The following is a 62,519-nucleotide window of genomic DNA, read 5'->3' on the forward strand; positions in this document are numbered from 1 at the left end:
TGAGTTCGACCGGTGGGAACGCTGGGCCTCCTCGCACCTACGTTGAGAGAGCGGGGCAGTGTCAAACGAAATCGTAAACACACGCACACACAACGCCGGTATTATGCAGCATTGGGCTCGATGCAGATCGACGAGCCCTTGGGCAAACCTTACGAACACGTCTCCACTTCACGCGCTGTCTCGTAAGAAGCATAAATTGTCGCGTGAAGTCGTAAAGGCTGCACACGTTTCTAGGCTGGGTTCCGATGGTGTGAGCAGAACTACAAGGTTTCTAAAAGTGACAGGAGCCTGCACGTCAAGGGTTGTTGCTAAAGTGTATAAACAGCTGTGCTCTGGGAATAAATACGCTCACGGAAGTGCCGCCTTGGCCGTGAGAGGCGCTCCCTAACACTCCCGTGGCCCAACCTTGCGCACGCACACAAATCACGGAAATACCCAAGAAAGTGGACGGGGGGACGGCCGCCGTGGTACCTCAATCCATACAGTACCGCATGCTTAATACAAAAGACACGGGTTCGACTCCAACGTGGGGCGAGTTGTCCTTACGCTCACTTTCACCTCCCTTCGAATTATTTCTTCTACGTTTCAATTAGACGTAGCGATTACCTTCCATCTGCGCTTTATCTGGCTTCATTGTTTGTTACATTGTATGGTTGTGCCTAACAAAACACCGAGCCCCTCGGTTCCTCTAATCCTTCTCGCTTTAGCGGACTAATATATATTCTCTCTTCTTTTCCGGCGTACCTGCCCTAGAATACACCCGTTTCCTAATTCCCAAGTACGCTTCTCTGCCCTACAAATTCGCCCAACTAATCGCGGCACCAGTCATTGTTTAAACGAAGACGGAATTGCTAGCTGAAAATGCTGGGGCTTGTCTCTTGCACATGGTTCCATCTTGAGGGCAACTCTACATTTTTCATGTCATAATGCACGCAAACTGCGCTTCTACACACTGTTTGCTGAAATAAGTACGCCAGGATTAGTTCGACAAACTACCTTGCAGGAAAGCTACCTTTACAAGTCGTCTTCAAGATTGGTTCCTTCAGCGCGCTTGGGAAGGAGACTTGGAGCACTGCATGATCCCTGACTGTCCGAAGCTTATTTCGGTGGGCTCGGGCCAGGCCCGGGCTTGAATCCGCGGGACCGGGCTGGGTTCGGGCACGAGGCCGCGGGTCCGGGCCGGACTCGAAACCACGGGCCCGGGTCGGACTCAAGCCCGCTCATTAAAGGGCCTAAGTCGTGTCTTCGAGCACACACGAACGCTATACATTGCATGATCCAAGGCATTCTGCGCCAACTCAAGTGACACATGGAAAGAGCTGGCTCTTAGTATACCTTAGAAAATGAAAAAAGAGATGAAGTTATCATTTTTTTTTCTTTTCCACAAAAACGAACATTGTTCACGCGTAAGGAAAAATAAGTTATACAAGAAACTGCTGTTCAAACCATTTTCCTGTTACATTCTGCGATTGCACAATTACAACTCTCGATACAATTATATTGTATTAGCGCTAACGCAAGGGGCGTCTCTTTCTACTTGTATGTTAATTTTATGCTGTATGCTCGTGCATTCGCCTATTTGCATATACATACATATATATTTGCACTCTAAATGACCTCAAATGGTCAAATCGTACGATAATGCCCGCGCACCAGCGGAAAAATAACAACACAGTTTTACGTGCCAAAACCACGATCTGATTATTGGTCACGCCGTAGCGGGGGAAGTCCGGGATAATTTTGGCCACCTGGGATTATTTAACGTGCACCGAAATCTAAGTACACGAGCTTTCACGTAATTCGACCCCGCTGAAGTGGGGCGGCCGCTTCTGGGATCCAACCTGCGACCTCGAGCTCTGAAGAGCAATGCCATAGCCACCAAGCTACCGCGGCGGGTAGTTAAGGTTTTGATGGGAGAAGATTCCATCCAGCGTTATAAATTTTTCTTGCAAACATTTAGCTTACCAATGCTAAATATTCGCTGTAATCCGCTAAATGTACGTGAACATCCGCTAGACATCCGTTCAGAGAATTATGAACGAGAAATGGGTAGAATATAGCGAACAGATTTTTTAAAAGTAGCTATATAGTATCAATTACAGTAACAACCGAACTACGAATACTACAAGGACCCCTCCAAGACTTAGGAATTTTGATGGTGTGGCGTTTACACCTTCCACAAAGTGGTTTATAAACTATTTCATAAAGAAAAAAATTTACGTTTTACGAAATGTACTGGGCCGGATTAGATGTATGAACTCAGAAATAATTGCAACTTTTATAACTATATGCTCTCAAAGATAGGCACTCTGAACAAGAAATTTTTGCGGCTGGGACGAAGAAACGCCTCAGGATGAAGCTCGGCGAGTGGTCATATATCTCTAACTGTGCTTTGAGGCTGCTTGTTGTACAGGCTGAATAATCCACTGAGAAACATTCTAAGTCAGTTTTAAAAGTACGCTATCCCCTCGTTCGTGATTCGTAGGGAGATAAATCTGAGAACCACTAATAGCGGTAAACTTGAGGTAAGAGAGGCTGATTTAGAAATGACGATCCCTTACCCTACAGTTACCCGACAGCAACTTCTCGTTGCTGTCGGATTCCCTGGGCTCGGGCGGCTCTAACAGCTGGATCGGCTCGCCGACGGCGAGCCCTTTCACGGGCGAGTTCTCGCCGCCGCTCGTCGAAGGCTGCCCGTTCATCGGGGGAACGCACAACGCATGGCCGACCCATCCATTTTCCGAGACAGAACTGACCATAACGAAGCCGGGCCAGCGTGCGCGAAGTCCTTTCCTGCCCTTTCCCTCCCCGGATGAAGCGAAACGGCTTTGATTGGTTGCGCGCGTGTCGTGAGCGCGCGCCTATGCAACTGGAATCCTTGCTAATGACTCACGCTCCGGCGACGGCGCACCTGTCAACCCATCAAACCACCCTTTCGCGCAGCTGCTCTGCTCTGGGAGCAACTGGGTTTTGGCGCAACCATACCGACACCGAAACTTGTGAGTCAATACAAGCTTTGCTTGGCAACAAAATACGCGCCAACTCTTCCAGTCGAGCTGTATACCCTCTTAGAAAGAGGAAACTTTCTTCAAGGTTGCCCAGCTGGCAACTTCCTGATATAATGCCTATCTTGTGGAAGATTCCGCTTCCAGTCCGGCGGGTGCCGTCAAGATATGCCGCCTACCCGTAAAAACGCTGAAGGATGCCGGTACTGTAGAGCTCGAGCACGTCTGCAACGTCGGCCATGCACAGCTTGGGCGCCCAGACGTCAAGCAGATCACGTGGAAGCTGGTCGGACGCATCGCCGGTGACATATAGGAGAGCACTGACGTATAGCACGCAGAAAAAAAAAAGGGGGCATCATGTTGCGAATGGAGGCAGGATAAATGATGAGGGAAATGCAGGAAAGTTAACCAGGCTGAGCCGGGTTGGTCAACTTGCATTGAGGAATGGAGAAAAATGGACTAGAAGATGAGTACACATCATGTCTATGAAGGTGAGCTTACGCTCGTGCATTCAGTAATTCTCATGATTATTCTCGCAGTCATCCACAGTACATCATCAATGTGCCATGCTTTGTAACAAAAATGGCAACCGCAGACGTCTCCCCTGGCTCTTATTGGAATGTATGGATCTTCCGAGCTCAAAATTGAGCAGTGCTGTTATGTTAACGTCTCTTTCTGGCACCGAGGCTCTTTCGAGGGCGATTGTGAGGACGAGGCTATATTCCTAAGGCCACGTTGGAAATGCTGCCCGTGAAAGAAAGACATTTCTGTGCCAGCTGAAGTCTGGTCTGCGTCCGGGACTAAATTTAAACAGGAAATGCTGTGCTGACGCAAGGACCAAAATGCGTGGCAATACCGCAGCAAAGGTCGCGTTCGTGACACAAACGCCAGCTGCTCTCGTTGACAGAGCGCCATCCTTGTGGAACAGGCGTTGTGAATTCCTCCTGGCACATTTTTTTCCATGTTTATTTCACGCTCTCTGTCACTGTTAACCAGCTCGCTCAACTATACAACCTTGTTGGACTTACTATAACTAGGTATGGGACTGACCCGTCCGAGAAACATTGTTCGAGAGCGCGCTTCTGTACGTGCGCACGAAAGGCTTAGCTGGCGGTCTCTAAAGAAACCCTAATCTAAAGAAAGCCCCGTTGCCTTCTCATCCGATTGCAAAGGATGATCGCCATCCGAAGAGATAGATAAACACGCTAAGCAAGCAAGTAACACCTTACCGGTCTCAGAGCGAGAAGAATGAGTCGATCCGAACGGCTCGGTGATTTGTCAGTCCCAACCATGCGAAGAAACAATGAAGCACTAGGGAGCACAGGGGAAAGTACACTCGGCCACAAAGGTTTACGGACCACGGGGACTCGGAAAACGTTCAGTTTCCGAGCAGCCTGTAACAGTATAGCCAGTAAAACCGAACATCAAAATGTTGTTCACGTATACTAGTATAGAGGCTGTATGCGCGAATACAAGGCTGCGCTGTGAGGCTGCGCAGATATTTGGCTTTTTCGCAGATTTCGTGTTCCGTAAAATTTTGTGGTTGACTTTACTTGCCTTGTTCGGTTGAAATGCGGAAGTAATAAAGTGAAGGGAAATGCAAATGGACAATAAGATAACATACTGCAGGCGAGATTCGAACCCGCATTGCTCGTGCGTTGCTTTTACAGACCAAGACACCGCAGCGGCCATCTTCCCGGTCGCTTTCTTGTGCATTTGAGTATGTGTACAAGGAATAGCTTTGAATATGGTGACAACTGAGATTATTTCTATTGGCATCTCCTTCGAAACGGAGCGGCAACAAATAGACACCCAGCCTGCTTGAGCTAATTCGGTTTTACCATATCTATTGCAGTCTAGAATTCGGCTATCGCTCCTTGATATTTTCCTTCTTCGTTAAAGCCGAGCCCCATGTTGTACAGTTACATATGCCTGTAACGACCTGCATGCTCTATCCATCGCTTCATTGCTTTTACGGACAATGTCTTTCCTAGCGGGTTGCCACCCCCCCCCTCCCTGCGCTTCCCCGCTTTTCCGTATCGGGTGTTTCTAGCCTCTTTAGTGGGCCGATCCTGAAGACAGTGCAGCCAACAAAAATTAAGCAGACGCACGCTCCTCCTACTCCCCTTACGCAAGAGGTAAGAAACTAGAGGACCATGCGTAGTGACTCCACCCCGTTCTCACCGCGAACTCGCTCACGAAGGCATAATATGTTTGATCGACTTCATACAGAGGTTGAATCGTCTTCCAACGCTTTTTTTTTTTTTTACTAACACTCTAAACGCCTCCCCCTTATCCCGGCGGCCTCACTAGTTAATACTTTCACACGCTCTGAATCCCAACACTTCTGAGAAACGGACGTACCCTGTGGTTCTTGCTTGGCATTACGACGTGTTGAGTGAGAGGTCGTCTGCCGGCTTTTGCTGCAGCAGGAACGTGCCTCTGACGGGTCAAGGTGGCAGAGGTGGAACATTCTTTTTAGTCGTAAGCGTCACGTATCAGGACGTGACGCCTTGAGAGCAGGCGACTGGCAAATAAACCCGTCAGATACCCTGCTGCATGGCAGCAAGACAGTCAAATTCGAGGCACTCGCTGTGCACTGAGCCAGATAAGTAAGGGAATTTGAGCGGCTCGACGTTTTGTTAGCCCCCACCCGTATGCCGAAAGAGGTAATGAAGCCAGAGATAGCACTCGCCTGTATAAACGTTGCCATTTAGCTCTAAGGCTCTCGTTCGGGCTGATTTCCACATTTATTTCACTCATCAAAACGTTGCGTCACATTCGCTCTACAGGGCAGCAGTTCGTCCAAGGACGGCGGTTAACGCACGCACGCCCGCACCTTCGTACGTGCGAGATAAAATTCCTGCCACATGGACTGAACGATAGGCAATCATCATCGCGCACAACAAAACAACTTCCACGAGCTACGTGAGAGCTGTTATGTGACGTTGTTAGCCACTATCACGGTCGCAAGTATGCCTATCTATGCTGAGCGCAGTGTATGGCTGTAACTTCGCTTCGATAAGGCGCGTGCCCGAGTCATATACGCGCGTGCATAACGCCAGCCTCGCACGCGCTGCGCGCGCGCTCGAAAGATAAGGAGACGCACAGGAACCTCACCCCGTTATCCTATCTCCACGCCTTTCGTATTACTCTCTGTCCTTTTGCAAGCAGGGACTGGACGGCGAGTGTCGAGTTGCGTGGCCAATGACCGGTTAAGTGCCGGACACAAACGACATAGTGACAGAACGTATACTGTCTCTTTAGGCAATATGTGTCCACTGCGACACCTTCGGGTAAAGGAGTAGTCAGAGATATTTTCATTTTCAGCGCTAAGAAGCGAACACACTGTGCGAATCAGGGCGGAGGCTGAACATGTCCTCGTCGATTAAGACACAGCGCGTGCCCCATGTTCCGAATTTTCTTTAGGTTACCGCCCCCAGCACTGTTCGTGACCGGCGCTTCCCACATGCCTCAGCAATCTGGTCTTGACAACCAGTTGACGTTCATCGCCCGTCCTGCCCTGTTCATTGGTAAACTCGTGACTTTTATTTGCATATGTTCGCAGTTAATAAGGCGAAGCAACTGTATAGTATAGAGAGAATTTAAGCAGTAGCAATTTCTCGATGAGCTTATGTATCAGTTAACGGTTAGGCATCGAAACAACAGTCCCTTTCAGCGCTGTCTCCACAGTCTCTAAAGCTATCCGCCCACTATCGCTGAACCCTCTCGAAAAGTAAACCGAGCTGTACGTTTTTTTGCGGAAGACGTTTGCGATATGCTGTAACCGCCGAAGCCGAGGATCGTCCGTGAAATCAGTGCATGTTCTGATTCAGGAGATAGAGGCTCGCGTATCGGTCACTCGTGATGACAAACTCTTCAGCATCAGTGTTTGCTCTGGACTTACGGATGTCATCGCTCGCGCGACCTGCAGTCTTCCCTCGGTCGTATGGCTGCATCAATCCTTTCGCTGGAGATGCGCTGCTCCTACTACCTCACTGCTCGTTTGCGGCTCGTACGCGCGAACTGAAAGAAACGAAGTATGGTACACGCAGGTGTAAGAAGCGCACATCTTGGCCATAAAATGTCACCTCATTCCTACATTTAAAATATACAGTTCGCTCGTTTATGAACAGTTGATTACTGAGGTTTCTACGCTTTCGTTTTTTCTTTCTCCTACATGACCACCACATCTCATTGTAACTCGTATAACCAATATTGAATCAAATATGTTATGTATTGTAATGCCATCATAACAATGACACAGTTGATTCCATGTCACATGTACTAGGCTTTAAACCCATTTTCGTTTTGCTTTTGTTCAGTACATTCAGTTTGTTTAACTCTGTTGTTTATTAGGAATACATGATATCATGTTACTTTCCCTCCATCTTGCTTATGATCATTTGTTGTGCATTTGTTAGTTGTATCTCAAGTGCCTGTAAAACGCGTCAAAAGTTTTAATGAAGCTGGTTTTGCATACGAATAGCCTTCTTCTTTCTTTTTTTCATTTTTAGCGAACAATGGAGGCACACTTTTGTTCATTCTTTTTTTTTCTTATCATCGCACGTTGTGTTGTACCACTACAAAGCGACAGATGTGCTTTTGTTATGTTTCGCAATTTCTACTGTTTTATTATTTTTTTATTATTATAAAAAGAGGTCACATTGCAGTGTTTACACTAAGGGACCCCTTACTGTATATGTTACTCCGCCTGTAATCCTACAAGTTTATCATCAATAAACTGAAACAATGCAGGCGCTTGCCTTGCGTGTGCTTCCTTTGTACCGTCTAGGATGTGCGCTTGTTAAACCTAGCCCTGCCTACCATATTCTACTTAGCTGCTGCTTTGGTACCGACATATATTTGACAACGTGCAGCCTTATTATTTCGATTTGTCGAGGTCACCCAAGTGACGCAAAAAATTTTCAAACACAGTGTAGTTGGACTAAGTGTCACTGGGTGTCGCTACCAGCTTCGCAACTGCCTTCCACGGCTCCGTTAACCCTGTAAACTGTCAGAGGTACGAAATTTGCGGACAAGCTAAAGGTCGACTAATACTAAATTACACGTACGCCGTTGAAACATCTGTCTACTCAAGAAAAATGTCCCTAAACTTTCTCCCTCTAACTCCAGTGCGGTAAAGACTAGGGTCAGCGTCTCTTTTATTGCCAAGGCTCTTGTCGCATAACGAGCGAAGTTAAGTGTCGGCGAAGTTAAGACATTTAATTGTTATAATATTGTAAATGTAGGTGACTGATAACTTTAGAATTGATAAGGAAGGAATGGAGAGATATAAAAGAAAATCGTTCTCGTCATGCCCCCTTGAAAGCTTACTTTTTCCCATCACTGCTGTGCGTGCAAAGAAGCCCACTTTAAAATTTCAGAGTATAAGAAGAAATGATAGAATTATAGCTCATAAGGAGATGTGATAATAGTGTAATAGTAGATTAACGGTAGCCGTTAAAAAAATTGGTGAGGTGACCGCGCTCACGTCGTCACACAAGGAAAGGCAATAAAATATAAAAATCCGCCTCCATTCCACCATGTCGAAGTGGATATGCAGCGAAGCTGGTGCGGACGTTAGACAAGTACCACCACCCCAAGTGAAGTTAGACAACGTTACACAAGCAACAACACCACAAGCGACGTACGTCACGCGCTCACGCATGCGCGCGGAACTGCAGCATGCACCCTAATTTTTTCTAAGCCACCCGCCAAGCGCAAGTGCCTTATTGAAATAAATTAATGTTCAAAAGTAAATTTCGAATATATGACTTGCACACGAGCTGCAGAATTTATAGCCTCGGATTGTTAGTATTCGAATACAGGAGAAAACACAAATGTGTTACGCGGAAACTGAAAGACAAAGCCCCTTTCCAGCTGCCGTTTGAGGATCTGGCCATAGCGGTAGTGTTAGAACAGCATACATCCTTATTCTTGTAGGCCCTTCGCCTAGCGCAAGTGCGTTATTGAACAAATCAAATTTCTCAGAGTTAAATGAGTCAGTAAATTCGTAAAGTACCACTTTAACACAACCGGCAGACATAATATCATCGGATTGTAATTCGAATATACAAGAAAACGTTATTCTGTTACCGGGAAACTCGAACACAAACCCTTTCGCCGTGTGTTGGGTGAACACAGCTGCCGTGTTTTGGGTAAGCACGCCAAGAACAATCCAGGCCGAAGAGAGGCTAACAACTTCGCTGTAAAATAAATAAAAAAGGGCATACTGTGCACTCCAACCGGCATAGAAGAGAGAGAAAGAACATGACGGAGATGAAGAACAAGCAGATACGGCGACATAGCAATCAGCGAGACATTTAAAGCGAAGAAGCAGGTTCCCAGCCTCCACAGAAGGAAACGTAAAGTGTGATACGACCGCTACAGTATGGTGTATCAGCACGGGTGCAGCTATAAATCGTCGTGGACTTGTCACATATAGCCTGCGGCTGTATCTATATACAGTACACCTGTCCAACGAAACGATCCGTATAACGAAGGTGTGATTATGACCCAGTCGAATTTATAGTCTTCATACGCATTGTTAACGCCTCTACAAAGAACACTGCAACGAATGTGTCTGTGCAACGAATGAACTAAGCCGTCCCGGCGGCTGATTTGTTGCTTACAACTAACTCTATGTATAGCGGCGCTACCAGAGCGCTTTGCAGGTGCCACTGAGCTGGAAATTTACATATAAAGTGCGTCCGCTTGAGATGCTTTAACGAATAAAGTTTACAGTACTGCGATATCTGTTTTGAATGCAGAGTTACGAATTCGCAAACTTCGTGCTTCGATTCTTTAAACCTTACCGATTTTCGTGAATCTTCTGTAAAAAAATCTTTAGGCTCGAAGTCAGAATTCTGATTTCTGCAGTTAGTAGAACCTAACTTTTACCTCTCAACTGCGACAAGTTTCCTTCGAATCGGTCCAAGGGTTGTCTCATAAAAGTATTTCGGCGTTTTACGTGTACTTGAATGTAGGCGGTGTTGGAGTTGGCCCACGAGAAACGTTATTTCTGGCACCTGCATTCGCGCAAGCTGTACACTGCCTGTTAAGGTTTTGCTTCGACAATCCAGTAGCGCTGATGACACCGTTGCAACATTGTTTCCGCCAACGTTTGTAGTTAGATGATCATAAAATTTAGAAGATTTCACATCTCTCATTCATCGGCACGCAAAATCATGCGCAATGCATTTCCAGGTAGCCATGATGACCGCACATTTACACGAAACTTACCGGCGCTTACCGTTCCGATCGATGCACGGTCTCTGAAGTACGACTTTGTAGCTATCGATTAGTTAGCATTTGCGGCGTGTGCTGAGATGGGATGAAAGTTCTGCATAATGATGACGTGATTTTGGCTTCTAGCGCGAAGTGAAACACGGACACAGAAAGGAGCAGACAGGACGAGCGCTAGCCGCTCGTCCTGTCTGCTGAGCGGCTAGCGCTCGTCCTGTCTGCTCCTTTCTGTGTCCGTGTTTCACTTCGCGCTAGAAGCCAAAATCATGTTACCGTACCAACTCGCCCAACTGTCTATCATTTTGCATAATGATGACGCTCTGCGCAAACGGAGACGCTTTTATTGCGGTTAGGCTTGTTAAAAAAATTAAATAAATGAAGTGCTTGTAAGTGCCACAATCACGATCTGACTGCGAGGCACGCAGTGTGGTGGGGGACACTATGGACTACTTTTGACCATCTGGGGTTCTTTAACGTGCACTTACAAATCTAATTACACGAGCGCTTCATTTCGTTTATTCTTAAAGGGGGCTCTAAGAAGGTAGCAGGACATATACGAAATAAAACCCTAATAACAATATTGCATTTGGCCCCCATTCATAGGCGTAGCCAGGCTGAGGAGGGGGGGGGAGGGCACGTACCACGCCCACGGAAAAAATTCCTGACTTCGCCGTTGCCTCTACCGAAATGCGGCCAAACCCGAGACATCGAGCTCGTACCAGCGCAAAGCGCCATAGCCGATTAGGTTTGTGCGATAACCCTTGAAAATTGTGTCCTTTGTCGCCAATATATAAATATTAAATATTACAGGCAATCTTATGGAGTATGCGGGCGAACACTAAACATACACGAAGGACTCTGTGTCAAAATGGGTGACAAGTCCAAAGACGTGCACTACGGCATATTTTTCTCCCACTATATGTGGCAAGACGCCGTAACGACGTTTCATTGCGATGGCAATTATACGGACACGCCAAACGAATTTTGCCGTCGCCGTCGGCGTGATGTTCCGTATATGTTAAGGCATATGTATGCTACATGCCATGTCATGCTATATGACATGCGGTATATGCGAGCTATATTGCCGCACCATGCATTCTATCACTAAAGTTGCTCTTACCAGCTCTTACATTCATGACAAAGTTATTCCTCGGAATTTCCATAATGGTAGCCTACAAACAAATGTCATGAAACAAAACACCGACAGCGCATGTCTTTTGTCTTAAATCTGAAAACTGAAAATGATGCAATTTTATTGGCGCGCGCAGCTGTGCACTAACTCCAGTATCGGCCCAGGAAAGAGGTTTGGAACATGCCGCATACGGATAAGTGGTACTAAAGTTGATAAGACGCTGGCTTTAATTAATAAACATAAATGAAATTGTCCGATGGCAGGATTCAAACAGAGGAGCTCTAGCACCACAGCTCGTTTTTATTTAGTCAACTTATGTTTATTTTATACTGACGCTAAAGCTACGAGTCTTACAGTTCGTGTAATATTCTAACATTTTGCTATCGCATTCATTGATTCACCCTAATGACGGAACTGTGATTTTTTTTTTTCGTGAAAGCGAATCACGTTCTACTTATATAGCGTTATAAAGCTATTTAATCTTTCCTACTGAATTGTTAACGAACACAGCGATCAAGCTATACAAGGCGCTGTGGCGTGGGCGCGAAAATCAAGAAATTGAACTTTGATCGTAATTTTATCTTCTAATAATCAAGTTATTACCACCGAATTAATGAAAAATGGAGTTTTGATGTAATACTTTCTCAGTCTAAACTGATTCGGAGTTTCTATTTGATTTCAACCTAAAGAGCAGGCCGAAGAAGCGGCCAGACTTCAAGGACTCGTGGCCGAAGCCTAGGCCGGGATATTCGCTCAGTTCCCGAATAACTCGCCGGACCTTTTAATACAGTTCTTCTTCTTCTTCTTCTATTTAATCAACTAATTTAATCAAACTAATCAGGAGCCATTCGTTACAGCGTCATTGGCAGGTAACATTGTCTTCAGAAGAATATCCACGCCAGTAGAGTTGATCGCAAATCTGACGGCAGCGCCATCGCATCTTTGTGACGTCACGCTCTGCAGCTTGTAAAAGGAGGTGGTGCATGTAATAAGAAGGAGTGCTGCGGCATGTAATTAACTACAGTTACGTTCAGCGTCACAGCACATTTCAGCTTTCCTTTTCGCTGCATCTGTTTGTTGTGTGCACTGTCAGTTATACCGGAAGTCTGAATCCGGAGCAGAACGTATATCGGCCTGAATGCAGCTGCCTTTACGAGCGCGAATGCTGTGTGGATTATGACGCAGCTGTGCGCAGAGTCAGGTGCCGATGCACACGACAGCTGCATGTTTTTGTCGTTACAGAATTCGCAGTGCAGGTGGTTCGGAAGCCCTTGCTGTAAACCCACGCACGGTTCAAATGAGCGCGGACTGCGGAGCTGAGAAAAGGGATAGGTAAAAAATATACGCGCTGCAGAGGTTGTTGCTATTATTGCATAAACAAAACAAAAAAAAAACTAGGCTCGTATACTCACGATGGAGGGTATGCCAAGGTTCGTCGTGGAAGCCGTTGCAGATCGAGATCACCAACCATTGCCACTGTTGTGTCACCTGATGTTCTTTCCTTGCTCTGTGTGGTCATTACTAGACACCGAAACTTTAGGCAAAATACTTATTTGTTTTCCTTAGGTCCTTATCGTGCCTGTTTAACATATGAGCACAAAATGTGGATCTAGAAGCATTTTAGTGGTACTTTCATATGTTAGATTTTTAGGACCTAAAGATACCTTTTCCCGGGTTTTGTCCTAGCCTTAGTTTGTTTATAAAATCACAAACCGGTGAGGAACGTTGCAGTAGAGGAGAGCATCGCTGTCAGAAGGGAAACTGCGCGTTACGCGACGATACACTAGAAGGTGATTCAGCGCACTTGTGCACAGCACACGCTTCACGGTTTTATTAAACATAATCGAGAAACTTTAATGCTAGGGCGCAACTCTGACACGGAATGCGGGATCATTTTTGGACGTTCCAGGAAATGTTCGCCACCTTCCACAATGAACCTGTTGCTTTCGGGTTTTCGGTATTGAAAGAACTGTCGGATGCTCTGACTGGCGAGCATTCTAGAAGTCCAGAAGGCGTCATTAGGATCATCGAACGTTCCAAAGTATTAATATCTGCACCCCTAACTTCGGTGGATGTCGAGCGTTCCTCTTCTGACATTGACTATGCAAAACAATAGTCAATGAAAATGGACGCAACATGAAAACCCGAAACTTTTGAGGGGATGCTCGTTTGTCACTGCTTTCACAACTTTTCTTGTGGTGTCTGGTCGCACTGAACTTCACTAAATTTCACTAAACCTACGCAGCTAGCCTCATTCTGTTGTATCAAGAAAAATAAAGTGAATTTCATAAAACGTGGGTTTAGTGGGCTGTGATCCTTAGAAAGTTATAATTTATCCCCAGATGCACATTGGCACCGAGTCTATACATGTTCAAAGGAACGTATTTGAGGCATGTATATGTACAGTCGCGGACAGAATATTATGGACCATGAAATCTAAGAAAAAGCTGAATATCTCCGCAACCTCACAACGCAATCTGGTATTTGCATTTTGGACCTCGACTAGAATATGCTAACAACGTTGTCGTGGGCAGTTTTACTGGTTACTGCTACAGGCTGCTCGGGAATTGAACGTTTTCGGAGATCCCGTGGTCCATTTTATTCTGTCCGCGACTGTACGTTAACGACAGCTTTACTTCATGTCTAGAACATTATTTTTAGTACCCAAATATCAGGTATCTAGTCAGCACCATATTCTCACTTGAGGTCACAACAGCTGGACGGGGGTTGACGTGAATTTCCCGCGCGTGGAACGCATATTCTGGATTGTTTATTTGGAAGCAATTTTATGCAACACTCGGCATGCGCACACCGCCGGAAACGAAGCCAGCCTCTGCGGCTCTCGAAGCCAGCCGGCGGCGATTTACCATTTATCTTTGCGTACGCTCGGCTCGTCGCGACTTGACATAACGCGCAGTGTATTGGCGCTCCGACTCGAGGTCGTTTCTCGATTCCAGCATCGCATAACGACGTGGATTGAAACGGCCGTGGATGTGCGCGAAAGCGCACGCTATGAAAAACGGCTCGACGGCCGCCACTCTCTCTCACGGGGAAGGCGACCTTTGCCGACCGCAGCGCCAAGCCCCCGCTTAGCGGACGTCCTTGGCGGCCCACTACGCCGCGCGTGCATAGGAAGCAGTGCGCGGCCTGTTTTCGCCCGCGGAACGCACCCGGCCGTGGAAACCGGTGGAGAGACGCGAGGAGAATCGGGGGAATCTGCCGCGCGCTTGTGCAGCTCGCGTTGCTGCGATAGCCGGAGAGAAGCCGCCTTCCCCGAAGCACTGAAACCCTAGAAGCGAGCCCGGGGGGCAGACTGCGCCCGACTGTCGCCGCGATAACGCCACTTGCTCCTCGCACCCACAAGAAGCGCGGCAACTCCGAACAGAGATGCTGCGAGGCGCCCGCGCCGCTGTCTCCTGCTCGCCGCTCCGCGCTTGCACCGCGCGCGTCGTCGGCACGCGGAACCTGTCCGCTGCCGCGGCGGCCGTGGAACCTGCGGAGCCCCGCGTCGTTTCGTCCACATTTCCGGGCCCCAAATCGGACGCGCTCAAACGCGAGCTCAACGCCATCCAGAATGCCGGGGCCGTGCAGCTCTTCGTCGACTACGCGAAGTCGGCCGGCAACTACATGGTGGACGTGGACGGCAACGCTTTCCTCGACGTATACACGCAGATCGCGTCGCTGCCGCTCGGCTACAACCACCCGGCCATGGTGGCCGCGGTCAGCGACCCCCGGAACGTTGCCACATTCGTGAACCGGCCCGCGATGGGCGTACTGCCGCCCGCCGATCTGGTGTCTCGGCTGCAAAACGCGCTCCTCTCTGTCGCTCCCAGGGGCCTCTCGGAGGTGCAGACCATGGCGTGCGGCTCGTGCTCCAACGAGAACGCGTACAAAGCCGTGTTCATCAGCCACGTCGCCAGGCAACGCGACGGAAAGCCACCGACGGCCGAAGAGCTGCGCTCTTGCAAGTATAACGTGCCGCCCGGCAGTCCCCGCCTGTCGCTCCTTTCCTTCGACGGCGCGTTCCATGGGCGCACTTTTGGCGCGCTCAGCACCACTCACTCCAAGGCCATCCATAAACTAGACGTGCCGTCATTCGACTGGCCTATCGCGCACTTCCCGGAGTACAAGTACCCGCTCGAAGAGTTCGAGTCCGAGAACAAGAAAGAGGACGAGAAGAGCCTGGCGCACGTCGAAGAGCTCTTCCACGAGTACCGCAAGAAGGGCATCCCCGTGGCGGGACTAGTGGTGGAACCGATCCAGGCTGAGGGAGGCGACCGACACGCGTCCGACGATTTCTTTCGAAGGCTCCGAGCCCTCGCCGCCAAGAACAACGTCTTGTTCATCTGCGACGAAGTGCAGACGGGCTGCGGGCCCACCGGAAAGTTCTGGGCCCACCAGCACTGGGGTCTTGAGGACTCTCCGGACGTAGTTACCTTCAGCAAGAAAATGTTGACTGGCGGATACTTTTACAAGCCGCACGTCCGTCCCAAGGAGTCGTACCGCATCTTCAATACTTGGGTGGGAGACCCAACCAAACTTCTGCTCATCGAAGAGGTCCTCAAGGTCGTCAACACTGAAAAACTCCTCGAGAATGTTAGGGACACAGGCGAGTACATGCAGAAGGGCCTCAAGGACATCAGCAAGCGACACCCTACCACATTCTTCAATGTCAGGGGACGAGGAACCTTCTGCGCCGCCGACTTGCCCTCAGAAAAGGATCGAAACAAGTTCATTACGGAAATGCACCACAAGGGAATTCACTGCGGAGGCTGTGGAGGACATAGCTTCCGCATCAGGCCTGCGCTGACTTTCCAGAGGAAGCATGCGGACATACTGCTAGATCGTATTGAGAAAGTGCTTTCTGAGAAGTTCTGAACTTCTGCTGCCACAGTTGCTACTCGGATTCCAAGAAATGTGTGATAACACACAAGCTGTCCTATTTAACTGACCCCATAGCGCAAGTATATATTAACGAGAAAATAGTACTGCTAGTTTCTGCTGCATGATTATCGCTCTACTGGTGGACATTGGCTAACTCACAGGGTTCCCAAACATTGAGATAAAGACCAATTAATATTGTGTGCAATTGAATTTTCACAAATGAGTCTAAAATACCTCACAAAATGATCTCCTTAATGAAACACACACTGTGCTTCCATTTTTAGTGGCTTGTTGAGATTTTATGTGTATAGCACCGCTGTTGCAAGCTGCTAACCAAAAGTGTACACGGATGGCCAATTTTTTAATGCACAAGTGTCTTTCTTTTGTTGCTAATTATATTGATGCTGTTTTTACATCTACTCTGTTTAAATGACGTGCTATATTTGTAAATATGCACAAATAATTTCAGACAATTGTACTCACATTCAAATGCTACTGTATGAAAAGAGAAATATTTAGAGTATGCAGAACATGCCATAAATGTGTTGTGGTGGCTCACTGTAAAAGTGATCCACAATTACATGGGCAGAACAAAATTGTTTTGTTGCAACAATGCCAGAGCTAGAGTTTATTTACACCTCTCCATAAGCTTCAAAAAATATTTTAACCATGTTACTTTTATACACCTCAGAAGTATCGACGTATCTTAAAATATTCGCTTTGTTTTGGGAATATTATAATTTTTGAGGGTCTAGGCAGTCTACTTTGCAAGTGCCTGCTGCTTCAAGTGCTAATAGATATGAGATTGTGAGAGATGTGTTATTTTCTATTAAATCTGTGTTTTGTCATGCAATAGGTCATCAAAGAAGTGTTGTATAAGCAGACTTTAGATTTGTGTGAAAATTTAGGCATGTGCAAACCTACAGTAATATTTCACGGCGCCCCTAGCAAGGGCTCATTTTCCTTGATCATGAAATTTCATGTCCAGATGTGGCTTCTTTAAACTACAATGTATGGTGTGATCCAAAAGTAACAGTGAAAGCAAAAGTTAACAATTGGTAAAATACACACCATAGCAAGATGCTGCTTTCACAGAAATGCACACAAAAGCACTGCACTTTCTTTTCCTACAAAAATATGTGTTACATTTGTCACTAAAATGTAGCGCTGTTGCAGCCTCAAAGTACTCTCTGTAGCTCCTACCTGTCTGTACAAAGTACTGAGACAACTAAAGCACCACCTACCTATTAATGACAACTGTAACATCTTTATTTTTAAAATCCCCATGTTTCTCTCTGCATGTCTGTGAAAACTGAGCCTTGTTATGGTCTATACTTTTAATTGTTACTTTTTCTAGTTGCAACATAACGTCCACTAGCAATATAGCCGGGGAACGGATATGGAAAATTTATTTTGTCGTGCGCTGGCTTCATGTGGTTCTAACAAGAAATTTAGCCCCTCAGTTTCCTTTATGTTTTCTGCTTTTGGATCACCCTGTATGTTTGTCAAACACAGTGCGATCATGGATGAGAAAAGCACTGTATATATTCATCAAACTGTTTGGCAGGTGAATGTAACCTAAATGAACCCTGCATGCATGCTCCTTATTTGAAGGCCATATGCATAAATGTAGAAAGCATTTAATTAAGTGTGTATTGACTGAAAAGCATTTGTCATTTTTAACAGATGTGTCCTTTTCAACCATGTTACTGCAGACAAAGTGGTTGAACTTTATGAAGCTTCAAAAAAGAGGCAGTGCATGCATTGCCGGTCAGAGGGCCAATTGTAACATGTTTCAAATACGTGTTTCAGACTGTTTCGAAACCTGCACTGTCCCACAGAGTAGTGCTGCAGTTTGTTGCAAGTTGTGTATTTGATGGTACCTATGTTACTAACACGCATTCTTATGACACATGTGAAGCGTGACACATTTGTCTGTTGTTGCTGTTGTTAAACTGAGCTTCCCACTTGAACGGTATAATGGGCGCTATTGCCAGGGTGAAGATTCTGTGAGCAGCTCATCCTGTTTTTCCATTTTTTCAAGCCTGTCGGCAGAGATACTATACAATGACCTGCCTATACAGGCTTTAAAGCTGAATGTATTCTATGCTCACAAAGAAATACTGGGCACTCTTGCACCTTTTGTGTGATGCTGTTTGAGAAGACATTGAATAAGTGACCCAGGAGGCTGCCATAGCTGGCCACACTTGCTGCGTCGTCTGCCTATATCTACGACTCACTCGACTCCCCCTGTGTAACGTACAGTGACATGCAATAAAGTTATTTATATGCAGTGCTTGTACTGCAAGTGTAACTTCAATGACACACAAAGCCTCACTTGAATTTAATTTTGAAGTATACAAACATTCATCGCAAGGCACACGAAATAGCGTCAGCCTTGCTGTGTGCTCAAGTTCAAAGGCACGGTAAGTTGGTGGCACTATACTTGCACAAGCTAAATTGATCGAGTGGGCTCTCTATTTATTTTGTCCATCACGGGTTCTTTAACGTGTGCCTGTATCAAAGTACACAAGTGCATTTGCATTTTGCCCCCGTCAAAGCATGGCTGCAGCAGCTGGGATTTGAACTCATGATCTCGTGCGCAGCTGCACAAGAATGCCATAGCCATGGCATTTGTTTTTTGTGCAGCTGGTTTAGATTCAGATAAAGTGAAAAACCACCCAGTGATTTGTATGACTTTGCTAAGAATCGTATTTTACCACAAAAGTGTTCCACCAGCGAAGTTCGGTACAAAAAGGAGGTTGTCTTCCAGACAAATATGTAGATGCCGACTAATTGACCAATGCCTTAAGTGTACTCAGTCTTGAAATGTCTTGGTGACTGCAAGTAGAAACAACATTACGAAGCCAAGCATTGCCAATGGTTGAAAGTGCTGGGGTGCGATCAGAGATTCTTATTCTAAACGCGCGTTCAGTTTGCGTTCAGTTTTGCATCACGCGAATGGCCTAGGCCGTGCTGACTGGCATGGCAGACGACGTCGGCGCAGCCTAGGCCAGTCGCGTGAGGCAAAACTGAACACAAACTCAACACGTTTCAAACAACGATCTTCGATCACGCCCCATTTTATATCTTAAAATAGGCATCTTTCATTTTCTTTGTTTCTCCTTTCTAGTACCCAAGTTCCAATATTTAAATATGGTGCTTTTGCATGAAACATTTAAAACGTTCATTGTAGATAGTGACATTTATTTATTTATTTATTTATTTTTTGACAGATATGTTTGCTGAAAGGAACTGGCCTTAGTTTTAGGGGATATGGTGCAGCTTTGCTGCAGAACAAATCATGCATCGCAGAGTAAGATGTATATTTTCTCGCGCGCAGCTCTGCGGCGCCTCTTGCAGCGAGCGTCGACATCGTTGTAACCGAGCTATGGCATAACCGAGCGAACGAGCACAGCGAAAGATGAGAGCGAGCGCGGCGCACAACGGGAGGGGAAAAAAAGCAGCAAGAGGGAAGCGGAGAGGAGGGTATCGCGTAACCATGAAGCGGGAAGCGGAGGAGGGTGTGGCAAAAGGGTAGGGAGGACGGCGGAGTTGTCGGCGACGACCACGCATGCGTCGAGCGCGGAAACACAGCGCTGGCGCGGGCTTTGGACCCACGGCGCACGAGCCACTTGGCCTGCGGCACCGCCGCTAGAGGATGCTATCCGCGCGAGCCACGTGTTCACGTTTCATTTCTGAACAATGAGCGACGCAACCGGTGGAAATGCTTCGTCTGCCGCTGCCGCTAAACGAGCTGCCCAAGCAAAGGCTCAGCGCCGCCGCCGAAGGCACCCGGTCGTTCAGAATGAAATTATGCGCCACAATGTATCGCAAATTCGAAACACCTAAACAGCTGCGCTCAAAATTCACATTAGGGAGTATCGTATACATCGCGGGTGACATATTTTTATTAGCAAATTCAAAAGCACAAAAGCTGAAACACTGTTCCAAGCAAGATTCACCATAGACAGTTGGAATATTTTATCTGAAGGCTCACGAAAGCTCAACTTTGTGATGCAATAAAAAAAAAAAGAAAGAGGATGCTTAAGCTTCGCCTTTAAGAGGGGAACGCGGCAGCATTCAAAGATCCCCGACTGCTTTTCACGCCTCCCGGCAACTGCAGCTTATGTAAGCGTAACGTTTAGCAGGAAACACTGGCGGCGAGCACTATACACGAAGGCAAGCTTTCTGGTAGAAACGCGGCCTCTTGCATGGGCCAATCCCGGAGGTAGTGCACAACCGCGCCAAAACATGACATAATTTTCAGGTTTCTGTTATTGTTTCACACTTTTAATATTAGAGTCTGAGAAGATTCAACATAAAAGGCGTGCGCTGTCGGTGTTTTGTTTCATGACATTCGTTTATGGATTGTCATTCTCAAAATTCCGAATAACTTTGCCAACAATGTAAGACAAGGTACGAGCAACTTTAGTGACAACATGGTGTTGAAATATAATCCGCATATCATACAGCAAGGCGTGGCATATGCATATACTTAACTTTGACGTAATACTTCTGCGGAAACCCGCAAGGTGGAGAGAAGTAATTAATAAAGGGAAAATGAGACATCCACCCAGTCGTAGCAGTTGCTACAAATGAACCCATACGGGTTTCTCGAAAGAAGAGCCTCGCAGTTGAAGAAAAATTCGTCCTGGTCCGAGACTCGAACCCGCGAATACCGCCTTTCTTTCGAGGAGCCCGTATAAGGTTTCCTTTGTACAGCAATTGCTACGATTGGCTGGATGTCTCATTTTCCCTTAACTGCTTCTCTCCACCTTGCGGGTTTCTGCAAAACTATTACGTGAAACTCTTGCTTTTGTTTAGTGTTGTTGATAAGTTTGACTTCGCCCTGCCATCTGCTAGCCGCCTGATTAGTTAAAATGGTAGAGCGGCTGCCCCGCAAAGGCGGTGGTCCCGGGTTCGAGTCCCGGACCAGTACAAATTTTCATTTAACTGCGAGACTTTTCTTATGAGGAACCCGCATGAGTTCAAGTGCCGCGAAAATTCCATTGTTATAAACGATAATTGTTATTACTGGGTTGCATGAAAACATCAAAATAGGGGTATGGAAGAGGTGGTGTGAGAAAACTATAATGGCGGGGAGGCCAGTGCCTCCCCTTCCACCACCTTCGTCCATCCGCTTGCTGATTGTGTTCACTCGTTCAACTACCTCCTGGGGGCTCCGATCGCGTGTCGCAGCTGTCGGCGTTAAAGAATGGAACTGCTATAACAACTTCAACGAGGGGTCACGGGTAGCAAGCGTTATGCGGCATCGCTTTGGTAGCCCCAAAAGGGGCTTTTTGAAAATTGCGAGAAGGTTGCCGCAGTAGCCTGTCAGCTTGAGAAATCCAGATGAAACGCTGAGGCAAGATCGCCACAAGCATCTCGCCATGTACGTCTCACTGGCTTGCACGAGAAAACGCTATGTCCGTCAGCCTTGCGTGCTTTAATACACGAAGCTTGCCGACATCCTTCTCCAAGGCACCCAGGTGCAGCTCCACGTAGTGCAGCGGAAGGTTCCTCGCAAAAACGAAGCCCCGGAGGGACTAAATCATCTGCCGGGCCTCTTGTGAGGACAACGTTGAGGCAGCCTGCCCTACCGCGTCATCGCGCTGCCATCGTCACCGTCGCTATCCGATGCAAGCACATTCGCGACGATCGCCTCATCGGTTATAGAAGCATTAGTTTCCAAAGCCGTGCGCTTTCTTTTCACCGGCAACGTCGTGCTTTGTCGATGATCAGCGGGCGGATCGGTCATCTTCCGTTTCGGTGGCGAGTCAAATAAGCCTGAGAAACCACGTGGCCAGGAACGATTTCGACGCAACCAACAAAAACGAATGCGAGCGATTAAGCTTTTTCCAGAACTGCGCTAAATGAGGAGCCAGCGAGCAACATGCCAGCAATCTGGGAGCAGCGCAATTCGCGCGGTCCATTCATGTTTCGGAGGGTGGCACGGCGTAGAGCTGTGGGCGCAGCCCGTTCGCGTTCGGAGGGGTGGAAGGGCAACTGGAGAGAGGCGCGCATAGAAGGCTGGAAAATTAGCGCACGGCGGCTGTTGGAGCAGCGGGCCATCGTGCAGCGGATCGAATTTCTCGTTCTCTTTTATTCTTTTCAAGGATATTGAATTTCACTACCATTCGGTTCGCACACCCGGCAGCCAGATTTCATTGTTATAAACGATATATTGTTAAAACCGGTAACGTTATAAGTGGGTTCGACTATAAGCCTATATATACACGGGAATTTTTGCTCAGAGGGACGCCGACATCAGATTTTCTGCGACACGGGGCCCTTAATGTTATCGCGTTAAAAAGAATGTCACAGCTGGTTCCCACCAAGAGAAGGCTCCTCTCAATGAAGCCAAGTGGAACAGCTTGGTAGGATTATATTTACTGATACATGAAAATTCAAATATTGCTAACCCTTTCCTCACATGACCCTCTTCTAAAAAAAAGTGGGACTGTAAAACCAACTCGTAACCTAAACCTTACTTTATTTGTCACCCCAGAGCCACAAGATTAAGTATGTGAAATATTTAGTACTCGCAATTCGACCTGGAGTTCGAGTAACTTCATGCGATTCATCACCCTGCCGAACAAAGATCACCACCATCACCATCAGCCTGGTTAAGCCCACTGCAGGGCAAAGGCCTCTCCCATACTTCTCCAACTACCCCAGTCATGTACAAATTGTGGCCATGTCGTCCCTGCAAACTTCTTAATCTCATCCGCCCACCTAACTTTCTGCCTCCTAGAAGCGTACGGTGAGGGGCTAGTTGGTATGACATTATGCGAACAACGAAAAACTGCGCAAAAAAGAACAAGACAGACTCTCTCTTGTTCTTTTTTGCGCAGTTTTTCGTTTTTCTGCCGCCCCCTGCTATGCTTTCCTTCCCTTGGAATCCAGTCGTAACCCTTAATGACCATCGGTTATCTTCCCTCCTCATAACATGTCCTGCCCATGCCCATCTCTTTTTCTTGATTTCAACTAAGATGTCATTAACTCGCATTTGTTCCCTCACCCAATCTGCTCTTTTCTTATCCCTTAACGTTACACCCATAATTCTTCCTTCCATAGCCTCAATTTGTCCTCAATTTAAGTAGAACCCTTAAGTAGAAGCCGAACAAAGATATTGATGCTCAAAGTCTATTCACGATCTAAGGACAGCCCGGCGCGCTCTAAAGAAGATACAATGTCGCATAGCTGAACTGGAATCCGAGCGATGGACAAAATATTTTGAGTACCTTGACCCCTGTAAACCACTATTTCAAATATGAGGAATTGAGAGAGGCCTACGTTCTGTTCCGGAACAACGCTTCCTATTCAAGACTCTGAGACTCTTCCGACGCCAACAAGACCTCGATGTAGTGGAAGATTTCTGTGCTACAACTGCAGGCCAGTCAATGGCCACAAGTTCACTTACTTTTAACTACATTCCGGACACACAGGATTCATGCAAGGATTGGCCGTTCACCACTTAAGAGCTCGATGCAGCACTTGCCTTATGTAATCAGTCGTCGTCACCTGGCCGAAATGGTATAACTTACCGTATGTTGTGCCACCTCGGTGAACAGGCATGAACTGCACTGCTGCACATCTTCACTGAGTTCTGGAAGGATGTAAATGCTCCTCAAGAATGGAAGCCCACTCACCTGGTACCGCTCCTCAAGCCTGGAAAGTTTCCTTGGAGATTACTTCATACCACCCAATCACGCTGGCTAGTTGCATTGGGAAGGTGGTGGAATGAATGTTCCTCACCAGACTTCAATGGTACCTGGAATACTACAAAGTTTAGCCAGACACCATGGCTGGCTTTCAATGTCACCAATGCTCCACTGACGTCATCAATTTTGTTACATACGTCCAATATCAAAAGTCGTGTAAGCAATTATCTCTCGCCATGTTCCTGGATATCAAAGGAGCATTTGACAATGCTCTTCATGAGGCTATATTTGAGTCTCTGGAAATGGTTGGCCTCGATGGTTGACTCTATTGTTAAACACACAATTATTTGCATATGCGGTCTCTCTTTGTGAATACCGAAGATGGCACAACTTCTCAACACTAAACACACCGTGGAGGTCTGCAGGGTGGTGTCCTGAGCCCCACACACTTCAGCCTTGTGCTCATTGCTTTCGTAGAATGCGGACCAAATACGGTGAAGTTGTCAATCTATGCCTTTGACATCTGCGTATGGGCACCTGACGTGATGCGTCCTCAAGTGCGTGCAAGGCTCCAAAAATCTGCGATGTTGATAATGATGTACCTTAGCAAACAAGGCCTCAATATTTCCCCAGAAAAATGTGCATTGGTCGCGTTAAGCCGGAAACCAATGACTTCATACGCCATATCCATCGATGGTCAAAATATGTCTCATGTCGGGACGCACAGGTTCTTAAGGGTGATTATCGACCATGACCTCTGTTGGAGTCCCCATGTGGCCTACCTAAAAAAGTGCCTGACAGCTATCTCTCATCCTTTCAAGTTTCATGGAGGAAAAGCTGGGGTACTTCAGTACATGCGATGATGCAACTGTACAGGACGCTGTTTCTCAGGTACATGAGGTACCACTTGGCAGTGATGACCAATACCTGCAGAGCTAACGTTCATACATTCGAAAGCGCTCAAGGCCAGGTGCTTAGGGTTTGTCTAGGGTTGCCATGATGTAGATCTACATCAGAAACAATTGCAATTGCAGATGGCTACCCAGCCAAGTTCACATTGTTGTGGAAGCACTCAGAGCATGTCAGGCACCTTGCTTGTGGCCCTTTCAACTATCTCACCTCACTGCCAGAAGACTGACCTCATGCCTCTTTTTGTCAGACGATAGTGCCTTATCGTGTATAACTTCCATCAGATTACACAGCTGGAGTGAGAGTTTTGTTCCTCCTTGGTGCTTGGCTCAGCCACAATTTCGACTGACTGCCCCACAAATTCGAACGAAGGCACAACTTTCATCACCATCTCTCAACCAACTTTCATTGCTCTCGCTGTATGAAAAATACAGCGATCATGCCCATCCATACAGTGATGGTTAAACCACAATGGACAGCTCCACAGGATCAGTGATTTTTTTACGGCGAAAGTCACCACTTTAAAGTTCAGGACATCACACAAGATGACACTGACAGCCGCGGAGCTTGCTGCTCTTTGTAGTGCACTTTGCATGATTCGTGAGGAACAAACTCAAAAAGAGAGTGTTTTCAGTGACTGAAAGGCACCTCTACCTTGCTTGCTGTCTGCCTTACACTATGGACCGTACGAATAACTAGTTCTAAAAATCTGAGAGCTCCTCCATACCCTCGTCGAGCAAGGACACGACGTCACTTTTCGGTGTCTCCCTACCCACTGCGGCGTAATGGGCAACGAACATGCCGATGAAGCTGCTCGATCTGCTCATGAAGACAGCATGCAGGAAACAATCCCACTGTCAAGAACAGATGCAGCAGCGAAACTTCGAGTGCTTGAAAATGATGCCACACAATCATTGTGGAACACACCTAGTTTCCAGCACACATGTCTGCATTGACTGGACCCTTGTCTTCAACTTCGTCCTCCACCTGGACTATCCCAACCTGAGACAATGGTACTTTACCTGTTGTGGCTTGGCGTCACTTTTACAAAAATTTTTTTTCTTTCCGCATCAATAGGGAAAATAGTGCTGCATGTGGCCACTGTGGCCACATGCAAGGCAGGGTAGCAAGGAAGAATCTTTTCGGGTTAACCTCCCTGGCTTTCCCATCCTGTTTCTCTCTCTCTCTCTGTTGTTGGGCTAGTTTATTCATAGTTCCAGAAAAAAGTAGTTTAAAGGGACAATAAACTGAGAGATAATTCGAGCTAAGTTAGTGAATGACCCTAGTGTAGTAGTGAAAAGGCTCAGTAAGCAAGAAAAGATGCAATAATGAGACTGAGTTGAGGCGACCTTGATATTTCTGGACTAGCCAGACATGATACAATTGATTTTAATGGCACTAATTGCTTTGATTAAATTTTTTATCTGCAAAGACTGACTACATAGTATTAGTATATTTATTTATTTATTTAATTAAAATACTTTCAGGGCCCAAAGGCACTACAGAAAGGAGTGGGGAAGAAATGGCAAGGCGTGCAGCAAAAAAAAAAGATATATACATATATATATATATATTACAAGGCGTCTTGTAAAGCGATCTTGAACTTGTGGTCATCAGCTATGCTGGCGATTGTGGAGGGAAGGTGGTTCCATGCAACACTTGTTCTAGGAACAAAAGAGTCATTACACAATTTTGTGCGACAAGAAGGTAGCCCCACCTTGAAGCAATGATTGGTCCTTGAAGATATGTAATGAGGTGGATGAAACGAAACGTTCTTCATCTCGTTGTTATAATAATAGATTTTATGAAAAAGGCTAAGGCGAGATGACTTTCGACGCAACGAAAGGTCAGGCTAGGGTTTTCTTCATAGATGTGACACTGGAATGACGTGAATAATTCGACAAGATGAAACGTGCTCCGCGATTCTGAATGGCTTCAAGAGTTTGAATGAGTGTAGTCTGAGTAGGATCCCATATGGCGTATGCATACTCTAATTTAGAACATACCAAGGTTTTGTAAAGTGTTAACTTCAGGGACGATGGGGCATCAAAAAAGTTTCGACGCAGATAACCAAGCATGCGATTGGCGTTGTTAGTTGCATATTCTACATGCGTATTCCACGATAGATTAGAAGAAATGTGAACACCAAGGTATTTATAGCTGTCAACAGATGGTAATGGAATATTATTGAGGCAGCAAGTACGTGGACAATGATTAGTGCTGTGGCGAGAAACCTGCATACTTTTACATTTAGTTATATTAAGTGTCATGAGCCATTGACTGCACCATTCAAATACCCAATCTAGATCACGCTGCAGATTGAGATAATCGTCATGGTTAGTAATTTTCTGGTAAACCACGCAGTCATCTGCAAACAGTCGGACAGTTGAGGAAGAAAGGCAAGTAGGAAGATCATTAATATAAATCAAGAGCAGAGGGCCCAAAACGGACCCTTGTGGGACACCAGATGTTACGGCAGAATTAGGTGAAGAGAAGTCGTTAGCCGTCGCATACTGACTACGGTTAGAGAGAAACTCCTTAATCCATGCAACTACATTGGGGTCTGTGTTAAGTTGATTAAGCTTGAAGATAAGTAAATCGTGTGAGACGGAGTCAAATGCTTTAGCAAAATCTAAATATATGCAATCAGTATCAAAGTCATGATCCGCGTTAATAAACAAGTCGCTAGTAAAACATAGCAATTGCATTTTGCACGAAACTGCTTTACAGAATCCATGCTGATAAATGCTGAAGAAGGAATTGGACTCAAGGAATTCAATGAGGTGTGAGTATATTATATGCTCTAGGATTTTTACTGGAATGGATGTTAATTATATGGGGCGGTAAATATTGGGGGAATGTACATCACCAGATTTATGCACAGGGACCACCTTCCCAATCTTCCAATCAGAGGGCAGTGTAGACATCTGTATTGACTGTTGAAAAAGCTTTGACAATATCAGTGAAGAATAAGCTTGTGTACATTTCAGCATTTTTGATGAAATACAATCTGGACCGGCCGACGAAGACACTTTTAAGTTGACAATCAGCCTTTCGACACCAACTGCATCAATAGCAATAGAATCCATTGGGAAGAAGTTGGTTTTTGGTATATGCGGAAATACTCTGGGGGTGATCTTATGAAAATGAGTAATAAACACATTGTTCAGAACATTGCAGCATTCGCTTTGAACTACTGGGACATCAGAGTGGATTAACTGAATGTGTGTCCTTTTAGTACCGCTAATAATGCTCCAAAATTTACGGGGATTAGAACGAAGTAGCAAAGGAAGACTTTTATCAAAGAATTCTTTCTTGGCTTTTGAAAGCGCAGTACAGAACTCTCTGTTAAATTTTTGATAGCAAGACCAGTGCTCTATTCTGGCTGTGAATTTTGCACGTCGAAATATCCACTTCTTTTTGTTGCGCATACGCTTTAACGTGTTATTGAACCATGGTAAGCGAGTACATGATGAAACTTTCCTTTTAGGTACAAAACGATCAATAAGAGACAAGAGTTTGTTTTTATAAAGCAACCAGTTGTTCTCAAAAGATCGCTGCTCAAAATCGGCGAAAAACCGATCAGCATTCCAGTTACGTCTGCTTTACCGTTGTCTTGGATGACCCTAGTTTTTTTCTTGTTAGAAATCTTTGCCCATAGAGTGAAGTGAATTATAGAGTAATCACTAATTCCCGGTGAATGAGTTAAGCGGGTAGCTAGGTCTGGTGTAGCGGTAAATATTAAGTCTAGAATATTAGCGGAAGTGGAAGTTATGCGAGTGGGAAAGTGAACGAGCTGAGTTAAGTTGAAGCCGTGACAAAAAGTTAAAAATTATTTGCTTTCAGCTGAGTTGTGTTTTAATTAAGGAAACCAAGTCTCGTTCCCATCTGATGTCAGGAAAATTGAAGTCACCAAGTAAGAAGAGGGGCGATTTTGGGTATCTGACGAACAGCTGATCGACAACATCATGCAGTTCATCACAGAAGGACAACGATGCAGTTGGTGGCCGAAAGCAGACACAAAAAATTATTTTGCGAGAATCAATGAGCATGAGTGCATACACAAGCTCAAGCGAAGATACAATTGGAATAACATGGGAAGCAAGACTATCAGCAACCGCCAGCAGAACACCACCACCAGACCGGTAATCACGATCGCATCGGTAAAATTTGTAGCACTTTTCACAGTCCAAAATTTTTTCATTTTTAACTTTGCAGAAAGCCAAGTCTCTGTCAGACCAACAATATCAGCAGAGCAGGAATCAATAGCGGAAGACAATTCCACGCGTTTGTTCAGAATACTCTGTATATTGGAAAGAAAAATAGAGGCGTCTTTTGCGCAGGATCTGGGCGGGCATAGCTATGCTGAACTGGAAGTGCCAGCACGAGCAGTTACAGTGCGTATCTACTGATCGTGCTGAAGCGATTTCGCGTACGCGGTCACTTACTGAGCAATAAATGTACGTTTTTTTGCCCATGATCAGTTTATTCATGCGAAGAGAGTATGTCTTCCCGGCTACTTTTGCAAATTCTGTTAGTTTCCTCCTTGAGTTTCGCGTAGCTCTGCAATAATCTTCGCTAGCTGATACACCAGTCCCCTTGAGCTTATATATCTGCGCCAAGACTGCATCCCTGACTTTAGACGACGAAAACTTGATGATAATTGGTCTAGTCTTTATATCTGTGTAGGATCCTAACCTGTGCACTCAAGAAACTTCTGAGTCAGAAATTTGTATTTTAAGGTGATAAGACACAACGTATTGAACAAGGCCTTCTGACTGAGCCCATTTCTCAGTCGGGCAGTCCGGTATTCTAAAGAACAATACGTTATCTCGTCTCGACCTGTCTTCAAGATCGTCCAGTCATGCATGTGAAAAGGCATGTGAAAGGCATGTGAAAAGGCTCGGTAAGCAAGAAAAGATGCAAAAATGAGACTGAGCTCAGGCCACCTTGATATTTCTGCACCAGCCAGACATGATACAATGGATTTTAATCGCACTAATTGCTTTAATTTTTTATCTGCAAAGACTGACTACATGGTATTAGTATATGCGAGCGAAGACTGAACTTAGCAAGTTGCAAGAACTTTCACCAAGCCACAATGGCCCAAATACTGAAGAAAATACCTTGAAATCTGTGATGCCACAATGATGCAATGGCAGCGAGGTTTCAGCACAAAAGAAAAAGGAACTTTGGCATTTGTTTTTTTCTTCAAACAATCAAACTACTACTGCAAAAGTTAGAAAATTAGTTTGAAAGAATACTTTATCAGTACAATTTAACTGATATAGAGTTTCTCTTATGTGTCTCTTTAACCCCTTCGATGCCTTGACGAGCTGGGCCCATCCAAGCTTTTCTGGTAAAAAGGGCTAATGATAAGCTCTGTACATCGGCGGTACTTTGCATTTTCTAGCAATGTTTTGGACGAACCTAGTCTTGTCTCAATGCTTGGTTGTGTTTTCGGAGGATGGCAGCCCACAATCCATGGCACCGCACAAGCCGGAGCAAATATATTCCTTCTGAGGAGGTAAAATATGTTGGCAACTGGGCTCTCTAAAAATGATTTGGCCATTTTCGGTCGGAATTGGGGATAACAGCATTGCATGACAGCAGTTAAAACACACACGCACACAAGAAGACCAGGCCACAAGGTACATTTCTCCATACCTTTGCTTGTTGACATTTGTCACCATCTCCAGGAGCATGACAACGCCTTCCAGAGTGCATCTGTCCTTATCGTCTTGTGGGACCTTCCTAAACACCCTTGGTTAAGTGCAGAGCTCATGAAGTGGGAGACGTGTATGTCTTCTGTAGAGGCCAACTGCCAAATGAATTTCGGACTGCATGGAAAACAAGAGCTTCAGATAGCCTCCACGGAACATTTCATGTTTGAAGTACAAGTGGATGCATGATGAAAAGCTAGCAAAAATAGATGTTCTTGATACCAAAACACAGAAGAACTCTGCCAATACCGCTCGCCTTAGGTGATGAAACTGAGAACTAGCGTGGCTACTTGGCATGACTGTTAAGATGAGATGGTGCCCACGGTGTGCCGAAAATCTCACTGGTCATGGTCTGGGATTTGCATCATATACATTGAAAGCCAGGTGCACTCGTTATCTGCTTACATGTTATACAGAGGCTGTTACGAAAATTAGACATCAGCCCTTCAGCCTTGGCAAGATTGCCTAACAGAACCACTTAAACCAATTTCATTAAAGTGAAATGTTGTTGCAGTTGACCTTCAAGTTATGCTTTCCTGGAGTTCAACTCTTCCGTTATACTCTGTTCTGCAACACCTCCCCAGTCCGGAACACATGTCAATAAATAAACGAATTATGGATCGGTCTCACAGAGAATTATAAGTAGGAGCACAGCTCCTTTCAACTGGTTCAACCTGTATAATGCAACACATGAGATGACAGAAAGTAATCAAGGACACCCTTTCAGTCGTCCCCATATTACATCATGCTGTCTTAACCATTCAATATGCAACAACTAGCTCTGCAAAAATATTACTTTCGAAAGGAGTACTAAAATATTTTACAGCGACAGCTGTTATCAGCTTACTCCCCTAGTCATTTTGATGTCTGCCAGTGCCTGTTGCAGGAATGCCAAAGTGCTTTGCGAGAAGTTTGTAAATGCAAAAAATAAATGTACATTAACCCGAGTGAATTCAAACTCATTCATTTCCACAAAGATGGAGATATGGCTTCTCTCAGCTACTCCACTAGTGGTAAAACAGAGAAAAATATTGCGCTTGGAATGGATGGTCACACCGCTAGCTGCTACGATTGGCCAACGCCACGCTCTGCAACTTCTCTATAAACCAGCACTGAGGTGAAAGAACTTAACTGAAGCCACTGGTGATATTCAGAAGCAAGGCTAAGAAAGAGGAGGAAGAAATGGCCCAGTTTCTCCGTCAACTTCACAACCAGAGAGCACCACTTCCATAGCGAACCAAGTTTTGTTTTCTCGACAGGATGTCGCTCTGCGTACATCTGTGAACGTGCAGGACTTGCCGCACATAATACTATGCTTCTGCCATTGCTACAGCAGAAGAGAATCGTCCACATGGAGAGCTACGATTGACTGTTGTCACGCCCCGCAACTGATTTATAAAGTAGCACCAGGCTGAAAGAATTTAAACGAAGCAAAAGGCAGCATAGGAAAGAGAAGGAGAAGCACTGTCCCTCCACTTCATTCCCAGGGACCACCACTTCCACGAACAAAGATGACATGGACTGAGTCCCCACATCTACAAACGTTTACTCCAACTGATACTGTACAAAACAGTGCGAAGTTTACTGCATAAATATTGCACCAGCTCTCATGTCACTGCATAATGGGTAAAACTTCAATACAGGTTTCTACAAACTTGCAGAAAACTTACGGCAGACTTCTTGCACATAAATGATCACATGTAGTCAGAATGAAGGTTTGGAAACACTAAGCTACTTTTATTTCACACATTTGCTGATTTGCTGGTATCATATAGCAATAAGCCTAGGTGTAACAACACTGCTCATAAAGAATCGATTCAAAAGTTTTGTGTGAATTTCTTCTGGCTACATTCATGCATGGAAGCCACAATGATCACAGGAATGACACAAAATAACATGATGTCACGACACATCCACTTCGTGGGAACCAATACTGGCTCATAGAAATATGTGTTATAGAAAATTACACTTGTTAATACTTCTTCAAAGGTTTAGGGGGCTTGCAGCTTCATTGCTTGGTTGTCTGCTGTGCTGCTGTTATTTGCGAGGACAAATGCAGCAGCATAGCAGACAACAGAGTGAGCAGAGCAATTGTCAGAATGTCACAATGTCCTGCTCCCACAGTGATCACCTCCTGCATCATGTCGTTACAACACTGTCACTTCCTGGGAAATAAAACCAAAACTTGCTTCAGAAAAGTTGTACAATTATTTCAGGTGCTCTGAAGTGTGCTGGTATTTTTTCGGAGGTTCCAAGGTCTTCAACCTTTAACGCAACAAATGAAGATTAAGAAAAATCGTCTTCATGCACTTTGTCTTCATACGGTCATTGAAGACAAAGGTAAGTTGAGCTGCATTGTAAATTGGCATACTCCAATACCAGAAAAGCAGCTCTCGCCATGAAAAAAGGCTTGGGAAGCTTGAAAAGATACAAGACCGAAAGACTGGCGACGCCAACTTGATGTACTCACATCAGCTTAACAAGAGGTCATGGATTTCGACTTCTGCTTATGCCTGCTTACTTTCTTTGTCACTTAAGATAGACTACATTGCATTCTAAAAAAGTCAGAAACTGAATTTGGCAAGGCTAAAGAGCATTCATGGAACCACAGAGGCCCAAATATGAAAAAAAGAAACAAGAAATTTGACGTTATCATTTAAGTAGGAAAGTTGACAGCACTGGGTTTATGCCGTGAAATTCAAGAAACTGAACTTTGACCTTCATTGTCACTTTTAATAACCAGCCTATTTCAGCAAGATTAAAGGAACTATAGTTTTGAAATAGTATTTCTCTTTAGGGTCCCTCTAACGCTTTCTTCAAGAGCGCCTTCCAAGACAATGAAGCTTACTCGAAAACATGGTATTCACATTGGCTTTATTCTACAACAGGGCACAGGGCCCTGCGCACAAGAAGACAAAGGCAGTGGCATGGCTGCTCGACTATGGCGCTTTCATGATGGAGAAGTCGAACTTCTGTGCAGGATAGAAGAACTCTGGATACTTTGAATCGGCTCCAGTCAGGCTCACGTCGTTGTCGACTGACCACTTCTTAACGGCAAAACACGCGGCAAAGAGTAGACTGAGAGGAAATCCAACCTTGTAGCTATTGACTGCAAACAAAGAAAAAAAAGAAAAGACAAATCACCGAAGTTCCAGCTACTCCAGCTGGCAATGCCACAAAGATTTCGCTCACTACTCGAATTCACAACCAAAACAGTATTGCATAACATGTGAACGATATGACTGTACATCCTGTAATTTGATGTAACACTGAGTCTCATACATTTAGGTCGCGAAATATGATGCACTCAGTACATGGAAGGGGTTGCAGATGCGAGCCTATATACCGCTGCACAAGCCGAGCGATGTTTCTGCTTCGAGTAGCCATAGTGCCCTGCTTGCACTCGCAACGAAATCATAGTATGTCATCTACTGGAAGCACCATGACGCCATGAAAAGGAATGCTTGCTTTGATGCAGCCTTACATTGTAATTACGTGCACGCACGCTGCTATTATGAACTAGATACGAGAAAGGCGATGAAGACAAAGACTATGAATATACTTGTACCAACTACATAGCAAAAAACTTGGCAGCGTCATCTGAAGGGTGAAACATTGAAAGCGCCCAGCAAAGTTTACATCTGCACTTGCACTTCTTAGAATGGTGTTGTAACAATACACAGGTGCGATATGTCAGCACAACGCAGCTCCTGCGTGCCAGAAGAAACAGCATCCTTCTGGTGCACGAGATGAGACCGACAGGAAAACGTCAGTGTTAGCGTCTAGTGAACTATTAGATGATGTTAGCTTGATGTTTACTGCCCGTTCCACTCAAACTAGTGCACACGCAACAGCTCAGCAGAAACACTAGTGTGCTTATAGCCTTTACTTTTTTTTTCTGTAAGGTGAAAGCCTTAAGTGACTGAAAATGCAGCGTCTAGTCAAGTGGTACAAGAAAATCTATCAGCAATGGCTCATAACCCCTTAACGCAGAGGCTACAAGCGCTCAGCAAAGTGAGGCGAATAGTGCATTCATTGAAATCACCCATACAACACACAGAACAGCGTATGTTTCAAGAAAGAACAGGCTCAACACAAGCATCTGTATCATCAATAAAGCACTGCATACCCCCCTAGAAAGTAGGCTATGGCCGAGGGTGCTCGCCAAGAGAAACGAGGTGCGACATGCGAAGCGGCAGGAGCAAGGTGTCCGACTGCGAGTGCTGCTTTCCCCTGCTGAGAGGATGCAATGTAAAGTCGAACACAAACATCGTTGGTGTGAGTCTGACCCCACCATATGAGCATGTGAAGCTATAGCTAAGCATAGAAAACGAGCCGAAGGAGCCCAACTGCGAAAGCGGCAACGCAACAATGTGACACGGCAATAGAGAGAGGAGGCCGAAGATCATAGACGACGACTTGCAATGCGTTTACTTCCCACTGCGGCTCGTTATGTTTTGCAATAAGTCTGACTCCCTTCGATCATATAACTATGCAAGTGTGCATCAGGCTTTCGTCTTCAGATGTTACAGGAGTGAAACATGCTGCCGAGCTTTACTTTTTTTTGTTTAGATGCAGAAACAAAACAACCCACTGTTCGCATGCAAAACGATGCCCTAGCTCAACCACCAAGGCGACTGAATGTAGCGATCCTGATGCGTCCACATCACTGCACTGTTTTTGCAGCAAAATGCACTCCGTGTCTCTGAAAACCCTCTTACATCAACGGTGACAACGTGAATATGCCTCGAGTGTCTATAACTGCTATTACAATAGAAAAAGAAAACAAAAACACGGAGGGTTCCAGAAATTTAATTATGGCGTGTTGTGCGCCAAGACCACAATCTGATTATCAGGTATGCTGTAGTGGGGGACTCTGGAACAATTTTGACCGCCTGGTTTTCTTTAACATGCCCCCCTTGTGTGACACACAAGCATTTTTGCATTCCACCCCCTCTGGAATCCAGCCACTGTGGCTAGGATCAAACCCATGACCTTGAGCTCATCAGCAGAATACCATAGCCACTAGGCTACCATGGCGCATCTGTGTGGTCTCATGATGTGCGCTTGGGAGGAGGAGGTGCCACCAGTGTGGAGAAGAAGCATGTGCGAGGAAGGGAACAGCTGCTGAGAAAGCAGCCTGTCGGATGAACTTTTTAACGCCAGTTGTCACAAATTCACGACATACTGAATAAGTGCAGCCTATGCCCAGGCAGTATGTTTTCTGGCTTAAGTGCCGGTTGTCATGCTTCCGTGACAAACCATGTTTTTAAACACTCACATGCGATTCACAAATTCACCCCAAAGTTGATAAAAATTCAGCACCCACAGAAAATATCGGTGGCGATTGATTACGAGGGCTAAATGTAGTCGAAATCTCTTGCAACAATTTTTTCTGCCGTGCATTTAATAATTCCAGTGTGTTAAAGAGTTAAGGATGTGGGTTCTTGCCTGTGCCCGGTGCTCCAGAGGCCTGCCGCTCTATGTCCTTAGCTAGTGCATGTCTCTATGGCGTCCAGTCGGGCACCAAATATACAGCCTCTCGGCCCCCTTCGCGTGTTCAACTCGAGCCACAAGCAGCCCACCAGACTGTGTCACGCTAGTACACCACTCCAGTTGCTCTCATTCACAGTGGACACTCAATGCTCGTGCCACTCCATTCTTGAAACCTACAAAAAGGTATCCCACAAAAATCACTACAGCGAACTCTGGCACCAGTGTTTATGGGAGCTGCAAGCATGGCAGTTCGCCAGCATGGGTTGTGGGAATGCAGGTAGCGCCAGCGCCATTGCGCAGGCATTCACCTGTTCTGTCAGCCCTATGCTTCTTCCCCATTCCACTCCCGATGGTTTGGGGGGGGGGGCACTCATGTTGTGGCATAGCTGCTGTCGGCTGCTCACGATGGGAGCACGGGTCTTTCTCCTGGGACTCCATTGGGTATGTACATGCTTTTCTCTCATCTGCCAGCCCATTTGTATCTCGGACTTGAGCTCATGTACAGTGCCGTTGCCCGTACGACAAGTGCATACTTTGTGTTGATCTTGTCCCGACGCTAGGGTGAAGAGCAGTGCCTAGTGCTCTCCTGCGGCCGAACTGCGCGAAGCTGCACTTATCGGAGGCCCAAGCCGTAGCAGATTGTCCACGCTCTCGTCAGTTGGCCCACTGGTTATCACAAGAGCAAGCACATAGCCGTGGGGACTTTTCCTAGCAGCTACTATTCCTAGCAGCATGTTGCGGGAGCTTCTGCTCACGCAGTAACATGCTATAGGCGCCCCTGTCTGTATTTTTGCCCTTGGCGCAGATGCCCTTTGGTTCCTGTCAATTCCAGGACCGGGCGTTTGTGCAGTGTTGGGTGCTGCCGGAGACAATAAATGGTTTCTGCCAACTCAGGACAATACTGTGTTTTCCTGCATGTATAGTGCTCGGTAGCCCCTTTGCGGCCTGAGCGTGTGCACAGTGGTGCGCTATGAGACAGCCGACGTGGCCCTGTGGCTCACTAAGCTTGAACCCACGGTGGTAGAGACTCCTGTAAGACCCTAGGTTCCCCATAAAGTAACAAGACGGGCTGTAGATGGATTTGCCTAAACTTCATCCTTCTGGCTTCAGAAAGCTTTGATTTTGCAAGTTGATCATTTTCATCGAAGTATTTAGTTATAAATGCAATCATTCGCAATCAATACATGTGCGCACAGTCTTCTTGTCTTCTACATATAGGAAAAATGTGATTGCTTAGAAATTTAGGTTGATGAAGGCAAACAAATTGTGGTATAAATGAAGCCACGGCAACGTCTCAAGCCGCAATTTCAAAGATCAGACAAATACATGCACTATCATTCCCATGCTGGCTGAATGATTACAGCAGTGGAGCTCACTCTGATAATTTTAGTAGAAAACCATGCCTGTAACCTGTTGGAAACTGACACTAAACCCTCGGTGATGAGTAATCCTCAATGTTTTCATTAACGCAGCCTACGGACTAGCTTCCTGACTATCTTTAAGGGTGTTTCTTGATTTTAGTTTTGTTCATGCACTACATTTTGAAGACTGTTAATGTGAGTCTGGGTGTGCAATAGAAAGTGCATGCTTTGTCAGTGCATGCTTTGTCATTGCTTCCCATGTCTGTTCACATTAAACAGCTATCAGTACCTGCCATGGTAAACACGCTTAAACATACTCCTATAAGTTGTTAGGTGATTATATTGGAGTTAACATAGCAAGAGGTGCAATTTGTGACAGCCGAAAGTTGTAAGATATGAAGCAGTTACCTTGAAGAAAGCATCGCACATCGTAAACAGCTGTACTGCCAAATGTATGGAGTGAGACTTCTACAACTGCACTAGTTGTGTAGCTTCCATAGTGTTGCCTGATAAGTATGAAGCAGCCTAATTAGGTGATTGATTATTATGGGGGAGGGGCAGGGGAACTCATGTCTCAGGTACTGTGAAAGGCGCTATAGTGGATGACTGGGTATTAACTTTGACCAGCTGGTTCTTTTATGTGCACCCTTAGCACAACAGAAGAGCACTTTGTGTTCATTTAATGTTTCAAGCACTACACCTACTATCTACGCCTCTGTATTAGAAAACATAGCTGCTAATAGAGGTTGATGTTGAAAGAAGTTATCCTCCACCGTGACGTCGCAGAAGTGAGAGAACATGATTGGCTGGCACATCACTCAAAATTCTGTTCGAGTTAGGCAGAAGTGTATTCGCCACGGTATTTTAAAGTTGTCAACAACAATAGTGTAAACTGTGTGCAAGAAACGCGTGGACAGAGCAAAATAACAGCAGATAGGTCTAGCGCTACCAGTGTTTTTTGCACTTCAAGTATGCAGTCTGACAAACTCGCCCAAATTTCAGCTCTTGTAGGCTCAAGGAACGTTGCTGAAGCCAACATTTCGACAAGGGGACTTGTCTCAGTCAGGGACCCTTGTGAAAATGTTAGCTTCAACAACCTTTCTTGCTCTATGACAGATAATCATGTAAAGCCTGCATCTTCCTATGACCCTCTCTCTCGTTTTGGTAACCGACAATAGTCAGTTTTGCAATTAGTGTGTATGAGCAGAGTGCTTGTCTTATGACAGAGTTTGTATAAGGTGGATCAAATGAATACGGAACACCTAGAGTTGTGGACATTAACGGTGTAAAAGCTTGTACCTTATATGAAGTAGAGTGCACTGAAACCGGCACTTCTTCGTAATAATACTCAATTTCATAAAAGATACAAGACATTATGCAATTTGACGTACACAACTCTGGTTGTTCCGTTTTCATTTGATCCACTCTTATAGATCAGGCTCCCGTGATGAAAGTATGAACAGGAGATAAGCCCTAGCACGTGCAGCTAGCCTTTCATCTTAGTTTGAACTGTCGTGGCTGCCACCACTGGGTGTGGATACGTGCAACATAGAGCACTGCATTCTCAGGAACGCAGGCACCCAAAGGCTCTGATGTGTATGGTGCTAATCAAGCGAAATCAACAGAGTGATTTCATCTCCAAAAGAGAATGATGCACTAAGCCACCCTTTCCTCATTCTACAATGTGTACGGGAACAACAAACAGCATGTAGAAGGCATGGAAAAATGGCTATTTACAGTAACCTTCTACATATTATTGAGGCCAAATTGTACAGATGGGCACCCAGTACTGTTGCCTGGCGGTCCTTCAGAGCACGGGATGCCCCACCAGCAACATGCAGTTGTCACGGTAGATGTTCACACCTCATCGTCCACTTCGCTTCAAGACAGTAATGACGCACTCCTGACTGTCACGAAGAGGCCACTAATAGATGACAGGGTCATTGACGGGGACTCCTGGATAAAGTAACGGCGGGTTCACAGTTTGCGACGTGGTTTCCTCGCAGTGTACCACGTTGGAGACACGAGCCGTACGTAGAAGACAGAAGCACCATGTTGGAGACCAGTGAGAGGCAACAGAGGTGGTAAACGATTCGGCACTGTGATTGGCCAGTGAATTCCCTCAAGGAGGGAAAGAGGGAAGGGCGTAAAAAGCGGCACCAGAAGGCTGTGAAAGAGACGCCCGGACATGGAAAGACGCTAGCATGTAGTGTGCTTCGATAGTTGGAGCCGTGTTGGAAAACTGAACCATGTACGTTTTTTTAATATAATCCTTTCTTCATTCTCTTCAACGTCACTCGGAACTCTTCTTTCTCCCGGCACCTGGCATATGGCACCACTTACGGAACCTTTGTTGGCCGCACGGGCCCCTCATTTCACAACAGTACTCACCTTTGCCACTGTCTAGTTTCAGTAAAGTGCACTTTCATATAAACAATAGGCCCAGATATGTTAAATAAAAAAGGTATTGTTCGAGCAAAAGTCAGCAACTACAGCTGTCCATAATGAAGAACGCCATAATAATAAGGCACAAAAGTGCGTGCCTAAAGGATTAAACCCCTTCAGCCACAAATTATGATGGACTGCGATAATTGTGTCAATGTAATAATTTTATGCCAGGATGCTGCAGGCTCTGCTGCAGTAAAGTCAAGGCAGCAGGATGGTGCTTTGTACAGTTTCTAGTCAGCACACAGAACTACAGATGAATCATATATTGATTTAACGCCCCGTGAATCAAGTTTTGTTTTTTTGATGAAAAGGACTGACCGGCTCAAAGAATATGAACAAGTTAGTCATTGACCACAAGCATTATGACAAAGAAAAACACTATTCTTGCGACATCGCTAAGGGAACACAGCAGATCAAACATCCCATGAAATATGGAAGTGTTTTCACCAAAAAGGCCGTGTTTAGCAATATTCAGGGCGCTCAACTGAAACGGAGTTATACTGAGTATGCAGGAAGTTCAATTTACCCACAGCACAGTGTAAAACATTTCTTGCTACCACGAGACCCCTTCAAAAAGAACAAATGTTTATGCTGTGAACGAAAGGGTTAACGTAACCCATTTAGGCAACAATTCAGTCTATTGGAAATTTGGTTTCAGCACATTGCCTGCATTTTTGCGATTGCAAAAGACAGACAGCCCAAGAATAGATCAAGTATTTTTCCTTCTTCAGTGAGGTTTGTCAAGTTTACAGAAAATGGACTCTACGTAAGAATTCTGTCCAGGAACTTAACAAATGAGAACATCAACTATTGCATGTCTAGCATACTTGGAGTGCACCTATGCAGCCACTTGAACAATATGCTCGATGAAAGACATTGCAAAACACCAGGAAACAAGCGAACCTGTTATACGATGACACACTACTAACATTGAGAGCAAACACCTAGCTGTCCTACTTTCCAGCTCAATTTACAAGAATGCTTAGCCCATATTATTGAAACTTGCAGCACACGTCCACTCAGAATTGTTTCAAGATGTATGGAACCCATTTTAAAAGTCAGTAATCTTACTTTTGATGCTCCATCCTGGAGTGCCCTATTGTGCACACAGCACCTGAAGGGGTCATTCTGTGCTTCTAAATTCTAAATTAGCTTCTAAATTAGTAACTCAGGAATGCAAGGAGAGAGAGGACACTTACACACCCCTCCCCACACGGCGGCAGCAGCAACACCACCAACCGCGTGGTTGTACCACGTGTCCTTGCCAGTGACCTTCGCCAGGGCGTGATTTGTGGCCACGAATGCACCGCAAGACAACACTGAGAAAGAAAGGATTGGTTTACAAGTTTTTTTTTAAACACATAGAACAGGGACAAAGGGCACTTCAGAAACACAAACTTTAAACAGAATGGCTCTTTTCGAAATAGAAGACAAATATATGTACAGACATACTACATCCAAGAGAAAGTTCAAGTACACATGCTGGAATGTGAAGCTACAGAGTAAACCCATAAAGTTCCCCTGCGAAGGATGATTCATGGTTTCCAGCCAGCCAAAAGAAACGTGCACAGCAAATTTTTTTTTTATTTCTTTATGAGCAATATCATTATATGTTTGTTACTGCACTATGTCAGCACACTTTTTTATTCTGTGTCATGACATTATGGCAATGTCGATGATGCCAGGTCAGGCAACTCGAGGGCAACACGGGCAACAGCCCCACAAAACCCAAACACAGTTAGAACATTTTATTACCATTTAAACTTAATATTATTTCTTTTAAGGTTTAATTACTACAGTAATTGATTATTTCAAAATTGGTTTTCTTATTTATTCACAATTGAAACTGTGCTTCAGTGTATCAAAATTGCTACCATGGATTTTAAACGAGAAGAAAAGGGGTTAATCGAGAGGCCTATCATAAGAAGTTAAACAAAATTATGGGGTTTTACGTGCCAAAACCACTTTCTGATTATAAGGCACACCGTAGTGGAGGACTCCGGAAATTTCGACCACCTGGGGATCTTTAACGTGCACCTAAACCTAAGTACACGGGTGTTTTCGCATTTCGCCTCCATTGAAATGCGGCCGCCATGGCTGGGATTCAGTCCATAAGAAGTTAACACTGACACCAAGGACAACTTAGGGGAAATTACTTGTGCTTAGTAAATGAAATAAAGAAACGATAAATTAATGGAAATGAAAGTGGATGAAAAAACAACTTGCCACAGGTGGGGACCCACCTGTGCAGCTTAACCTCTTTAGCACTGCCTGTCAGGTATGAAATGGAGCATAAAAGAATCAAACATTTGACCTAGCACATTTTGAGACCTTCTCTTGTGCCAAAATGGCCCAAAAATACACAAAAGCATATTTCTTAGCTCTATCAAATGAAAATAAGACTTTCAAAATCTTTGAAAGGCTTATTTCATGAGCCAACATGTCATGAAAGAAACTTAAGTTCTGTTCTTACTAGGTTGCAAGCATGGAATAACATATTTTATACGTTAACTGAGAAGCAAATAATGTGGTGATACACAGAAAACGACATTTGTGTGATTGATGTTCATTGAAAGACAATGTAAAATTTGGTACGCAAATAATTTATTTGTAAAACAGCACAACAATACTTGCAAGTCTAGATGTCAATGAAATACTCGATGCTTCGGGGAATTCAAGGAAAGTTTAAGTAATTAGGAATGGGTTTGTTTGTATCCAATTCAGTTATTTGCAACATATAAACGCTCGACAGAGTGCTTGCGATGTAGCTTACAATGTGCCGATGTAGAGAGAGCCGGAAGACCGGCAAATGACATGCCGGTGCAGGGGTCAAAGTGGCAGCTGGCACCGCGAAGGAAAAACCAGTTGTGCCGGTGGAAAACGGACAGGTGCCAACTTTAGACTGAGTTGGTGAGACAGCATGTAGATCATTTATTCATTGTCTTTAGCAAGATTGCTGGCTCTTTGCCGCCCATGCATCATAAATGGCAGTTGAAGAGCCAAGGTGTTTTCATCTAAGAGACAAGCATTGGCCATCCTGGCTCAAGGTAGTCCAAAAGCCTGGTTGCACCAAACTTACTGCTCTAGAATGTGTGGGCAAGCCTGGAAAAACTCACCCGATGGAACTGTCCAGAAACCTACACGTCCCGCAAAGTGCCTGAAGGTCGATGCTTCGGTAATCAGAATTCCATCAGTCAAACCCGCTGCTGCACCTGGAAGCAAACAGAAAAGTTTGTTACCATGGCACGCATTTCTTGTCACTTGACGGAGAATAAATAGGCTATATTTCACACGCTAGGTCCTGCTTGAAACTGCAGTTTGCGATGTAATGAGTCGCTGCTGATTTACAATGTTTGTCCTACACCTCAGCACATTCACAGGACTCAATGTTTGTAGCTGAGATAGCCAATTAAATTATATAACACACACTATGTGCATTTTCTGATAAGGTCAAAGGCAAATACAAACACCCACACTTCTGTGTAGAGCGCTGCCCAGCATACAAAGGGTAATAACACGTTGTTAGAATAGTCCAAAGTGCCGGGCTGAATAAAGTGTGGGTTGTGCGTTGTTGTAGATTTCCCTGTTCCCAAGCATTGCCTCTCAAACCGGTCAGCAACGCAGAGACATTTTTGCGTCACAACGGGCCAATTCTGAGCCCTGGACAGAAGTGTGGACGACTTCCCCACATATAGATGCTTCTTCTCGATACACATACGGAAGTGATGGCGATTATGCGAAATACGACGACAGTTGGCACTGTACTTATGACTAATTTTACCAAAACTGTATTGCGTGAACCTCAATTAAATTGTAGGGCACAATGTGTCAGTCGCAGTAACAACAAAACGAGTGAGCACAACTCTTCATCAGTGGCGTCTCATATCTAAAATGCGTGTTATAACACTTTTGTTTCACATATGTAAGGAAAGCGCAAGCGAGTTCAGTGCGTAAAGGCTAAGCCACAAAACAGTGAAGACGAAGGCGGCTAAGAGAGGGCTTCAGAAGTGCATTCATCTTTATTCGTGAAGTTCGCACCGAAAAATGCAAAGCTGAAGTTTCGCTGTGCACTTTGCCAAGCAGTGCAGTCCACGCTCACCTGGAGTCGTGTGATGGAGCACCAAGGCCTCGTGACACGACAGAGACTACCTGACTACACTGCGTGTTCGCTGTTTTAAGCGACAATTGAAATGATGTTACTCACCGAACTTCATTGCATAGAACGAAAGGAATCCCAATTTTTCGATGCCCTCATCATCGGCGGGTGACCGGTAGTAGCTCAGCGGACCCCAGCCCCTTTTCTCTCGCTCCCGCTGCAATACTTCATATATAAACAAAAGCGGAGACTCGTCAGGTGGAATGAAGACCATTTTTCAGCCTCTCCGCTGGAAATTACAGCTACGCCAATCAAATTCCGATCGCGAAAACCGTCCCAGAAGCAGACCGAGCAAGGGCAAAGCAAGCGCCGGAACAGGAAGCCCATGACATGCTAATCCGGCTAGCAATCCAACTACAGCCAGTACCTTGACTAACTTACGAGCCACCATGAGCCCAATCCAAAGTCATCCGAGCTCCAGCGTGTGCGGATGCGTACGAAAACAAGCCCTATGAACAAGCCCCGTAGGGGTGTACACTATGCGGTTCTGTACACGAAATAAAGGAAGCAGCGAAAGTTCGATAATGACAACAGAGAGCCCTTCATACACGGAAAAAGTTTATTGACTTCAAATGAGTCACGTCCCAAGCTCGTTCTCTGAATCGTCCGAGCCCGCTGTCACACCACTCACAAAAATGTTTTTCAGCAGGCCCAGGTCGACGGCGGGCTTTGAAGTTCCCTCTGCAGTCTTTTTTGCCCTGTTCGCGACGATATCCTCGTCGGTAGCGCGCTGCCGCACATCTATCGACCGTTGTAAGCTCGCGTCGTCCTCGCCACCTTCTCTAGCTTCGCGCCGTAGGCGCTTGCTCTTCTGAACGGCCGAAATGTAGAAGTTGGACTCGCGCTTGGCCTGCGCGATCTCGGTGCGCAGTCGCTGGTCCCTTACGGCTTTCTCGTATGCTAGTCGCTCGTTCAGATGCGTCCACCGGAACCGGTGCAGGTACTTGATGCTCCAGAGGCTGTAGTAATACTCGGCACGTCGTTTTCCACCCACCTGGACGCCGTTCAAAGTGGCAGCAACGCGCTTCGCCACTTTTTTGTCCATGAACTCGACCCAACCTTCGACGAAGTTCCGCGCCTTGCCACGCTCTTTCTCCGGCTGCAGGAATATGCGTCCCAGTTCGCCGTACTTTGACAACATGCTCCGCACGGTCTTGACGTTCATCTTGGGCGGTATGTAACTCAAGTAGACGACGCCGGGAATTTTCTTCTTCTTCCCTGCTTTGACCTTGTGCTTCGGGGGCTCATCTTTGAGATCGGCAGAGCTGAAGAGATCGCAACCAGCGTCGTTGGACGATGCAGGATCGCGGCGCTGTTCGTCGCGAGCACATTCACCTTCGGCCATTTTTGGAAACTATGACAACCCCAGCCTCGCTAGAGCGATAGACTAACCAGACTACAATGCACGCATAGAGTAGCACTAAAATAGGTGGCGCTGCAAGCTACACTTAGGCGAGGATAGCCCCCTTACAAAGTTTCCATTCCTGAAACCACGCTGTTAAATTATTATTACTAGTATCGCCGAGAAATAAAGGAGAAAGAAGAGCTTTATTCGTGGTTATTATCAAAAGGGCGAAGCACTGACTGCAATAGGAAGGTTGAGCGTTGCACTTTTACTCCTCGCACGGTGTCCTACGCGCGTGTGGGGCAATATTTCTGGCACCCTTTTAAAAGCTTCAACATGCCATGTTGACAGAGTGTACAAATGTAGGGCCTGTAATGACATCGCAGAGGCGCCACTACGCTACCCGCAAATTTATAAACGTTGTCCCGCAAAGAGCCGCGCCAGTAGAATCACATGACTTTCAGGTGTGAGCACTATTGTTTTGCACTTTTAATAGTTCAGATAAAAGGCGTGCGCTGTGGATGTTATTTTTCATGACATGTATTTGTGGGAGACTTACAGAGTGTACTAGAATAGCGACACCTAGTATGCGCAACTTAATTTAGTGATTGAATAGTGTAGCGATTGACCCAACTCGAATTTAATATATATATAACCGTATTTCATAACCTCTGTGAGGGTTGAGCATTGTCATTGTCTCACATGGCACATCGCATCGTGGCAGAAGTATTAAACTTGGAATTGGATTAGGGGCTGTACGTGACAAAACCACAATCGGATTATGAGACACGCCGTAGTGGCGGATTCCGGATTAATTTTGACACCGTAATGCTCTTTAAAGGCACACTAAAGTGAAAAATGATTTCTTCTGCATCAGTAAATTACCGTCCTACAACACCAAAAACACCACTCTTACAACATAAGACGTTTGGTAAGCCACAAAAAGCGCATGAACGAAATACGGGTGGCGACGCCCACTTAAGTTCCCGCACCTGGGGGCTGTGACTTTTTGAATTTTGATGGCATCTTCTAGGGCCTACTAATTATATATAGCGCTACAGATTGACTACATTGTGTTCTAAAGGAACCAAATATTAAACATGGCAAGTTTAGGGAACCTTTATTCAGCGAACGTGGCCCAAATGCGACAACATACTTTGGTATCCCTGACGTCACGCTGACGTAACGGCGCTGGGGTTTTGGCGCGAAATTCAAATACTGATACTTGGACCTTCATTTTCTCATCTAATAATCAAAAATTTTTTTTTTAAATGACTGCCTGCATGGTTCTCAGACAATGCTTCATTAGTCTAAACTGATTTAATGTTTCGCTTTAGTGTCCCTTTAACGCCTCTCAAGTGCTCGTGCGTTTTCTATTGCGCCCCCCGTCGAAATGCGGCGGCCGCGGTCGGGATCAAATCCGCAATGCCATAGCCGCAATGCCATAGCCACAATGCCATAGCCACAATGCCATAGCCCCAAAGCTACCGCGGCGGGCACAGAAGTGTTTATTTGACGGTCGACCGCTTCCGTAGCGTCGCCTGGACCCTGCGGTGCGCTTTAATTAATGCGGCTCTGCTTCTGCGCGTCCTGCGTAATTTGTCCGCTTGACATATGTGCATGGTTTATTTTTCAGCAATAGCAGGAACATACTGTACCGGACCTTGAACTTAAGCTTATCGAGTTTCCCCGCAACCGCTGTCGTATAGTGGTGGAGTTACCTTGCCTGATGGTCTGGGTGGACTTTCCTTGCCGCTGATGGTCTGGGATCACTACATCATATATATTAATCGCACGGTTTGCCACACGGCACATCATTTAAATAAATGCGTGCCGTCATATTTTTTGCGAAGAAGCTGCACAAGTGGTCTGAGGAACCTATTGTTCATAATCTAACTGCTTGAAGTCTGTGGGCTGGTCTGCCATTTCGTGTACTTTTTAGCATGCCATATGTGGCGATGCGTCTTATTTTGCCGACAACTAGTGGAGCACATGCCCAGGGTGCTTGTGGACCAGGGCGTATCCGAGTACTATTCTGAGCACATCCTAGGTGATAGTATGGATATTGTTAAATACCTCCGTGCTTCCTGATCCAACCAGAGAGGCCATATCAACCCTGTGGGTCAATCAGAGCTGACAAGATGTCGGTTTGTGTCCAAAATAGCACCGTCGGAGTTTGAAGCGGATTTTTTGGACATGGGGTGCTATTTTGACGCCGTCAAATGCCGCCACATCGTCGCATTCTGTAATGGCGGCATTTTGAGCCTATCCCAGAGGCCGCAGCAGCCATCTGAACCAATCAGAGCTGACCAGATGGAAAATTCAATATATGGCGGAATTCGACAATATCCAGAACAGCACCCTTGGTGAGCTCTGATTGGCTCAAACTGACGCCCTTACAGAATTTGATAATTTGGTGGAATTCGTCAATGTTCAGAATAGAATCCCAGCGTTGCTATTCTGTACTAACATGCGTAATACTAATACCGCCATGTTGGCGTTTTGAGTCAGAGAGCCAGTAGCAGCCAACATAATCGTTGGTAGCAGCTGTCCTGTTAGCGAATCGGAGGTGGCAATTAAGATGAATTTGACAGCGTCGCAGGGTGACGAAACTCTTAGTACGTTCAAAGAAATAAGTTTTATTATCTGCCCCCCGTGGTTCTTGTACTTTAAGATGAGCTAATTCGGAGTGAAAGACGTGCTGGCATAGTCTTCTTTTTGTGGCTAGACTTTGAGCGTGCCGCTCAGTCGGCGTCAGCGCTCTCAGCGTGGGCATGTTCTGACCTGTCAGCGTTGGCTTCCTCAGCGTTGGCTTCTTCTGACCTGTCAGCGTTGGCTTCCTCAGCGTTGGCTTCTTCTGACCTATCGGCGTTGGCTTCCTCAGCGTTGGCTTCTTCTGACCTGTCGGCGCTGGCTTCCTCAGCGTAGGCTTCTTCTGACCTGTCGGCGCTGGCTTCCTCAGCGTTGGCTTCTTCTGACCTGTCAGCGTTGGCTTCCTCAGCGTTGGCTTCTTCTGACCTGTCAGCGCTGGCTTCCTCAGCGTTGGCTTCTTCTGACCTGTCAGCATTGGCTTCTTCTGACCTGTCAGCGTTGGCTTCTTCAGCGTTGGCTTCTTCTGACCTGTCAGCGTTGGCTTCTTCTGACCTGTCAGCGTTGGCTTCTTCTGACCTGTCAGCGTTGGCTTCCTCAGCGTTGGCTTCTTCTGACCTGTCAGCGCTGGCTGCTTCTGACCTGTCAGCGTCGGCACTCTCTGCGTGGGCTTCCTCGTTCCGGGCGAAAAGCGACCAGGCTTCAGCCTGAGTCACTGTCGAATAAGAGAGAAAACAACAAGGATTAACAGCTCGATCATTCTTCTGAAAGAAGTGTCTACAACGCAAACTCGAAGCGTGCTTTCTGTGAAGCAGCAACTCCGAGAGAGAACATAGTCGGGTTAGTTGTTATATCAGTTCAACAAGTCGAAAAACGCCAACGACGGGAGAAAAGATATAGACACACGAAACATATTCAAATACCAACAATGGCTTTATTTGACGTAGTGCGATGCACACGACATTGAAAAAGTGTGTAGTGGCCGATTAAGCGTTGTCATTTTTAAGAAAACACCGGAAAACGGCCATACGAATCGGTTAAACGCACTTGGCAAGCGTTCGGAGAGATTGCGCAGGTGTACACTGTGTCACATTTAAAGGGAAATACATAATTAACGCTATAAGACAGCGGTTGAAAATAATTCAGTTCACTTGGCAGCTTTCATAGGTATCTTACAGCATTGCACATTCATGGTGTCTCCGTCATATTTACTCGATAACTCCATGATTGCGCAATCTGATTGAAGGGTAAAACAGCGTCCTGGAATTTTAATTCTCCGTAATAGTTAACCAGGCGCGCAGACAATACGTCTTGGTGAAGCCTCGCAGCGGCGCTGCATATGTGGAGCTAGTTAGCAGGCACTGGGCGAATGAGGACTGTTATTGCTGACATTTCGGCGCACATCTTTGCATCTTTCTTTGCTTCCCTTGTTTTTTTTGCATAATTAGACATACGATACAGAATAGGCCTTACACAGTATGACATGACCTAGTGCAAACACTATAGCGTAACTTGCTGTCGCAAATAAAATTTTGCATGATTACACATCTCGGAGGCACATATGACTCACGAGAGGCTTCGGACAATTGGGTTATCGAAGCATTGCAAACAATAAGCAAGTAAAATCACTGAGGACATTCCAGCGACAAAACAGATAACGGAAGATGACATGTAGGAAGCCACATAGTGTACGATAACTCCGCAGCCAAGGTCCGGCGTGTTCAGTCGATGACTGCCTACGCCATTTTGTGCATATTTATATGAGAAAATGCACTGCATCTCCGCTGCATGCAGTATCCAGTTTGCTGGTTTTTTACAGCCGACCAAGGCACTATGTTCACTGTGTTCCTTTTTTCGCCCCCTGCTTGGTCTTTGGACCGCAGTATGTACTAAATAAAAAAAATAATAAGAATATGTACTTCCTACTAGCAAAGGACGTATGACTTATTGCGAATGACAAGACGACCAGACTCACCGATAAGTCCCATCGTGACTGCAAAAGACAAATGAATGTCAAGTCAGACACATTGAAGCGTTATTGAAAGTTGCGCGAACAGCAAAAGAAGTCACACTTGAAACAGAATCTCGGCTAAGCGATACGTTGCGACCCGTCCATCCCCAATCGTCCCACACCTCTAACCCGTCATGACTCTGAAACGAAGTCACGAGCAGATAACAAACACACAAAAAGACAATAAGCGTGCAATGCTACCAACTTTAGCTGGTAGCAGAACGCGAACGGTACAAGAAAAATCAACTCCCGTAACTTTCTCATCCAAGAATCACGTATGAATTATGGCTTCGTAGGGGATTATTGCACATTGGAGTTATGAGACCGATCTTTCTTTTATATAGGAAAGGTCCCTAGATGTTTATCAGAACTCAAGATCATTTGGCTCGACTGCTTGCAACACCAAATAAGCTACAGCCATCATTTCTTAGCGCCAAGCCTCGCTTACAGCGCTCGGATCCACTTGCGTGTTCCGGATCACAGTGACTGCAATTTCAGGAAGAAAGCCTATTTTCGTCCCCACTGTTGCAGAATATTATTTCATTTCTTTCTCTGGGCAGCGAGGTTCTGACAAAGAGTAGCATCCTCTTGAAAACATCTACAAATGCGAACTGTTGATACACATGGTTCGATCGCGTACAAAACAACGCGCATCTTGCTATTCAACAACCGAATGCAAGAATCCGTGTTACGCCCAGTGGATACCGCTGCCCGTTGTTCTTCTGCAGGTGTTTTTCAGAGTTCACGACATGACGCGGGCGGGAAAAAAGGAGTGACACCTACCGACCAGACCGAAGGCGAGGAAGAGGGTTAGCTTGGCCATGACGGTTGCTCTGCGGTTCGTTAGCTCGAAGCAAACCGATGGGGCGCACGGAAGTATAACGGTAGGGTCACGAACAGAGTCGGTCAGCCTTTCCGGATCTCTTATAAGTGGCCCATGACTCCGTGTACATCATGGTGCTCGGAATCGGTGCTTGGGCTGTAGGAGCATCCCGAGGCCGTTTCGACGCGCGCCGCAATCACGATGCCGTCATTAGAGAGATTTACGGCCATACACACATACACGCGTTGGGGAATGTAGTGGGACCCTGGTCATGGAAAGGCGTTCCTCGCCTCCCCCCTCCCCCCCATGTCTCTCCCTGTTTCTCTTATTTTTGTGTGTGTGTTATCAGTTGTCTTTAGTTTCACTCTCACATCTTGCCCCCTTCTTTCCGAACAGACACCTGTCTCAGACGCTGCTCCTTGCGTGACGAGCTGATCCTGGCTTCGAACGGTAGCGGTTGATGACCATGTCGTTTCCCGGAGGCAAACGGGCCTGCTCCTGAATATACGACCGCGCCATAACGGCAGCGGAGAGTACGCTGCGTATCATGTGGGAGAAGGGGGCACGGGGGCAAGCACGGAGTAAGGTGAGGGTGCAGAGCTTGGTGAGAAGGGGACGCGCCATACTACCGCGGGCATAGAGGGATTGCCGGGGTGGAGAGGAGGACGCGGCGCCGGGGTTCAGGCGAGGGAGTGGTCGCAGCCCTCGGCGCAGCGCGGACATCACGGACTTTCGCAGCTGTGCGATCGTAAATAACGGCGCGAGCCGCAGGAGAGCTGCAGCCCGGACAGTTATGCCGGCGGTCCGCTGACGAATGACGTGTCCGCGGTGCCTTCCGACCCACGGCCTGCGCGAGGTGTGTCGAACCGGAGACGAGCAGGGAAGACACGTCTGCTGGGACTGCAATGTAGGTACGTGCCAGTTGTTGGGGTGTACGCGGACGCGTGGAGAAGTTGGCGCACAGAACGTACGTGGAGAGCCGCAGCGGATGAGTTTAGACCGACAGTACATTCGTTAACTCTCTAATGCACAACGTACCATGTATGCTACACGCCGAATTTGATGTCTGAAAATGCCGATTTTACTGCGGAAAACTTAACTCAATATCTATAATTGCAATACTGATGTGCTGGATCGAAGTTTCAACTGTGAATAGTTCAGTGTTTAACAATTATTTCTGGGGTTTTAAGCGCCGAAACCGCCATCTGATTATGAGAAACGCCGTAGTGGGGGACTGAGGTTTAATTTTGACCGCCTGAGTTTCGTTAACGTGCTATCAACGCACGGTGCGCGGGGTGGATAGGTCGACAGGCCATTTACTAAGTACCGTATTATACAAGTTTCAACTCAAATAACAGTTCATTGTTGTTCATGCAAATGTGCTCTCCGTAACCAGAAAATATGTGACCTTATGATAGTAAATACAATGGGACTGGACCAGGACAGAGAAAGAATAACGCACACAGCGCTACTTTCAACTGCTCACTTTATTTTCGCATGTAAACAATACAGATACGTATCGGTGAAACGGAAACAAAAACAATATAATCTGTCGATGAACCGTACACCTGCCTGCAGCGTATTCAACAGGTATAACAACACGTTTTTCCCATATATATATATATATATATATATATATATATATATATATATATATATATATATATATATATATATATATATATATATATATACACACGCCGCGGCGGCCGCATTTCGATGGGGGCGAAATGCTAAAACACCCGTGGTACTTAGATTTAGGTGCACGTTAAAGAACCCCAGGTGGTCGAAATGTCCGGAGTCCTCCACTACGGCGTGCCTCATAATCAGAAAGTGGTTTTGGCACGTAAAACCGCATAATGTATATATATATATATATATATATATATATCGTTTACTTGTCGCAATAGCAGTTGAGAGTAGCGCTGTGCGTGATACGTTCATTAATTCTATGTCCTCGCCCAATCGCGCTGCGTATGTAATCATGAATCGTAACCAACCAGCCAGTCAACACGGTTTCGTGAACAACTTGTTAACGAAAATGAAGGCGAAATTATGCCTTGAATTCTCTGCGGAATCGTCATCACAGGCACTTCAGTGTTAGGTAAGGGAAGTAGGAACTCCTATAGGTAGCATCACGACCAGTCTTTTGCTTTTACAGCGAAGCTGTTAGCCTCTGGCTAGTCGGGAGTCTTCGCGGCATCGTCCTCATGGGGAAAAAAGGAGAACCTTCAGCGATTGAAGCGAACTGTGCATAGATTATTTGGTATAGCGCATACAAGATACAGCGCGGCATCGCTTTCTAAGAGAACAAGCACACAACAAGCATCCAAACCACATCATAGATGATAAGGCGCTCCTGCTAACAATGCGAAGCACGTAGCGCTCCCCGCGTACGTTTCCCGGTAAGGATTACTGTTGTGCAAGCTGCCGCGGCGACAGCAGCTTGCGGCGTGGGAGTGACCTCACTGGCCTTTCACACACACACACACACAACACACACACACACACACACACACACACACACACACACACACATAAGAACTAGTCCAGCAACCGATTTCAATGTTGTTGCAGCACCGCTATGGGCAGGCAAAGTATAGTTAGGGCTCTCGAAAAACAGCGTGAATACGTGAAGCGGCAAAGGGAACAAATGGATGCTCCAAGCAAAAAGAAAAACAATAAAATCCTGTAAGAGGAGCGGCAGCTACGACATACGAGGAATGTATTCTTTCAAAAATATATTTCTGGGTCTTCGCTGTTCTCGCTTAATTAACGTCACGGATGACAAAGTATTTTTCCGCATTTGAAATGTTGTGGTTCAATAAAGGTTCTTAAAGTTCCTAGGTTCCGTCTTTGGCTCTTTTAAAACACAATGTAATTAATTTTACTGATAAAAATTTAACTGGGCGCGAGAAGATGGTATCAAAGCCCATGTCGCCATAATAATGATCTCACGTAAATATATTTTTTTTGTATAATAGAAAAGTAACTCACTAGTACAGCCCAAATCGTTCTCTATAGTGCCCCTACAAAAGATCACCAGTGAAACGCAAATAGACGGTTTTGAAACATTTCACCATTCCGAACTGCTGAATGAGAGTTTCTTTTTTGGCACTGACCTTGACACGTTAGGACATGGTATATATCTGGCTATATATATATGAGCCATGTTGAGCCATGTATATATATACATGGCTCAACGGCGGAAGTTGGCTAGACTTAAATTTCTTTTTTTTTTGTTCTCAAAAGGCCACTTCAATATTGAAACCACACCCTATCTTGCTCCCAGGCAGGCTAGAAACGTCAGGTCAAGCAATCATTGCATGTTCTCAATTCCAAAAGCATATCTGGACATGTACGCTTGTTCATTTTTTCCGCGAACGAATAAGGAATGGAACAGTTTGCCGGCGTCTGTTTTGCAGTCGAGTAGCATTAAAATCTTTGAGGAACGCGTTAAAAACCTTTTATGAAATTGAATCTTAGTAGTGCCGTGCAAACATTGTCACACAATTCTAGAAATACATACAATAGTCTTTCTTTTATGCTGCTTCCAATATCACTGTCACAATGTTAGAATCATGTATTTCTTAGCCAAACTATTGTATTTCGCTATTTGTTTTGCATTGTATTTTCAACAATCATTGCTTCATGTCCTATTTACGTTTGTAAAGTGTTTACATTTTTTACGCTATGTGCAAACTTGCTGTACCCACCCTGTTACGGCCAAGACGACCAACAGTATTTGAAATAAAAAAAATTATAATATCAGGAAGTTAGGTGGACATTGGTGCATTCTGGACCTCCCTTGTACATAGCTTTAATATCCTATACTCGTATTACTGTGTTCTAAATATTGTTTCGCGCATTTCAGAGTTTCACAAGTGCTTTTGTAAAACAGCATTAGTGAAAGATAAAACTGCCGCTCAGCCGATTGTAACACGAAGCTACAAAGGAAAAAAAGTATTTAGTGCTCTAGTTTACTACTTTCTTGGTTGGTATTTCGTAGTCTTTCTAAGGTACCTTTCTAGTTACTCCAAAAGAATTTGAAGTTTTAGCCGTACGTACATCATCTATCTATCATCTCTGCATCATCGAAGCTGATGCAGAGGCCACGAGAAAAGCATGGGCCAACGAAACTACCGAACAGCGACAACGCTAAAGGGTTAAAACGGGGCTAGCGCACCAGGATTCGTGCTTAACCAAAGCTAAACGCATGGCTAAACGGTCAGTCGAACGTTTTTTTTTTTTTTTTCTTGAACAGCACGTGCTCCGGCAACTCGCACGCTGCTGACGAAGCGTGAGATATCCCTACATTATAGCTGAAACTGTGGAAGGGCCGCCTTTACCGATGAGATTTCGGCGCGCATAGGTATACACGCAGTCGAAATCAATCCGGGCCTGCTATATATGACGTCTCATTATAGTCTCATCGCTCTTCATCGATGATCACCCATTTTCAATACCGCGCCTTTCTGCTACCTCTAACGCATGGAAATACTTCTGGCACGTCTGCAGTCTGGAACTGAAGAGCTCCGGCGCTCACCGTATAGCCAAAAGTATACATATATATATATATATATATATATATATATATATATATATATATATATATATATATACTTTTGGCTATACGGTGAGCGCCGGAGCTCTTCAGTTCCAGACTGCAGACGTGCCAGAAGTATTTCCATGCGTTAGAGGTAGCAGAAAGGCGCGGTATTGAAAATGGGTGATCATCGATGAAGAGCGATATATATATATATATATATATATATATATATATATATATATATATATATATATATATATATATATATATATATATATATATATATATATATATATAGTACATAAATAATAGCGGGCCCATAACTATACAAAACGGCGCACCTACTTGATGCAGAGATAAAACACGCCTGCGTTGATGGACACTTAATTTTCTTTTTTTTGTATCACTAAACGGCTGTCTTACAAGCGTGGCCTTCTCTCACCTTCAGGCGCTGCCAATCATGCAAGCCTCGAAATTTATTCAGAAACGCACAGGACCTCGAACTGCAGGTGCGCGCATGATCGAGCCGGTGCCCCGGTCTTTTCAACGCATTTAACGCGCAGATCAATGAGAAGCGGGACAGTCTATGAGAAACGAACGTGTGTGCGGGACGAGGCGTCAGGCAGCTGGCCGGGTAGCGATCTAGTTTGGCTAAAAGGCGTCCAACCTGCGGCCGATATATACGGAGTGTGTGTGTGTGCGCGAAGTGAAATCTGTGAAGGCGATCAGACGCAGGTACGCCATACATCGTCTTCCGGGCAGAACCATGTTGGCCTTGGCGCTTACCGTAGCGGCCGTGTCACGTAAGATTCAATGTCTGTTCCGACATATTTTTTAGCGTAATTACGGATAGCGTTTCTTTTTTCGTGACGTCACAGACTTAGGTTCTCACCCTGCTAGCACCCAAAAAACGTGCCGGCCACGATGACGTCGATACGGACCATCTAGATTGGGAAACCCAAACGAGAAACAGGTTCGCGGGAAGATATGGGCACTTGAAGTGATTGACAGCGGAAGAACAAAACGGTATGCGTCGCTGGTGCCAACGATTTGACAAAGCCCTGTTCGAGGACAAGTGCACCTTGCCGATATACAGTGTTTGCACGATTCTGTATACCGCGCCCCCGATTGTAACGCGCAGTATATATATATATATATATATATATATATATATATATAAACTTGAAACTTGGTGCCTATTCTAGCTGAATCTTAGTAGATAGTCACTGTCGGAGTCCGAGGGCACCTCCTTTTCGCTGTATACCGACCACACAAGGTAATCTTCAGTTCCATCTATTGCTTTACAAGTGCCACACGTAAAGCAAACTGGAAAATGGCGACCGCAACCCAAGGCACAAAGAAACAGTGTCCGTTCGACGGCAGTCTGGCTATCCTTCATTGAGTTTTTTTTAAGTAGTAAGAACCGGTTTCGCTTTTATTTATAGTTACGATTATAACGCGCATGCAAATTTGAACGCACTTTTTATTCAAGAAAGGTGGGCATTAGAATCGTGCTAATACGATACATTCGCTCAAGAGGCATCCGGTTGTTTGACCGCTGTCGATATAAGCGGAGAGAAGGAGACGTATAGCTTAACTCTACATGTGGCACCGGAAGTGAGCGGTATGTCAAAACCAGGGGCACTGCAGATACTCGACTCGTAGTGCGCAAATGACCGCGCATCCATGCTTCTCCCCATCAGACACAGAGCACTTATGAAGTCCCCCTATACATGTACGTAATCAGTGTCAGTATATATGCCTAAAACTTCAGCGCCGAAATCAGGAGAACTGAGCGTCTGCTCGATCGCGATTGATTGATTCCTACCGCGGCGGCTGAACGTGCGGCTGAGGACGGGGCGTCGAACGATTGAAACGGAAATATGCGTGACGAACCTGAGATTACGTGGGAGTATTTTGAGAATGGGAGTATGGAAGTATTTTAAATATTTGGATAAAATTGCGCTTTTGCGCTTCACATCGCACCAATTAACGCATTCGTCGCAACCTTGAAACGCTCATACATCGACATGTGGCCTACATGCCTTACTTACCATACACCTAGAATCAAGAGGAGGTCGTCCACCGCTTGCACCTGTTTCAACAATACCGATGCGTCTGTGTAACGAGCTAATGGAGCAAGCTAATTCATAGTGACGCCATGACGGGTCAACCTTCCGGGCGCTTAAACCAAAACGGGTTCATAGTTAGAAACAAAAGTTATAGCGAATTATTTAGAACGCTTTGAGTCTTGGCAGCAGACTCAAGGGATGCCTTCATTTACCGCACAAAAAAAGTCAAGTCGAAAACGCCATGACAGTACTTTTGAAAAGGACACTAAACACAAAGACACTAATAAATTTAGACAACTGAAGTATTCTTAAAAGAACTTTATGTTTTCGTTAAGTTTGTGATGCTGGGTTCATCATTAATAAAGAACGAATTCATTTTCTTAGCATTATTTCGCGCCAATACGTCAGTGTGGCGCTTCGGATCCTACACTATTTGCCGCATTTGGACGGTTATGGCGCAGAAAACTTTCTTGAAGCTTGCTAAATTACGTCTGGCTATTAGAATACAATGCACATCTATCTTTACTGATAGAAAAAAGAAATTAATCTGGGATATTACGACCCAAAACCGCGATTCCGCGATTCCTGCAATCCGGACACCAGGTTGCAGGAGTACACGAGCGGTTTTTTTTTTTTTTTGTTTTAAATTTCGCCTGCGTTGAAACATGGCCGCCGCGGCGGGAATCGGATTGGCGACTACTGTGCGGCAACCTCGGTCTCAGCGACACAACGCCCTGACGACTACTCCATCTCACAAGTCGTTTCCAGACATGGAGGGAGGAGAAAAAACAAACAAAGAAAGAAAAACTCAAAAAACTGACTGCCTGTCCGCTCGCTGGAAGAAAAGCGTAGAGGAAGTCACGTGGTGTTTTTCGCTGCAGCGACCATGTTGTCGGGGCGCTTGCTCGTGCGCGCGCAGCTCCGTAGGGTCTCGTATACCGTGGCAAAGGCGTCGTACGTGTGAAGGTTTGCGTTTCGTCTGGCCGTGTTCTCCCGGCTGTTCGGTGAACATCCGGTAAACACCCTTGCGCAGCATAATATAGCTCCGGCCCTAACTCTCTGAGTATTGGCGGAATTAGAGGGTTTTATTTTTTGCTTAGTTGCACGATACCTTACAGCGATACGTGACATGTTATGATATTTGCGCATGCACGCCGTATAGCCGAGAATCCAGCTTCCGCTGAGCAGACGATGCGGCGCGGATGGACACATCTCGAGGGGAATTCGGCTTTCCGAATGGCGTCCCATAGAATAAAAAAACCAGCTTCCACAGTCCTGCAAACGACTCGTGAGATGGAGCTTATCACCACGGCGGGTGATAAGAAAATGTACTAGTCACGAGCAGATCTCGTCGCTAAGATATGCGACGTCACGGCGAACTGGAAATTCCCCAAGCCGGTGTCGCCACCAGCCTTTCATATTCTCCAGATTACAAGGCGTGTTCCCTTGTTGAGAGTGGTTGTTCTGATATTGTAGAAGGCTAATTTTATTATCGCTGCTGAAATATTTTTTTTCTTCTCTTTAGTGTTCCTTTGAACGAATGAATTCTTTTACTTAGAAAAGGGAGGACCGCGAAGTCGCTGGTAAGCCATGGCTCACGCACGAGCCCAAACCTGACTCCGAAGGATTTTTCCTTCCCCTCTGCATTTCAGTGTGGGTGCATACCGGAACGGAAGCGGACTCTATCCGCGTTCGACACCTTTCGGCTCGGAAGGACTCGGTGGGCGTTCGGCTACCATCGGCCCGCTTCGGCATCGAAAACCCCGGCCGGCACCCATGCCGGAGCTTGGGACAGAAGCGCTGCACTTGGATCGTGCCCTGGATCCGTGCTTCGAGAAGACGCGACTACGTTGAGCGCCAACAACCGAACGGCAGGCCGAGCTCTTCAAACGACACCTCTATGGACGGCGGTTGGCTATCGCTGCCTACGGGACCTCCGTACGTGCACGTGCGCTAGATAGCCACACCAGTGGCTATACAAGTGGCTATCGCAGACACATACAACGGCGCTGGGGACCCCTTAGTGAGGAAACGCAATAATTTTTTTTTTCAGGAAGGCGAGGTGGTAAGATGAGAAAGCCGACGTCGAAGAATTGAACGAGATATATAGGCTTGAACTCCCGAGACCCTATGTGCATACCCGTGGACATCAGTTTTTTTTTTTTTTTTTTTTTGCCCTTTTCAAAACTTATCTAGAAGTAATACACAGAAAAAAAATATGGTCTATATAATTTGCACAGTGCCGCAGCCGGTAAAACGACGGAAACGTACGACTTGTCTCCGTCGTGCCTTTCCGTCTGCTGTTGCGCTGTGCACGTCACGGATTACCAACTATAGCCAGGTCTCACACCTTGCTTCAATATAACTTGAAGGCAGATGCTCGTGGCACCATTTATAAATGACTTAGTTATCTCATCGTTGCCATCGTTCTTTTTTAAAGAAAATGGATAACACTCAGTGTAAGTAAGAGAAGTGAGTCATCGCCGACGACGACGTGATGTACATATAAGTAATGAGCACGAGAGGGGGAGGGGACGCTGGTAATCAGGATTGGAGAGCCGGTACAACGAATACCAATGCGGTTAGCATTATCCCACGTGTTTAGGTAAACAAAAGTTTCTCACCCGAATAAAGTTGACAGATGGTCAAAATTTTGTCCACGTTTACATGGAGATGTTGCAGTGCTCATGTATGCGGGCGACTTCATGAAAACAGAAAAAAATAATAAAAAAGACATTTTTCATCTTCGTAAGGAGCCTTTTGGCAATCCGACTGCAAATGGTATGTTGTGTCACTACACTTGTCTTCGATGTAAAGAGTTTAAAGGGCACAACATAACAATGTAAAAGGCAAAACCTCGATGAAATGCACAAAGCTAAAAGACACGTTACCGACGTACATTACGCATATCACTCTGCACCACATTTACGTGCGCATTCATTACTAACACTATAAAAAATTGCGCAGAAACAATTGACCATTCTTACCAATGTAGGCGAATAGCAGACTGCCGCTAGAATGCTATTCGCTTCGTTAGAGGAATGACGCGCTTGGTGAAGTACATATTCGTTACAGTGGGAATATTTAGGTGGCTCTCGCTTCATTGCATAATCCCGCAGTTGACGTAGTCGTTAACCAGCCCATCTGTAACCGCATCATATGTAGGTGGCTTTACATTCGAGTCGATTCGTGATAAGCGTGTTGTCTCCAGCGGCGCGAGCGCCACCTAGGAAGGTGACGTCCATCTTCCTTTCCCGCCGGCAGAGCCCTCTCGCGCAGCCACAACAGGGGGAGAGGGCGGCCGGAGAGGAGGAGGGCTGCCCTTCCCGAGGCGCTGAAAAACCTCCTGGCTACACTACACAACCCTTTAACCCCCCCCCCCCCCCCCCCACCGTATTCTTAGAACGCTCCTCTCCTCAACACTACACGTGACTACACCTCGACGACAGCGCCGCCCCTAGAGAGAATTCACTGGGCTTCAATGGCGCACGTAAATGTGGTGCAAAGTGATAGCCGTAATGTAAGTCGGTAACGTGTCTTCTAGCTTTGTGCATTTCATCAAGGTTTTGCCTTTTACACGGTAATTCTTAACAACCATAGCGACTCACTTCAGTTGAGGGTTGGCGTTGTGCTCAACTCGGCGGAGTGGAGAAAGAACTTCCGAGTCGAGGATGGTTGCAGAATACGGGTAGTCGAACAGCACAAAGCCCGCGGGTCTCAATTTAGAGCTACAGTCGGTGGATTGGACGACGAACGCTGCCATTTGCAGCGGTGCCTTGTTGCAACGGCCGACGGTCCGAGTCCGACTGCCCACCACGGAAACGGGTAAAAGAGGCAAAGCTATTCGCTTAAACTTGCCGTCCGGAAAAAAAAAGTATGCGCTGTCATCACTAATTCGGATAGTTTTACTACGCATTCGCAGATGCACAAGTCTTATCATTTCACAAGTCAGCTTATCCGCAAGGCACGCGGGCGACGGGAAGAAAATTCTTAAAGAGTTACCCTAAGAAAGAAACACTTAGGTCACTGTAGACCGACACCGTATGCTTTCAAAAGTTCGTTATTTATGCGGTAATACAGGGTGATTATGACGAGAGAAAACGAAAGTCAGCTTTAGCGCCGGTACGTTATAGTGCGACACCACGGATATTTCGACGCATTTTTACGTATTCGGATTGTTTTAACGCTAATGGTTCTTGGAATTTGCTAAGTTGTGTTAAACGAGCAGAAAGGGGGTTAACCGAGGGGCCTGATTTTATTAGTCATCATAGCATATGAAGCCAACAAACACTGACACCCAGGACAACTCGCCACAGGTGGGGAACGATCCCACATCCGAAGGTTGTGGGATCGTTCCCCACCTGCGGCAAGTTGTTTTTTATCCACGTTCATTTCCATGAATTTATCGTTTCTTTCATTTATTAAGCACAAGTAATTTCCCCTATGTTGTCCTTGGTGTCAGTGTTTGTAGGCTTCTTATGCTAATTAGTCTCAGACATTTAGTACAGAATGCAATCGATCTCTGCCTATGAAAAAAAGTAATTAGGACCCGCCGTCCAAATCCATGACGTCATGGCCGGCTGGTGCGAGAATTTCACGGTGGCGTCGCCACTAGCCTCTCGTTTTACGTCTCTTCTGCCTCACTGAGCCTCTTTTCACGCTGAGTGGCATTAAAAAAAAAAAAAAACATTCTTTGCGAACCTCTCCGGGTTCCCGTGACCGTGTGTGCTGCGGTGTGGCTGTTCCCTAGCCGAACAGACCAACCAATCACACTGGAGGACATGCGCGACGTCACCGCTCCTGGGTTTTCTTGCACCGCCACCAGATGGTGCTCGCCTCCGCGGCGGCGGATGAGAAATAAAGACGCCCCGTGATCTCTCGCACGTGTTTCGTTTACAGGACATTGCATTAGCCTCTCTACAACGCCTGAATAAAGCCTTCTATGTCACTTTTGTGCGGACATTCAATAAACAAGCTCCTGTTTCGACTCTCTATGCACTCACACAAAGCAATTCGCTGCACGTAGATTCCAATTTGATCGCTGGATCTGCAGATTTCTTTTTCTTATTTTAGAAAGGCAAATTTATCAATACAGCTGAAC

At 45.7% G+C, this 62,519-nt stretch overlaps 4 protein-coding genes and 1 long non-coding RNA gene across 7 annotated transcripts; 2 read left to right on the forward strand and 3 right to left on the reverse strand.

Moving 5' to 3' along the window:
• Positions 1 to 14,490: 14,490 nt before the first annotated feature.
• Positions 14,491 to 18,565, forward strand: Gabat (4-aminobutyrate aminotransferase). Its single transcript, XM_050185801.3, has one exon. It carries the CDS (start codon positions 14,773 to 14,775, stop codon positions 16,261 to 16,263), a length of 1,491 nt encoding a protein of 496 aa, XP_050041758.2. The 5' UTR covers positions 14,491 to 14,772; the 3' UTR covers positions 16,264 to 18,565.
• Positions 18,566 to 33,423: 14,858 nt separating this feature from the next.
• LOC126539090 (uncharacterized) lies at positions 33,424 to 44,354 on the reverse strand. The gene is made up of 4 exons (XM_050185803.3): positions 44,078 to 44,354; positions 42,990 to 43,085; positions 41,073 to 41,192; positions 33,424 to 33,677 (listed from the first exon to the last, which is right to left on the reverse strand). The coding sequence occupies exons 1-4, from the start codon at positions 44,241 to 44,243 to the stop codon at positions 33,508 to 33,510; spliced, it is 552 nt and encodes a 183-aa protein (XP_050041760.2). The 5' UTR covers positions 44,244 to 44,354; the 3' UTR covers positions 33,424 to 33,507.
• Positions 44,355 to 44,574: 220 nt separating this feature from the next.
• On the reverse strand, positions 44,575 to 45,774 carry LOC126539089 (activator of basal transcription 1-like). Its single transcript, XM_050185802.3, has one exon. The coding sequence runs from the start codon at positions 45,372 to 45,374 to the stop codon at positions 44,607 to 44,609; it is 768 nt and encodes a 255-aa protein (XP_050041759.1). The 5' UTR covers positions 45,375 to 45,774; the 3' UTR covers positions 44,575 to 44,606.
• A 2,219-nt stretch (positions 45,775 to 47,993) lies between these two features.
• On the reverse strand, positions 47,994 to 50,889 carry LOC126539091 (uncharacterized). 3 transcript variants are annotated; one of them, XM_072285453.1, is made up of 4 exons: positions 50,758 to 50,889; positions 49,939 to 49,956; positions 48,543 to 48,678; positions 47,994 to 48,431 (listed from the first exon to the last, which is right to left on the reverse strand). In XM_072285453.1, exons 1-4 carry the CDS (start codon positions 50,795 to 50,797, stop codon positions 48,119 to 48,121), a joined length of 507 nt encoding a protein of 168 aa, XP_072141554.1. In that variant the 5' UTR covers positions 50,798 to 50,889; the 3' UTR covers positions 47,994 to 48,118. The 3 variants fall into 3 exon arrangements, with proteins under 3 accessions (XP_072141554.1, XP_054931153.2, XP_054931152.2); XM_055075178.2 differs by having other exon boundaries at positions 47,994 to 48,494; XM_055075177.2 differs by having other exon boundaries at positions 47,994 to 48,678.
• A 570-nt stretch (positions 50,890 to 51,459) lies between these two features.
• Positions 51,460 to 60,170, forward strand: LOC129386864 (uncharacterized). Its single transcript, XR_011891241.1, has 2 exons — positions 51,460 to 51,708; positions 59,071 to 60,170. It is a non-coding gene; the product is annotated as an uncharacterized lncRNA (long non-coding RNA).
• Positions 60,171 to 62,519: the final 2,349 nt, after the last annotated feature.

This window comes from Dermacentor andersoni, chromosome 11 (assembly GCF_023375885.2).
Source record: "Dermacentor andersoni chromosome 11, qqDerAnde1_hic_scaffold, whole genome shotgun sequence".
Classification (NCBI taxonomy): Eukaryota; Metazoa; Arthropoda; class Arachnida; order Ixodida; family Ixodidae; genus Dermacentor; species Dermacentor andersoni.

What these genes read in the sequence shown, in the direction of transcription:
- Gabat (XM_050185801.3), top strand. Translation starts at nt 14,773, where the DNA reads ATGCTGCGAGGCGCCCGCGCCGCTGTCTCCTGCTCGCCGCTCCGCGCT.
- LOC126539090 (XM_050185803.3), bottom strand. Translation starts at nt 44,243, where the DNA reads ATGGTCTTCATTCCACCTGACGAGTCTCCGCTTTTGTTTATATATGAA. An exon ending in GTTCTATGCAATGAAGTTCG is followed by an intron (nt 43,086 to 44,077) that starts GTGAGTAACATC and finishes GTTTGCTTCCAG; the next exon opens with GTGCAGCAGCGGGTTTGACT. An exon ending in TTTCTGGACAGTTCCATCGG is followed by an intron (nt 41,193 to 42,989) that starts GTGAGTTTTTCC and finishes TTTCTTTCTCAG; the next exon opens with TGTTGTCTTGCGGTGCATTC.
- LOC126539089 (XM_050185802.3), bottom strand. Translation starts at nt 45,374, where the DNA reads ATGGCCGAAGGTGAATGTGCTCGCGACGAACAGCGCCGCGATCCTGCA.
- LOC126539091 (XM_055075177.2), bottom strand. Translation starts at nt 50,797, where the DNA reads ATGGCCAAGCTAACCCTCTTCCTCGCCTTCGGTCTGGTCG.